The sequence below is a fragment of the Loxodonta africana genome, chromosome 1 (assembly GCF_030014295.1).
Source record: "Loxodonta africana isolate mLoxAfr1 chromosome 1, mLoxAfr1.hap2, whole genome shotgun sequence".
Classification (NCBI taxonomy): domain Eukaryota; kingdom Metazoa; phylum Chordata; class Mammalia; order Proboscidea; family Elephantidae; genus Loxodonta; species Loxodonta africana.
The window spans coordinates 146306094-146378182 of NC_087342.1; positions in this window are offsets into that span (position 1 = coordinate 146306094).

The window sequence follows — 72089 nt, forward strand, 5'->3', positions numbered from 1 at the left end:
TTTTCTCCCAGGATTTGGAATGTGCTAAAAGATCATAAAGAAACAATCATGTCTTCATTAATGGGACTAAAATTTGGAGGAAAAAATATTTTCAGATGTGGCCAGTGTAGATGACTAATGTTATAGCTGTACTATTTTATAGTATCAGGTAGAGAGCTAATTTCAATGAGTGCAAAATTCCACATTAGTGAACATACAGGGAACCCTCAGAATTGACACCTGAATATCATATGCTGCTTTTACTTTGGTGTTTTGGAAAAAATAAAAGATTTGCCTAGATGATATCTTTTCATTGCTGCTGTTAGCTCTTGAAAACACTACATGCATAGATCACTGTTCACAAAATACACCAACATGTAAATTTTCTTTATGTACAAAAGACATACTGAGAAGGAGTAGTCGGGCATTCACCTGACCCTGAGATTTTTGGATTTATCAAATAGTTAACTATTAAATAAAAATGAATATTTAGGAGCCTCCAGATGTTGCAAATGGTTAAATACTGGGCTACTAAGCAAAAAGTTAGTGATTCAAACCCACCCAGAGCCACCTCAGAAAAAAAGGCCTGGTGATCTGCTTCCAAAAGGTCGCAGCCATGAACACCAGAGGGAGTGCAGTTCTACTCTGCACACATGGGGTTGCCATAAATTGGAATTGACTCTATGGCAACCGGGTTTTGGGTTTTTTTTTTGTTTGTTTGTTTGTTTTGGTGTATGTTTGTTTTAGGACATTCAAAATAAATGAGGAAAACAGCTATATTATGTACAAATGTAAGTTTATTAAATAAAAGGGAATCTTTCCATTCAACTGTATATTAATAGCTCAGTATGATGAGGTACAAATTAAGACTTCCAAGGACTCTTCCAAAGAGCATAGAGTGGAGAGACAAGGAGAAGCAGTTCATAAGGATAGGTGCAAATATGACTAATCACAATGATCTGACGTTTCATGGCTTAAGGAAAGCAATGTTTCTTGTTTCATTTTTCGAGCCATGGCTCAGAAATAAACTGAAGAACCGGGCCCAAAGCATGGTTCTCCCGTAACTTTTCCAGACCAGAGGTAAAGTTTTCTTGAACATTTATGGTAAAAACTAAAAGAAAGATAAGAACCCACAGCTAACTGTGGGCCAGCACTATTTCTTCTGCCTTAGAGACACCAGCTCCTCCTTTCTGAGAAATCTCATCACCCGGAGCTTAAACTGATGGAAGAAGATTGTCGTAGCCAAAGGGCTTAAATTCCTAGATTTTGGGGTGTACAGAGACTTTGAGAAATGTACTAATATATTCACAACGGGAGGAAAGTGCCAACAGAAACAGATCCTGAACTGGATCCCAAACAGGATGACAAAAAAAGTCCACCCAGACCACACACAAATCAGCCGCACTGCACGGGAGCCTGCAACATACACTTGTTTTGTTTCACCCACATATCTACCGACTGAAAGCTCTTCACATGAGGACTTGATCGCTCCTGCCTCTTAATTAAATTTTGCACTTAGCTCAGTGACTCAGAATCTGTGTTGGTAAAAAAATATATATTTCTTCCAAGTAGTTCAGTCTCCAAGGGATGTGCCCTTTAAGAAAAATTCAGGGGGAGGGAGGGAACAAAGGGGCAGTATGCAAACAAGAAAGTTAAGTTTATGTTCTAAAATTACACACTAGTATATATCATTTAAGGAGCCCTGGTAGCACAGTGCTTAAGTGCTCAGCTGCTAAGCAAAAGGTCAGGGATTAGAACCCAACAGCTGCTCCTCGGAAAAAAGATGTGGCAGTCTGCTTCAGTGAAGATTACCGTCTTGGAAAACCTAAGGGGCAGTCAGTCCTCCTCTGTCCTACAGGGTTGCTATGAGTCAGAATTGACTCAATGGCAATGGATTTGGTTTGGGTTTTTGGTATATCATCTGTGCACAAATTGACTATACATCTCTCAAATGTTTTTGTTGTAATGTGGTTTTAAGAAAATTTTTGTATGAATATTGTTTAAGATAACAAAGTACTAAAGCCCAACTAAGACGCCCCTCTTGCAAAAGCCTGGAAAGTCAATACAGACTTAATAAAATTTGTGTCTAGCTTGCTGGCTTCTGGAAATAGAACCTTTTTAAGAGATTGCAAAATTACTGGAGTTGGCATCAAGTGAGAGGACTTTTTATAATCAGACTGTATTCCCTGAAAACTTGTTCCTAACCAGAGCAACCAAGGGAAAATTCTACCTAAAAGGACTAAAATGGACCCAAATTTAGCTGCCCTGCATAAAACCTTAAAAATGCAGACAAAAAATGAAATGTTAAGTAGATGAAAACATCTGTGGTGTCTTATTTAATGTCTGATTAATTGTAGATAAGCTTCATGCAAAAACAATTGATAAAAGACTGAAAGAGATCAGTGATTATAAATTCCAAACATTTCAGAACTTTATAGGAGTTTTTTTTCAACTTGGGTTAATGCTTTAGTCCCAACACCTTTAATAAAATCAAGGTGACAGACCATGAAAACATTTACTTGAGTTCCACAAGCAAATCTGATACTGTTGTTGAAAGATGCCTCAGGGCATATGTACAAGTGTTCTGTAGCAAAGACGGCGGTAGAGGTGGTGGAGGTGTGAGGCGTTCTGCCTCGGGAACTGTGTGAGTCTTCAGAACAATCGCAGGGCTATGATAATTTAAACCTGTTAAAACAGAAGAAACTGGAGCCCAAACCCTGCACAGATCACAGGAAAGAGGGTGTCATCCAAAGGGAAATTTATTTTCAAGCAAAAATTATGTATTTTTTCCTGGTTATAAGTAAAATGTGGTTTCATAAATTAATGCCTATGCAACATGAAGGCAGCTGAAAAATGAGCTTGAAATAATTTCACCCTGCAGTTCACAACTCACACTTCATCTCACATCAAGCCCAGATCCTGAAAATGGAAATTGGCAATTTCACAGGTTACTTAAATACTGATGGTGAAATTATATAACCTTTTCAGAGTTCCAAGTAGTGAATTTCATAAAACAGCAAGAAGGAGTTTTGTAATGCCTGGGTAAGAATCATGGACTAATAAAACTTAAATCATTTTGGAGACCTGAGAGATCTCTGTTTAGCAATCCTAACTTTATCTAGGGAAAGAAGAGGCTCTGATTCATGTTTCCCTTCTTTTATTGCCTGAAACTATATACAAAATAAGAACATATTTATTTCGTACCGTTGTGATCTGAGTTTATTTCTGATAATAACAGAAATGATCTGTTGTGATAACTTTCTGAAAATATCTCCATATATAGCGAAGGTTGAAAATACTGCACTCCACGAACACCAGAACAGCAAATATTTGGATATTTCCCCAAGCATGATTACATGAGAGAGAAAATTGAGACCTGACGTACAATTAAAAATAAAGTGATTGCTTAGGGGGAAAAAACCCTCAAAATCATGTTTCTCAAGAAAGAGACCAGTTTCTTATTTTGCTTTGTCAAATTAGCCTAAAAGTTGCTGATGCGTTTGTTCTCAGAGGACAAGAAAAATAATTTTTCTTGTAATATTACTATGGGGAAAATCAGTCCAATTGTATAATGTGAGCTGTACCTGAAATACAAATGAATTACATGCAAATGAAAATGTCATTTGAAACAGAAATAAGAAGTTACTTTATAGGGATTCTTATTTTTTAACTTTTGTCAAAATGTAGTAGATTATTTTTAAGTTTAAGAAGATGCTTCAGAACTGTTGTAAAGAAATGTAAACTACCACATATGTTTATAGATCTTAGCCCCGTCTCTCCTCTCATACTAGCTTGGAGCATTTTACTTAATTCTAACAGTAGCTTTGCTCTTCTTTATTTAAATGTTATGTATCTAGTTAAAACTCTTTCAATTTAACACAATAGTATTTTAAGCAAGCCCCATTTCAGATGGCTAACTTTATTAATAAAATTATGTACTACCATCTCCTTTCTCTGATGTGTCTGTCAGTTTGTCGCGCTGTGGGGGCTTGCATGTTGCTGTGATGCTGGAAGCTATGCCACTGGTATTCAGATACCAGCAGGGTAACCCATGGTGGACAGGTTTCAGCTGAGCTTCCAGACTAAGACGAGGAAGAAGGACCCCACAGTCTACTTCTGAAAAGAATTACCCAGTGAAAACCTTATGAATACCACCGGAACATTGTCTGATATAGTGCCAAAAGATGAGCCCCAAAGGTTGGAAGTCACTCAGAATATGATTGGGGAAGAGCTATCTCCTCAAAGTAGAGTTGACCACCTTAATGACATGGATGGAGTCAAGCGTCCAGGACCCTCATTTGCTGATGTGGCACAACTCAAAACGAGAAGAAACAACCACAAACATACATTAATAATCGGAACCTGGAATGCATGAAGTGTGAATCTAGAAAAATTGAAAATCGTCAAAAATGAAATGGAATGCATAAACGTCAACACCCTAGGCCTTAGTGAGCTGAAAGAGACAGGTACTGGCCATTTTGGATAGGACAATCATATGGTCTACTATGCCAGGGAGGACAACTTCAAGAGAAATGGTGTTGCATTCATCGTCAAAAAGAACATTTCAAGATCTATTCTGAAGTGCAATACTGTCAGCGATAGGATAATATCCATATGACTACAAGGAAGACCAGTTAATATGACTATTATTCAAATTTACACACCAACCACTAAAGCCAAAGATGCAGAAATTGAAGATTTTTACCAGCTCCTGCAGTCTGAAATTGATGAAACATGCAATCAGCCTGCATTGATAATTACTGGTGATTGGGATGCAAAAGTCGGAAACAAAGAAGAAGGATCGGTAGTTGGAAAATATGGCCTTGATAGAAACAATGGAATACATCTGTGGAAAGAGATGATGGAAAAGCTCAATAACATCAGTCAGAACAAGGCCAGGGGCCGACTGTGGAACAGACCATCAATTGCTCATATGCAAGTTCAAGTTGAAAGTGAAGAAAATTAGAACAAGTCCATAAGAGCCAAAGCACAACCATGAGTATATTCCACCTGAATTTAAAGACCATCTCAAGAATAGATTTGACGAGTTGAACACTAATGACCGAAGTCCAGATGAGTTGTGGAATGACATCAAGGACATCATACATGAAGAAAGCAAGAGGTCATTAAAAAACCAGGAAAGAAAGAAAAGACCAAAATGGATGTCGGAAGAGCTCTGAAACCTGCTTTTGAATGTCAAGCAGCTAAAGTAAAAGGAAGAAATAATGAAGTAAAAGAACTGAACAGAAGGTTTCAAGGGGAAGCTGGAGAAGACGAAGCATTATAATGACATGTGTAAAGAGCTGGAGATAGAAAACCAAAAGGGAAGGACATGCTCAGCATTTCTCATGCTGAAAGAACTGAAGAAAAAATTCAAGCCTCAAGTTGCAACACTCAAGTATTCTATGGAGAAAATATTAAACGACACAGGAAACATCAAAGGAAGATGAAAGGAATACACAGAGTTACTGTACCAAATCTGTCTTGGAAGAAGTACAACTAGAACGCTCCTTAGAAGCAAGGATGACAAGACTGCATCTTACATACTTCGGACATGTTGTTAGGAGGGATCAGCCCCTGGAGATGGACACCATGCTTGGTAAAGTACAGGGTCAGAGAAAAAGAGGAAGACCCTCAATAAGATGGATTGACACAGTGGCTGCAACAATAGGCTCAAGCGTAACGATTGTGAGCATAACGCCGGCCAAGGACGTATTTTGTTCTGTGGTACATAGGGTCGCTGTGAGTTCGAATGGACTCAATGGCACCTAACAGCAACAACCATCTCCTCTTGTGTCAACCAAATTCTGTAAAAATTTTGTCAAAATTGTAATCAAATTTTCAATAAAATTATGCTGGTGCTACTGTTTACAGTTACAATAAACCCATTGCCATCAAGTCAATTCTGACTCATAGTGACCTACAGGACAGAGTAAAACTGTGGCATAGGGTTTCCAAGGCTGTAAATCTTTATGGAAGCCAACTGCCACGTCTTTCTCCTTTGGAGTGGCTGGTGGTTTTGAACTGCTGACCTTTTCTTAACAGCCGAATGCCTTAACCTCTGTGCCAGTAGGGCTCCTTACGGTTGCATTAAAAAAAAACACAAAATTAAAACTGAAGTGGTGTAGGTACTATTAATTAAGGAAAACTTGGTTCTTTCATCATTGTAACTACTTTCTAATTTGAAGATTATTTTTAAATTCCTTTTTTGGGGAGAGCATAGAAACCATGCTGTTTTCTGTATCTAAGGACAGAGCACCCTGTTTAATTTATCTAAGAATTCAACAGATCTGTTGGCTTTAAGCTCAAAGTAGATGAGAATGTTATGCTGTATTGGAAGAAAAAAACTAATAAAAATAAATTTCTTACACAAACTGTTAGAACTATGACAATTCGTTTTCAGACGAGTTTTATTTGCATTGTTTATCATATGCAAGAAGTTGCATGAATCTCTCTAGAGATCATATCCTTTTATAGGCTAAAAAGACTCTGCAGAATCCAATGTGTTCCTTACCATTTCAACACCCAGTTAAAATTAAGAAAAGATATGGAATTTCTCCACTCTCCATAGTTACTGAAATCACCAGGACTGAAGGGCTCCCAGCAGTAACCATGACAAACACAATCAAAACAAAAATCTGTAGAGAACTTTATCTTTTTCAAAGTATTTTCACACTGATAATCTTGAGAGGTAAGCACAGTTTCTGTGACTGTCCTACAAATGAGGACCCCAAAATTCCGAAAAATCCAGTGGTCTCTGCTAAATCCCAGATCTTAGTTACTGAACTGGGAAATACAATTCAAGTTTTAAGATGGCCCTGGGAGGCACAAATGGTTAAACTCTTGACTACTAGCCTAAACATTGGTGGTTCAAACTCACCGAGAGGCACCTAGGAAGACAGGCATTGCAATCTGCTTCTGAAAGGTCACAGCCTTGAAAACCACGTGGAGCAGTTTTACTCTGCACGTACGGCGTCGCCATGGACTGGAATTGACTCAATGGCAGCAAATAACAACAATAACAGCCCAGATTCAGTCATTTTAAAGACCACTAAATATGCATAGATGAGCCTACTCCCCAAGATGGAGAATCTCTGTAACAAGCAATGCTATAAATTAATTTTAACATCCTTCTTCCAGTTATCTGATTCCAACTACATATTTTTATGAGTATGAACAGAGAAGAATCATTCACGTAAAGTGTGTTTGAAAGCTTTTTAAAAGATGGAGCATATTGACCTTAGGGGTGAGGAGCGGGGCTGGAACCAGGATGTGCTTGGACATACTGAATCCAAGTCAAAAAAAGTGACCATAAATATTCCGAAGGGGTCACGTTCTGAGTTTTATCCCAACCACCATGGCTCTGGGTGGGTTTATATGCAGTTGTACCACTACTAGCGCTACATCTGGACCAAGCTGTTCAGTCATTCTAAGCCTTAGTTTCCTCATCTCTAAAATGGGGAAAATAATACCTAACTTACAGGGGGTATGGTGAGGATTAAATGAACTAATGTGAGTAAAGCAGTTGAACAGTGCTTGCGACCAAACCCTTATGTCCCCTACTTCTATTATCCTTGCTTGAGACCTTAAATTTGGTCAATTCTGGGTAATTAGCCCAGTGGTTCCCACCTCTGACTGCATGTTAAAATCACCTTGGGCAGCTGTTATAATCCCAATGCCTGAGTTGCGTTGTTGTTGTTGTTAGGTGCCATCGAGTCAGGTCCAACTCATAGCGACCCTGTGCACAACAGAACGAAACCCTGCCCTGTCCTGCGCCATCCTAAAAATCGTTGTTATGCTTGAGCTCATTGTTGCAGCCACTGTGTCAGTCCACCCCGTTGAGGGTCTTCCTCTCTTCTGCTGACCCTGTACTCTGCCAAGCATGATGTCCTTCTCCAGGGACTGATCTCTCCTGACAACATGTCCAAAGAATGTAAGACTCAGTCTTGCCATCCTTGCCTCTAAGGAGCATTCTGGCTGTACTTCTTCTAAGGCAGATTTGTTCCTTCTTTTAGCAGCCCATGGTATATTCAATATTCTTCACCGACACCACAATTCGAAGGTGTCAGTTCTTCTTCAGTCTTCCTTATTCATTGTCCAGCTTTCACATACGTATGATATGATTGAAAATACCATGGCTTGGGTCAAGCACGCCTTAGTCTTCAGGGTGACATCTTTGCTCTTCAACACTTTGAACAGGTCCTTTGCAGCAGATTTACCCAATGCAATGTGTCTTGATTTCTTGACTGGTGCTTCCATGGCTGTTGATTGTGGATCCAAGTAAAATGAAATTTTTGACAACTTTAATATTTTCTCCATTTATCATGATGTTGCTTATTGGTCCAGTTATGAGGATTTTTGTTTTCTTTATGTGGAGGCACAATCCATACTGAAGGCTGTGGTCTTTGATCTTCCTTAGTAAGTGCTTCAAGTCCTCTTCACTTTCAGCAAGCAAGGTTGTGTCATCTGCATAACACAGGTTGTTAATGAGTCTTCCTCCAATCCTGATGCCCCGTTCTTCTTCATATAGTCCAGCTTCTCGGATTATTTGCTCAGCATGCAGATTAAATAGGTGTGGTGAAAGAATACAACCCGGACACATACCTTTCCTGACTTTAAACCAATCAGTATCCTTTTGTCCAGTCAGAACAACTGCCTCTTGATCTATGTGAAGGTTCCTCATGAGCATAATAAAGTGTTCTGGAATTCCCATTCTTCGCAATGTTATCCAGTTTGTTATGATCCGCACAGTCAGATGCCTTTACGTAGTCAATAAAACACAGGTAAACATCTTTCTGGCATTCTCTGCTTTCAGCCGGGATCCATCTGACAACAGCAATGATATCCCTGGTTCCATGTCCTCTTCTGAAACTGCCCTGAATTTCTGGCAGTTCTCTGTTGATATACTGCTGTAGCCATTTTTGAATGATCTTCAGCAAAATTTTGCTTACATGTGATATTAATGATATTGTTCTATAATTTCCACCTTCGGTTGGATCACCTTTCTTGGGAATAGGCATAAATATGGATCTCTTCCAGTCAGTTGGCCAGGAAGCTGTCTTCCATATTTCTTGGCATAGACAAGTGAGCACTTCCAGCGATGCATCTGTTTGTTGAAACATCTCAATTGATATTCCATCAATTCCTGGAGCCTTGTTTTTCACCAATGCCTTCAGAGCATCTTGGACTTATTCCTTCAGTACCATCGGTTCCTGATCATATGCCACCTCTTGAAATGGTTGAACATCGACTAATTCTTTTTGGTATAATGACTTTGTGTATTCCTTCCGTCTTCTTTTGATGCTTCCTGCATCGTTCAATATTTTCCCCATGGGATCCTTCAGTATTGCAACTCGAGGCTTGAATTTTTTCTTCAGTTCTTTCAGCTTGAGAAACATGGAACTTGTTCTTCCCTTTTGATTTTCCATCTCCAGATCTTTGCACATGTCATTATAATACTTTACTTTGTCTTGTTGAGAGGCCCTTTGAAATCTTCTGTTCAGTACTTTTACTTCATCATTTCTTTCTTTTGCTTTAGCTGCTCGACGCTCAAGAGCATGTTTCAGTCTCCTCTGACATACATCTTGGTCTTTTCTGTCTTTTCAATGACCTCTTGCTTTCTTCATGTATGATGTCCTCGATGTCATTCCACAACTCGTTTGGTCTTTGGTCACTAGTGTTCAACGTGTCAAATCTATTCTTCAGATGGTCTCTAAATTCAGGTGGAATATACTCAAGGTCATATTTTGGCTCTCGGGACTTGCTCTGATTTTCTTCAGTTTCAGCTTGAACTTGCATGTGAGCAATTGATGGTCTGTTCTACAGTCGGCCCCTGACTTTGTTCTGACTGATGATATTGAGCTTTTCCATCATCTCTTTCCACAGATGTAGTCAGTTTGATTTCTGTGTGTTCCACCTGGCGAAGTCCATGTGTGTAGTCACCGTTTATGCTGGTGAAAGGAAGCATTTGCAATGAAGTCGTTGGTCTTGCAAAATTCTATCATTCGATCTCCAGCATTGTTTATATCATCAAGGCCATATTTTCCAACTACTGATCCTTCTTCTTTGTTTCCAACTTTTGCATTCCAATTACCAGTAATTATCAATGCATCTTGATTGCATGTTTGATCAATTTCAGACTGTAGCAGCTGATAAAAATCTTCTATTTCTTCAACTTTGGCCCTAGTGGTTGGTGAGTAAATTTGAACAAGAGTCGTATTAGCTGGTCTTCCTTGTAGGTATATGGATATTATCCCATCACCGACAGCGTTGTACTTTAGGATAGATTTTGAAACGTTCTTTTTGACGATGAATGCAACACCATTCCTCTTCAAGTTGTCATTCCCAGCATAGTAGACTATATGATTGTTTGATTCAAAATGCCCAATATCAGTCCATTTCAGCTCACTAATGCCTAGGATATCAATGTTTATGCATTCCATTTCATTTTTGACGATTTCCAATTTTCCTAGATTCATACTTTGTACATTCCAGGTTCTGATTATTAATGGATGTTTGCAGCTGTTTCATCTCATTTTGAGTCATGCCACATCAGCAAATGAAGGTCCCAAAAGCTTTACTCTTCCCCAGTCATCTTTTGAGTGCCTTCCAACCTGGGGGGCTCATCTTCCAGCACTGTATCAGACAATGTTCCGCTGCTATTCATGAGGTTTTCACTGGCTAATGGTTTTCAAAAGTAGAATGCCGGGTCCTTCTTCCTAGTCTGTCTTAGTCTGGAAGCTCTACTGAAACCTGTCCTCCATGGGTGACCCTGCTGGTATCTGAATACCAGTGGCATAGCTTCCAGCATCACAGCAACACACAAGCCCCCACAGTACAACAAACTGACCAACATGTGGGGTGAGTTGCATTACAGACCCATTAAGTCTGAATCTCTGGGTGTGAGTCACAAGCAGCTGTACATTTAATGTTGCCGAGGTGATTCTAATGTGCAGTCAAGGTTGGGAACCTCTGTACAAGAGCACAGTTGGAGGCAGGTTCATAGAGGGTTTGGGTTTCAGACTAAATCAGAATCTTTGTGTTTACCTGTTCAAGAGACAGAGTCATCTGGGGTAGAGCAATATAGAGGAATTTATTGCTTTATCAGCTCATCCACCCAAATCATGGTGCTTGACTTTTCCACGCTATTTCCACCTGTGCTTTAGGAGTAGGGTTTAAGAGAAGGGTTTAAGGCAGGACTTGTTGGGAAGCTTACAAGCTTACAAGTTCCAAACTCAATGACATTGTTGATTCAAAAGGACTTTGTTGGGGGGCTGGATATGGACATAATCATTTGTCTCCAAATCTAAATTAAGCCAAGACCCCTGGGAAGTACTAGGGACTGAGCGAATTCTTTTCTAAAGTACCTAAGCACATGCTGGTAAAAAACAAAAACAAAAAACACTCTTCTGTTTCTTGGAAGGGTTGTGAAGGTGCTAACCAGAGTAGGTGATGTTTGCTACTGAGCTGTCCAAACATCCAAGTTGGGCTGTCCAAAGTGTTGGCACACTTGTGTTTCAGTTATTTTCTTTCAAGACTTTCACATGCTAACCTCCTGCATGATTACAGGTGTCTTTCATAGCAAAGCTCCAGAAGGAATTTGGGAAGAAAATTTGGTATCGTGCCACCCACATCAGGAACCCAGCATATATCACAAACACAATCACAATCAACATGCCCCTGCTAGCATGCGTTTTACCTTCAAAGCACTGCTGTTTTCTTACCTGGCATGGCTATTCATCATCAAACGAAGGTCTTCAAGAAGTACAATTAGTGATTCTTTCCATCCTAATGACCTCACCTTTGCCCCTGAGAAACATGATCCCAGACACCAGGCTAATACCTTCTTTTACAATAAAGGATGCACAGTTCATAAAGCAGTCTAGGATGCTTATTCCAGAGTTACTTGCTTTCCAAGCACAGTCTTAGTTCAAATTAGCAAAGTTCCAAATTTCAGCGTTAGGCCCTAGCCTGATTTTGAAGCATGTTTTGAGATAACAGAATGATGGGCCTGATGCCTTGAAATAGCACAACGTATCTGTCCACCTATTCTTCCCACACTTAATTGTGCTCGTGAGGAGCCTATACATAGATCAAGAAGCAGTCGTGCGAACAGAACACAGGGATACTGCATGGTTTAAAGTCAGGAAAGGAGTGCGTCAAGGTTGTATCCTTTCACCATACCTATTCATTCTGTATGCTGAGCAAATAATCTGAGAAACGATTATAGGAAGAATAATTGGGCACCAGGATTGGAGGAAGACTCATTTAAAACTCCCGTTATATATGCAGATGACACAACCTTGCTTACTGAAAGTGAAGAGGACTTGAAGCACTTACTGATGAAGATCAAAGATTACAGCCTTCAGTATAGATTACACCTCAATGTAAAGACAACAAAAATCCTCACAACTGAACCAATAAGCAACATCATGATAAACGGAGAAAAGATTGAAGTTATCAAGGATTTCATTTTACTTGGATCCACAATGAATACCCATGGAAGCAGAAGTCAAGAAATCAAAAGATACATTGCATTGGACCAATCTGCTGCAAAAGACCTCTTTATTTATTTATTTTTATTGTACTTTAGTTGAAGGTTTACAGAACAAACTAGTTTCTCACCTAAGAGTATACACATTGTTCTATGACATTGGTTAACAACCCCATGACATGTCAACACTCTTCCTTCTCAACTTTGGGTTCCCTATTACCAGCTTTCCCATTCCCTCCTGCTTTCCAGTCCCTGCCCCTGCTCTTGGTGCACCTCTTTAGTCTTGTTTTGTTCCATGGGCCTTTTCAATCTTTGGCTGCATGGTGAACCTCAAGAGTGACATCATTACTGAGCTGAAAGGGTGTCTGGGGGCCATACTCTCAGAGTTTCTCCAGTCTCTGTCAGGCCAGCAAGTCTGGTCTTTCTTTTTGAGTTAGAATTTTGTTCTACAGTTTTCTCCGGCTCTGTCCAGGACCTTTTATTGTGATCCTTGTCCGAGCAGTCAGTGGTGGTAGCTGGGCACCATCTCGTTGTACTGGACTCAGTCTGGTGGAGGCCATGGTAGATGTGGTCCATTGGTCCTTTGGACTAATCTTTCCCTTGTACCTTTAGTTTTATTCATTCTTCCTTACTCCTGAAGGGTCGAGACCAGTGGAGTATCCTAGATGGCCGCTCACATGCTTTTAAGACCTCAGACGCTACTCACCAAAGTAGAATTAGAACATATTCTTTATAAACTATGTTAAACCAGTTGAGCTAGATATTCCCAATGATCATGGTCCCCACAGCCCTCAGCCCAGCAATTCAGTCTCTCAGGGAGTTTGGATTTGTCTATGGAGCTACCATGACCTTGCCTTGTACAGGTTGCACTGGCTTCCCCTGTATTGTGTACTGTCTTATCCTTCACCAAAGTTTCCACTTATCTATTGTGCAAATGACCTCTTTAAAATGAAGAGCAAAGATGTTGCCTTGAAGACTAAGTTGTGTCTGACCCAAGCCACGGTGTTTTCAATCGCATCCTATGCATGTGAAAGCTGGACAATGAATAAGGTAGACCAAAGAGGAATTGGCACCTTTGAATTGTGGTGTTGGTGAAGAATATTGAATATACTATGGACTTCTAAAAGAATGAACAAATCTGTCTTGGAAGAAGTGCAACTGGAATGCTCCTTAGGAGCAAGAATGGCAAGACTATGTCTCACATACCTTGGACATGTTGTCAGGAGGGATCAGTCCCATGCTTGGTAAAGTAGAGGGTCAGGAAAAAAGAGAAAGACCCTCAATGAGATGGGTTGACACAGTGGCTTCAACAACCAACCAGCTTGAGTATAACAACGATTGTGAGGATTGCACAGGACCAGGTAGTGTTTTGTTCTGTTGTACATAGGGTCACTATGAATTGGAACTGACTTGATGGCACCTAACAACAACAATTCTTCCCACGTATTAGCCTGGGAAGCCTTGTGAGCCCATGCTACCAAGGCATCTTCAGAGAGTCCAGAGCACTGGTTATTAGCTCTCCAATGTACATGGTCGTGCACAGCCCAACGTCTCATAGAATAAACTGGAATCAAAGAGACTGAAGTCTGCTTGGGAAGGGAATATGTTGCTGAGAAACTTGAGTCTTTTGGCTAATGCAAAGAAGTGGGAGTGTGTGAGCTCTCTACAATTTCCACTCTGTGGAAGATGGACTTCTCCTTCCAAGCAGCATTGTAAGGTCAGCAGATAAAAATATGCAAAATCATTCAGTTTTTACTTACACAGATAGTAAAACTATATTTAAAAGAAAAAAAAAATGAATATCACAGAAGTCAGGATAAAGGATACTTCTGTGGGACAGGAGGTAATATGATCAAGAAAGGGCAACAGAGGACTTCTAAAACAGAGCAATGTTCTTTCCCTGAATTAATACATGGTTACGCATGTGTTTGTTTTATTATCCTTCTTTGCACTGTAAATGCTTTATATATTCTTCTTTAAGTATGTGGATGTCACAATAAAAAAGACAGCAGTCTTAAACTGGACTATAAAGTATAAAAAGACTTTAATTTTTGCATTTATTTTAGATCATCTTTTATTTCCAGACAGTAAACTCCCTTTGCACAAGTATGTATCAATTTTAAACAACAGTTCTGTGAATATCTTTAAGTTGAAAAGTTTTCATAATCCATCTTTAAAAACACAAGGAAAGTTCTATTCAGGATAAGCAGAGAGCAGAACAAACAATGGCTCTGCTCATTAAAAATACTTTATTATTACCATCAGTTCTGAAAAAGAAATCCTGAGAGATAAGAGTGGCAGTTCTGTTGACACAAAAGAAGTCATTGGAAGAGAAGGTTGGTTGGAACACGGGCAAAAAAGTGTTATTTAAACTAGTCTTCCGGACAAATTTTCCAAGTGCTTTTCCTGGCAAGTTCTCCATTATACATAACTTGCTTTTCTTCAGAGTTTGTATCTGGTCCCCCAACGGCTGCTGGTTCCCACCCCAATTATGCCTGCAAAAGCCGTTTGTGACGTCCATAGGAAGATTTTGGAAGAAAGTGGGTAAATGGGTTTAGAAATGCTGAATCAATACCTGAGAGTCTGTCCCCTGGTCCCCAGTCCTTTCCTTGTAAATCGCCTAAAGAAACTCCTCTGCCAGCACTTATTACATTTGCAAACGGACTTTTTCCATCTCGTGTTGGAGTCCTGAGGACTTGTTAATGTTGGAAAATGCAAAAGGATAATGAAATATAAAAAGTACACACAAACAAATAACCTTACAGTTGGGATTATTAAAATATTTTTTTCTATTTTATTAATTTGGATACAAAAGTGGCAGGTAGAATTTTAAGCAGATTCTGTCATTTTACCCTAAAAAATGAATTTTGGAAACACTGGAAAGCTAATTTTCTTTTCACTTTATACAAAGATTACCCCCGTGAAAATGGAGGTAAAGTATAGCTGTAAAAGACACATTCTAATTCCTCCTGGGAGGCGAGGGGGAAAAGAAGTTTGTAATCCATGCAAAAATTTAATTGCCATTTCAGAGTAGCTTGCCTTTGTTGTTAATTTTCTAATCCACGGATTTAATGACTCACACATTTAAATTTTGTTTTAAAATCCAAGAGGTTTTCATTGCTGCTTTTGGCAATTTTAGCAAATCATGATTCGTTTGCAAAGTAATGATATAGAAATATTATGAATATTGATTCTAGGTATTGAAGCTAATAATTAAACTAGAATTTGTGCAAGGGAGAATTTAGTAGTATGGGCTCACAAGGCTTTCTTTGTCGTGGCAATATTTATTTAATCAGATCCCCACACATTTTCTACTCTAGGGAAAAAAAAAAAAAAAGGAAGGCTTCTCCTTAAGTTGAAGTAAGAAGTACTCAAATTCAGCAACTGCTTGGCCACCGGTGCAGAGAAAGTAAGTTTTTTAGAGTTGCTGACGTTTTAAATAGACTCAATGAACATACGTTCAAGTAGACGAACTAAGTGGAGAGTATTGGGTGAAAGATCAGAGTACACCCCAAGGGCGCCCTTCGCCCATCTCACCATGGGGTGGCGCTCTAAGGCCCAGATTTGCCCGCGTCGCCCTCTGCGCTATTGTAGGGAAGAGAGAATGAACTTTTCTCAAGCTCTCAACTCTGTGGCTCTTTCTCATTGTACATGTAAAATATTTACATTAAAAACCCACTGACCGTTCAGCACTGATGAAAATAACAAAGTAATTAGGAATCGGCTGGACATTTGTATACTTAGCTATCACAAGTATGTTTATACAGGTGATAGAAATGAAGGTTTGGGATATAAGAAATAGTAGCACTATCATATAATTTCAAAGTCTGAATTAAATTTTCCTGAAAATATCTTAGTATTTATGTATTTTTAAATCTCATATCTAAACTCCCAGGGGTCCACTTTTAACTTTTTATAAACCGTACCATATAGTTTTAAAATCCAATGACTAAAAGTGTTTTCAAGTTATTAGTGAAGTCAAAGGTAGTGTGTGTACTTTTTTTGTGATAAAAGAAGATAGGTGGCTACATTTTAAATAAATGAAGATTTCAAAGCAGCATCATTGTTTTAGTTTAGCATTCTGGACTATCCCCTATGGGAAGTATTAAAGAAAAACTACAGTCTTAGAATAAACTACAAATTAAACTCTGTTCCCCAAATAATCTGAATCACTTTTATTATTTAATTGGGCAGATATATTGCTCTGTGCAAAGGGGAAAAAGAGAGCACTCCATTTTCAAAGGGCAAGAAGCATAGAAGATAAGGTTCAGAGCTACAAAAATATATATGATTCATTTTAAAAGGAAGCCTTCTTAAAGACAGTGGTCTGATCATCCGCCGACATCTCCCACAGCTGTTGCCAAGAGACAAATGACCTCCCACACGCACAATTAGGATCGTGCCATAGCTACCGTTTTTCATCTTACTCTTTTTACATAAGGTCATATCATAGGTACTTTCCCAAATTATTAAATGTCCTTAGAAAAACTTATTTTGATATCTGTATCATAAATGTTTTAACAATTTGTATTTTTAGTTTTTCTAAATAATGATTTAATAATTATTATAAATAAAATTGTGGAGATATCTGTACTTAAATTCTTAAGCGACTGTCTAAGTTGTTAAAGTTTTGTTGTATTGTAAAAGTAATAAATCTGCTCTTAACTTTTAAAATTTAAATTATGCAGAATTTGATAAATGTCAGTTTATACGGTATATAATTGATTGCATATAGAGAGGGGGTTTGGTCCGGAGTTTAAACTCCCTAATAAGAGTAAGCTGGTATCTGACCAATTATGTAGAAAATTAGCTTTTAAAAATCACAGGTTCTTAATGACCTGCTTGAGTAAAGTAAGCTGATGGATTAATTTCGAGATGCTACATTTTGAGAAATAGAAAAGCCACTTCTGGAACTATCGTTAACTTCTCAATAAATGTCAGGTTTGCCTACTAAACAGATCAGAAGTAGTAAATCTAATTTAATATTTAGATGTTGATGTTTTATGTTATTTTCTACAGAAATGGATGGACTTGAAAAGGAAACCAAGAGCTATCCTGGGAAAAATGTTGATGCTCCCAAGCCTAAGAAAATGTCCTTTTTGAGAGGATCATGTATTTTCTTTTTTGCTTTGAAAATGAGTTCTTCACATGAAGGCTGCTAACAGAAGATGTTTGTCTATGATCTCAAAATAATGGGCGAAAACCTAAAGAAATAAAAGGTTATGCTCAAATATACAGTTGAACACATGGTGTCTGCTTTGAAATTCTCTTTCTATATTTGGACATAAACTTTTTCAAAGAAATTCAAGCATAGTCTCCTTTTCTTTGACTTTCTGTTTACGCACATCATAGTCAAAATTTCTTAGACAAGAAAACGTTTTCCTGTTACAAAAATTCACCAGTGAGAACATAAAACAGAAGATTTATAATATAAAACTGATTTTCACACTTAGGCAATTAAAACTAAAGGCTATGGTTTAAAGCAAGTATCTCAAAATCTGATTATTTTCATTGAAACAAGTTTCATCTTTAGCTTCCCCCCCCCCTTCATTGTTACTGAAATAACTGTGAAATGCATTCAGATAACGACTTGGAAAGCTGAAACGTTATACTGACACATCAAGAAAGGTATTCCTTCAATACGGTAATTTTCAATGTTCTGCCTTAAAAGGAACAAAACAAAAAACCAAACCCACCACCAGTGAGTCAGTTCGACCCTATAGGACAGGGTAGAACTGCCCCATAGCGTTTCTGACTGAGGCTGTAAATCTTTAAGAAAGCAGACTGCCACATCTTGCTCCTGCAAAGGGGCTAGTAGGTTCGAACTACTGACCTTTCAGATAGCAGAGGAGAGCTTAACCACTGCACCACCAGGACTCCTTTTAAAGAGAACAATACCTCTTTAACTGAGAACTTTCCTTACTTGCACAATGAAGGCAAGGAAAGTTACATAGGGCTTTTCTTCCACTATCATTATGAAAAGGAAGACATACACAGAAAAATTATCTAAAATTCTAGAGGTCGGCAACCACGATGAAGGGTTTGTTTTTTTTCTTATGGTAGCCAGGCCAGAACCTGACGTAGGTGTTTTAGAAACAGAATTTGCTGGTGGAGTGAGCAGGACTGTGGAGTCAGACATTCTTGTTCTCCATCTGTGGATGTCTGTCATTTAGTGACAAGAACCTGCACTATATTTTCTTAACCCAATATGGACAGAGAATGTGTTTGGATTGTATTGTGTGACATCTCCTTCCCTACTGCACAGGCTCAAGAGGTGACGGGGGTGGGGTCTGGCTTTTTAAGGATGGGTCTAATGCATTCAGCTGTTATCACACTTTGCTGATTGCAATCACTCGTTTTATGGTTTCTTTTCCAGCTGCTCCAAAAATTCATTGCCATGTCTTTTAGGTTTGTTTTTAATATCCTGTAATTCAAAGATCTAAGAAAGAAGAGTTGAAATAGAAATCCAGGTCCTGATTCCCTTCCCATTTTTTCTGATGGGTAAGAAATTTAGGATTTGGACACATTCCTCAAAATTCTTTCTGGAGAGATGTGTTCTTTTCCGCAGGGAAGAAGGCAGCTTGGAGTCCATTCACGGGTTTATTCAATAGACAGGGAGTTGGGAAAAGATCCTATGTAAATATACAGAAATTTTTAAATTAAAATTAAAAAAATCAATATTTCCTTCAGAGCACTCACAATTAAAATGTTTCTTTTTCCAGAGTAGTGGCAAAGTAGTGGCACTCTGTTGGCGTTTAGGATTTCTAGAATCTCTAAATAAAAAGTGAGTATTTCATCTAAAACTTGTTCTAAAACTTGATTAGTACAACTTAAAAATATATAGCTCCGTAAGCTCTTTTTATTTTATTTTTTTTAATTGTGGTGAAACTACACATAACAATACATTTGCCAATTCAACAATTTCTGCGTGGATAATTCAGTAGCATTGATTCCATTCTTCATGTGGTGCGGCCATTATCACCTTCCTTTTTCACATTATTTCACCACCATCAACGTAAACCCAATGCCCCCTAAGCAAAAACTCCCTTAGCTCTATAAGCTTTTACCCTTAGAAAAAATTAAAAGGAAAGGGGGAATCCCCACATGTGCCTTCTCTGATAATATCTGACTTACGCTTTTAAATCGATTTATTTCAGGCAAAGTATAAGGTATCAGTTTTCTCTGTTTTCCCCTGTCCTCTGTTACCTCTGAAGAGCTGGGTCCAAGAAATGATTTGGCCAGAATTATAGGTTGCCATTTCCACATGTTTCACTGCATAGCGGTGGCTCCTTTCAGTCACTTGGAAGTCCTTTTAAAGTCCATAGAAAAGAAAAAACTCTGCCTGTAAATCAGAAGGATCCAGTTTCTTGGTTTCAGTGAAGGGTGGTTTTACTATCTGCTGTCACCACAGCTGTCAGCAGGATGCCTTAAACATCCTAATTGTCACCAGGGATCGGATTGTTCCTTAACTAATTGTTTAGATCAGCTAATCTATATCCATCATCTGCAAAGGGTCAGCAGCCCCAAGCATCCTGTAATTTAGATAAAACCCCTATCCTGGGTCCAAACACACTTGTTTGGGTGGCCAAGGGTCAGGGGACCAAAAAGCCAACCCACAGTTGGAACAAGAGTGTGGATTGTTAATATAGGAGTGGATAAGCCTGCAGGTTTAGACCCCCAGGCCGTCTGCATGTGTCCCACCCAAATGATGCTAATCGGTAGAAGATTCTATTTCATTGATGGCAATACGCTCAGAACCCGAACACAGCAGACAGCCAAGATCACCGCCAATGTCAGCCTTTATGTCTGCACTTGTATGGGCTTTGGGCGTACTTTTTATGTTATGAAAGTACCACTGTATTTTTGAGTTATTTAGAAGTCTTTTCTTTTTTCTTGAGTTGAAGTTCTAAAAACATGTAAACAGAAGTAGTGGAGTAGTAATTATACGTGTAATGCACAGGTTCCATATTAGAACATAGGCTACCTTCCAGAGCCATTTCCTTAGTCGGTTCTCCAAAATAATTAGTTAATTTGTTATTTTAGACTGTGGGATAGTTTGGCTTGCATTCTTCTGGCGTTTATTCTTCCATTCAATAAAAATACATTTCAAAACCATGTGAGTCAGGCAAGAAAGTTTTTATACCTCAGAAATGTGAACCATTTAGAAATAAGCCCACCATCTTACATTTATATAATGCTTACTTCAAAGTTCTTTTAAAAGAATTAAAGACTCAATTGGATAGAAATAAATAAATGAATAAATAAATAAACAAACAAATAAATAAATAAAAGCAACCAGGTCTTTTCCCCCAATTTACTAAGCAGAAGTGAATAGGGGGAGAAAGACAGGCAAGTCTATGATACACAAGAAGCAAACAAACAAAAAAACAAATACAACAGCCTTTAGAAAAGTGAAATGTATTCATTAAGATGCTTTAAGCAAAAGGACCTGCCTGGGGATTTTTTCTTTTTAAATAGAAATTTGGAAAATCCTCCATGCCCTATGTCCTTCTTTTAGACTTAGTAAGATCTTATTAATTTTTCAGTAAAGAACCTTATCGATTTTGTGTAGGCCAGTATTTCCCTCACTTACTTGGATTATTATTATTATTTTTATAACTGTACACCTAAGCCTTATAGAATCAGGGTGCTGTGGAATAGACTTTGGGAAAAGAATCAACAAAGTACAATTGCTACATGATACCAACAGCCAGCATTTATTGTGACTTACCTGTTTACCAGGCATTATTTCAAACACTTTATGTGTATCAACTCATTTAATCATCACAACAACCCTATGATGTAGGTACACTTCTTATTCCCATTTTGTACATAGGAAAACTGATTCACGGAGAGGTTAGTTAATTTACCCAAGATCACAGATTGTGCTAGGAGGTTAGCACAGAACGGTTTGGCGAACTCAGGAAAACATTTTAGAGAAAACAGGCTTTGAACCAGGAACTGAAGGCAAACACAAGAGTGGGCAGGGCCAGTTGCACAGATGTGAATGGGTCAAGGAGCTGAGCCTTCAGATGCTGTGGGCTTCTGTAAAACTGGATTGGAAGGAACTAGAAACCCAGCCTGGGAGAGGGGAGAAATGACAGCAATAGAGACAAGAGGGACGCAAAGGCAGCTGCAGACCCTGTTGAGCCTCCAGCACTTAGCAACTTGGTTTTGTCATTTTGACCTATTACATTGATTAAGAGGACTTGGCAAATCTGTAGACCACTTTTCTGTCTTGCTCCCCATCCAGCCATATTTTAAGTAATTTTTTAATTAAAAAGTAGTATATGTTTACTGTAGAAAATATGAAAAACATGAAACACACACAAAAGAGAAAACAAAATTTATAATCCCACTTCCCAGAGACAGCCACTTTTAGCCTTCTAGCATATATAACTCTAGACTTTTTAAATAAGTCATAAATAAGAAAACGGAGTCATAATGAAAAACAAACCCATTGCCGTCAAGTCAATTTCAACTCATAGCGACCCTATAGGACAGGGTAGAACTGCCCCATAGGGTTTCCAAGAAGCAGCTGGTGAATTCAAACTGCCGACATTTTGGTTAGCAGCCGAGCTCTTAACCACTGCACCACCAGGGCTTCATTATAATGGACATAGTGCTTTGTAATTTTCTTCCTGTCCCCACACTTATCTTGGTTAAATGAATATTTTTTATGTTTTTATACGTCCCACTTTAATGAATGCCTCATATTCGATTTATTAATTTAACAGATATCCTATTGATAGACCCTTAGGTTCTTTCCACTTTTTTTTACTATTTTATGTGTTATTGCAATAGATACTTTCAGATCAATATTTTGTTCCACTTGAGATTATTCTTTATTATTATTTTATATTATTTATATTACTCTTTATTATTGTGTTATAGAAACTGATCGATTAAATCAAAGTGTGTGTATACATATTTGAATGCATACATGTCTCGTGTGTGTGTGTGTGTGTGTGTATATATATAAACCAGTTGCCATCAGTGGGGCCCAACATCTGAAAAATGGCTGATTTTTTGGAAGTAGGTCACCAGGCCTTTCTTCCAAGGCACCTGTGGGTGGACTCGAACCTACAATTTTCTGGTTAGCAGCTGCCTCATTAACCGTTTGCACCACCCAGGGATTCCCTTATGTATATACATACATGTATGTTGTTGTTGTTGTTAGGTGCCATCAAGTCAATTTTGACTCATAGCAAATCCAAGTGATAGACTAGAACTGCCCCATAGGGTTTTCCAGGCTGTAATCTTTAAGGAGCAGATGACCAGGTCTTTCTCCCACGGAGCCCCTGGGCGGGTTGGAACTGCCAACTTTTTGGTTAGCAGCCAAGCACTTAACTGTTATGCCACCAGGATTCCATCCATACACTTCTAAATCCATTTATGTGGATTTTGAAACTTATTCCTAAATGCCTTCCAAAGGTTGTATCATTTTATCTCCCTCACAGCCTAGGATTAGAAAGCCATTTCCCACACACACCACACAGGCACAGAAGTTCTCCAACTTCCGAAGGCTTGATTCACAAATTTTCCTGGACAGGAAGGAACAAAGCCATGCCCCAGAGCAAAGATGGATCACCTCTACTTGTCACCAACAGATGGCAGTGGCTGCCATTTGAATGGCATCCGCTGTACTTAGGAACAAATCAAGTTAAAGCCATCTTGTGAAGTTAACCTTTTAAATACTTTTTGACAAAAATTTAAAAGATTCTTATCAAAATTATAATAATCTCAAATTAAGGAGAATGTTGACCTGAAAGTAAAAGCAGTATGTCCTTGTTGTTTGAATTTAAATATCTTTAATTACTAAACATTACTGACTATTCTTTTGTACGTTCAACTGCACTTCTTTGGTAGACTGTCCCGTAACTTCTTTGGCCCATTCTTTTTGTACCAGGATGTGCACCTTTTCCATATTATTCCTACATTACCTTTTTATGTAAGGATATGAATCCATGCATAAGAGAGAAATATTGTTGCAGGTTTTTATGTCTTTTAATCCACAGATTTTTGTTTTTTGATGAGGAGGATGGGGAAATGTACAGCAGTTTTCAATGTTTATATAGACAAAATAGCCAATTCTATTTCACCGTTTATGATTTGTTTTTATGCTGAAAAAGGCTTTCTTTGCCTCAAGATTAGAAAAATATTCCTCTATACTTTCTTCATTTTTTCCAGGCATGTAGCTCTTTGATACATCTAGTATTTATTTTAGTGTAAGATGTTGAAGGGAATTCAACATTATTTTTTTCAAAGCCCTGACCAATTGTTTCTGTACCATTTTAAAAAAATAATCACATGTTCTTGTAATGATTAGAAATACCACCCTTAACCTGTAGTGAAATTTTACAACTGCAGGGTTTATTTCAGACTTTTCTGTTTTATTCCATGGGTCTGTTTAATTACCAGAGCCACTGTGCTATCTCAATACTTGTTCTCGCTTTGCTTTTAATTTTTAAAATGTTTTCTTGGAGTTGATTTTTAAATCATTACATTAACATGCACCTCTTGTAACAAATGGAACTGTAGAGTATGATGTCTACATAAAGCTAACAATTTCTCCCTTACTCTTCTAGTCCCACTCTTCTGTGGAAATAATGCCTACTGTTTGATGAATACGGTTGTATACTTTTGTTTATGTTCTTGCAACCAAACAATAATAATAATAACCATAATAATGCAAATGTTTATCAAGTGCTTACTTGTGCAAGGCATTGTTCTAAGCACTCTACCTGAATTACTTCATTTGTTTTTTTATCACAAACCTACAAGGTAGATATTATTATCATCACCAATATACAGATAAATAAGCCGAGTCACTGGGAGGCTAAATAATTTGTCCAAGTCACACAGTTAGTAAGTGGGGAACGGGGATCCAAATCCAAAGTGTGAGTTCTATCCCATTCTTTAGCATCTCCCTCTCCCCGTCCTTCTTCCGTTCCTCCTCCTCATCTCCTCTATTAAAAACACAGAAATATTTCATATACATTGCTTTGAAACTTGCCTTTTTCACTTAAAATACATTAGGTTCTCCTTTCTAGCTGAATACACATAGATGAATCAATTTTTTTTTTGATATATCAGCGTATCAGATATGCTAGTATTCTACAGTACAACATAACATAATAGACCATTCTCCTTTTTTAGAAATAACATTTTATTGTGTTTTTGGTGAAGGTTTACACAGCAGTTTTGGTTCCCATTCAACAGTTTCTACACAAATTGCTCAGTGACATTGGTTGCAATCTTCACAATGTGTGAACATTCTCATTGTTTCTGTTCTGGTATTCTATTTCCATTAATCTAGTTTCCTTGCCCTTTACAGTCTCATCTTTGTTTTAAAGCAATTGTTGAGAGTTTGGCCTTATATAGGTGATTTTTTTTAAAGGAGCATGTTGCTTATGAGTATATTCATTATTTTGTGAGCCAATCTGTTACTTAGCTACAAGGTGACCTCAGAGTTAGTTTCAGCTCAAGGTTTGAAGAGTATCTCAGGGCAACAGTCTCAAAGAATCTTCCAGCCTCAATCAGTACAGTAAGTCTGTTTTTGTTTCGTTTGCTTGTTTTAGTAATTTGAGGTTGTGTTTCACATTTTCCTCCCATTCTGTCAGGGTTCATCTTTTGTGGCCCTGATTGGAATGGTCGATAGTGGTAACCAGGAACCATCTAGTTCTTTTAGTCTCAGGGTACTTGAGGTTGTGGTTTGTGTAGACTGTTTGTCCTATAGACTAGTTTCTTCTTTGAGTCTGTGGTTTCCTTCTTTCTCTTTTGTTTCAGGTGAGTAGAGACCAATAGTTGCTAAACCATTCTCCTTTTGATAGGCATTCAAATTGTTCTTATTTAGTGGCTGTCACCCAATAATACTGCTATTAACAGTTTTGTACTCAAATTCTTTCATACTGGTAATTTTATTTTTGGCAAATAGTTTCTCAAAAGTGAAATTGCTGGATCTAAGGGCATATGTGATTTTTTTTTTTTTAACAGTTACTACCAGATTATTTTCCACAATGAGTGTTCTAATTAATATCCCACCAGCAATGTACAAAACTACCCCACGCCTTTCCTTTCATTCACTCTTTCTCTTTTATTGAAACTCCAGACATGCCCAGCTGTTCTCAGAACTGGGATCCCGTGGTAGACAAGGTAAACATGGTTCTTGCTTTTGAGAGGAAAAGGTGTTGGTTCACACTGGACACTGCTCCTCTTCCTCAGTTCCCTAAAAGCACCACGACTTAACATAACACAGAGCACTTTACAGGAAACAATCTAAAGTTGAATACAAGCCATCTCTATTCTTTAATTGCCCTGGTCTTCAATATTGCTGCTTATACAATCTTCCTTCCACACAACCACACTCTTCCCCAAGAGCCCTCCTCCATATCTCCAAGACTTCATACCTTAGAAGTCACAAAGGAATGGCTTTTCAAAGGAATGATAATTTACCTTTCTCTTTGTTTCATGTCTTTCCTTTCAGACCCTGCCCAGGGAACCCTCTTTCAACAACAATAACATCAAAAACAATTATAGCTTCTCCAAAGAAGAGAACTTGGAAAAGGAGATCAAGAATACAGTATCATTTATAATAGCCTTTAAAAAGATAAAGTACTTAGAAATAAACCTACCAGGCATGTAAAAGACCTATACAAACAAGATTACAAAACACTACTGCAAGAAACCAAAAGACACCTACATAAATGGAAAACATACCAAGTTCATAGATAGGAAGACTCACCATCGTGAAAATGTCAATTATACCCAAAGTGATCTACAGATATAATGCAATCCTGATCCAAATACCAATAGTATTCTTTAATGAGATGTAAAAACTAGTCACAAACTTTACATGGAAAGGAAAGAGGCCTGGATAAGCAAAGAATTATTGAAGAGAAAGAACAAAGTAGGAGGCCTCAAACTACCTGATCTCAAAACCTACTATACAGCCATGATAGGCAAGACAGCCTGGTACTGGTACAATGACAGACACATAGACCAATGGAACAGAATCAAGAACCCAGATGTAAATTCATCCATCCACCTACGGCCAGCTGATCTTTGACAAAGGACCAAGGCCCGTTAAATGGGTAAAAGACAGTCTTTTCAACAAATTGTGCTGGCAAAACTGCATAACCATCTATTAAAAAAAAAAAGAAAGAGAGAAATACAACCCACACCTCAAACCATACACAAAAACTGATTCAAAATGGATCAAAGACCTAATTGTAAAATGATAAAGATAATGGAAGAAAAAATAATGACAACACTAAGGACCCTAATACATGGCATAGATAGAACACAAACCATAATTAAGAACGCACAAACACCAGAAGATAATCTAGATAACTGGGAGCTCCTAAGAATTAAACACATATGCTTATCAAAAGACTTCACCAAAAAAGTAAAAAGAGAACCTGTAGATTGGAAAAAAGTGTTTTGCTACGACATATCTGACAAGGGTCTAATATCTAAAACCTATAAAATATTTCGACACTTCAACAACAAAATGACAATCCAGTTAAAAATAGACAGAGGATATGAATAGACATTTCACTAATGAAGACATTCAGGCAGCTAACAGGCACATGAGGAAATGCTCGTGATCATTAGCCATCAGAGAAATGCAAATCAAAACTACAATGACATACCATCTCACCCCAACATTACTGGCATGAATCAAAAAAAACAGAAAATAACAAATGTTGGAGAGGTTGTTGGAAGACTGGAACTCTTATGCATTGCTGATAGGAATGTAAAATGGTACAACCACTATAGAGAACGATATGGCACCTCCTTAAAAAGCTAGAAATAGAAATACTATACAATCCAGCAACCCCACTCCTAGGAATATATCCTAGAGAAATAAGAGCCATCAATGAGTAGACATATTCACGCCCATGTTTATTGCAGCATTATTCTCAAACACAAAAAAACGGAAACAATCTAAGTGCCCATCAATGGATGAACGGATAAACCAAGCACAGTATACACAATGGAATACTAAACAACAATAAAGAATGATGATAAATCCATAAAACTTCTCATAACATGGATGAATCTGGGGCATTATGCTAAGTAAAATAAGTCAATCACAAAAGGACAAATATTGTGTGAGACCACTATTATAAAAGCTCAAGAAAAGGTTTACACAGAGGAAAAGGAACAACAATTTTTAATGCTTACCAGGGAGGGACGAGATGGGGAAGAGGAATTGCTAACTAGATAATAGACAAGTATTAACTTTGGTGAAGGGAAAAAACACACAATATAGGGGAAGTCAGCACAACTTGACCAAAGCAAATCGTAGATGCTTCCTAGACACATCCAAACACCTTGAGGGACTGAGTTACTGGGGCTGAGGCCTGGGAACCAAAGTCTCAGGGTATACCTAGGCCAATTGGTATAACATAGTTCTTCAAGAAAATGTTCCACATCATACTTTGGTGAGTAGTGTCTGGGGCCTTAAAAGCTTGAGAGCAGCCATCTAAGATACATCTATTGGTCATATCCAGTCCAGAGCAAAGGAGAATGAGAAAAAAACCAAAGAAACAAGGAAAATTAGTCCAAAGGACTAATGGTCCACATGAACCACAGCCTCCACCAGCCTGAGTCCAGAGAACTAGATGGTGCCCAGCTACCACCACCGACTGTTCTGACAGGGATCAAAATAGAGGGTCCTGGACAGAGCAGGAGAAATATGTAGAAAAAAATTCAAATTCACAAAAAAGACCAGACTTACTGATCTGACATAGCCTGGGGGAACCCAGACTATAGCCCCTGGATACCCTGCTAACTCAGAACTGAAGCCACTCCAGAAGTCCACCTTTCAGCCAAAGATTATAAAAGAAAAAATAGAACCTGTAACGAATGTGCTTCTTAGTTCAATCAAGGATGAGACCAAATGGGCAAGACCTGCCCAAAAGGAAAAATGAGAAGGCAGGAAGGGACAAGTAAACTGTGTGAATGGGCATGGGGAACCCAGGGTGGAAAAGGGGAGAGTGCTGACCCATTGCAGGGATTGCAACCAATGTCACAAAACAATTTGTGTAAAAATTTTTGAATGAGAAACGAATTTGCACTGTAAACTTTCACCTAAAAAAAAAAAAGCACAACAAAATTAAAAAAAAAAAAATCAGATTATGCAAGCAAGCAAGCACATATAGAGGGAGAAGATAAGCATGATGGCCAAGGAACCTAGGAATAGAAGCTGAAAAGAGACAAGGACCTTCCACCAGAATCAATAGAAAGTCTTTCCCTAGAGCCAGCTCCCTGAATTCAGACTTCTGGTTTGCTGAACTGTGAGAAAATAGATTTCTGTCCATTAAGAACAAAACTAGTGTTCTTCCTTCCGCCCTTCCTTTCTTTCTTTCTCCCTCTTCACTTCCTCCCTCCCTCCCTCCATCTACCCCCCTTCTTACATTCATTTCTTTTAAAATAAAAAATGCATTTCTCTCAAAACAGTCATTCTGAATACCTTCTAGGTTTCCAACTCAAACTCCAATTAAAAAAAAAAAAAAAAGCTTATTTCCTCATTATATCCATTTGCTTTTCCCAAGATTGCACTTGCATGCTGGTATAGAATGGGATTTTCGGAATCTTGTAATGCCTATTTCACATCTCTTAAGGATCTCAGAGTGTCATATTCACTTTGACTTTCGTTAATGGTCTTATTCACCAATGATAACTTTCATTGGTAGACTAAACTGTTCGTTTGGCATCTTAGAAAATAAATAGATTTCACCTCACCTTTAAAAGCAGATGTAGATAAGACCATTTTCCTTTACTTAATTCAGAAAAAGAAAACAAGAGAAGCTTTTTTTCCCCCCATAAAGAATGGCCCATGTAAATGGACTGTCCACATCCTTTCAGACTCAGATCAGAGGTCATTGCTTCTATGAAGCCTTTTATGTCTCGTCCAGATGATCAGTTGTTTGACCCTCTATGATCCCATCTTGCTTATTCCTTCCTTTATCTTGGCCCTTGCCACTAAGTGTTTTAATTCGCTTTTGGTTCGTCTATCTCTCTCATTTGATCATAGCTACCCGAGGACAGGGACATTTCTGAATCATAGCAAACATAACAAATGTTTGTTGAGTGAATGGTGGTGGATAGATGGATGTACCACACTGTGAAGTTAACTTGGAGACTATTAAGATGAAGCAGCTATAGTGGACTCTCTTTATATGTTTATATATTAATATCACATCAAAGAATAAAGGGGTCTGCTAACAAATTAGTGCACTTTTTTTTTTTTATGGTTCGATAAATAACCCAGATAGGGGCAGTTTATGGTTTCACTGCCCTGTGGACAGGGACACCCATTCTGTCTATTTCACCTGAGAGATAATAATCTTCATGTCACTGGTTTCATATAGCATCATTCAGGCAAGACTTGTCAGTGCTTCTATTAGTGAGGTGATTTCTCCAAGCACTGCTGATTTGGAAGACTAAAACGCCTGGAAAGAAATTGGACTAAGTTTTGAAAGAAACCTTTACGTAAAGGATGGCTTTTCTCTGACATGCAAACACCAGGAAGTAAATGGCTTTAATCTCAACACTTCCAGTGTTTTCAGCACTTTCATCATCTCTATTTGTATAATCTCCTATTTATCCTCAGAGAGGCAGTGTTGTTCAGTGGTTAAGACCGTTAATCCTCAAGCCAGACTGTTGGATTCGAATCCCAGCTTCCTACCTTGGGAGCGTCACTTCACACAGTCGGCTGAGTTGCACAACTTCAGGAGGAACCACTCAAGTAGGACCTAACATGAGATGATGAATGTAGAGCATTTTAGCCCATTTAAACCTACCAAGCAGCACTCATTAAATAAGCAAATAGTATTATCATTTTCCTGGCACCCCTGTGAGTAGATGTTATTAACATCATCTCAATAATAGAGACATTATGGACTAAGGAGCTTAAACGACTTGTTCAAAGTTAAACAGGAAGTCAGAAGCAGACTCCTGACATCCCAGTCTCCAGATTCCCAGGCTGGCACATTTATTTCCACCTTTATTATTATGAAGGAGCTCTGGTGACACAGTGGTTAGCACTTGGCTGCTAACCAAAAGGTCAACAGTTCGAACCCACCAGCCTATCCTTGGGTGAAAGATGTGGCAGTTTGCTTCAGTAAAGATTTACAGCCTTGGAAGCCCTATTGGGCAGCTCTACTCTGTCCCATAGGGTTGCTGTGAGTCGGAATCGACCCAATGGCAACAGGTGTGGTTTTGGCTTTTTACTATTATGAATTACCCCTGAGCAAATATATGTGACCTGTTATTGTTGTTTTGTTTTTTGCTGTCTTGGATAGGGTTTTTAAAACTGAGCATGGGACAGGAATTTACAATGATCTACACCGTAACATAACCAACAACCACCACAGCAAAAACCAACTTAAAATCTTAAGACTGGTTACTCCATATTCAACCCTAAACTCTTCCTCCACCGAGCCTTTGCCCCCTTCCACACACCTTGTTCATTGCCTTCTATCATTACTAGATTTTTAGGTCCCTGAGGACTGGGACTCTGCTTTATTTATCTCTGACTTTCACTCAAGGACTTACAATAATGTTTCATATATAATGTTGTTGTTAGGTGCCATTGAGTCAGTTCTGACTCCTAGCGACCCTGTGCACAACAGAATGAAACACTGCCCAGTCCTACGCCATCCTCATGATCATTATTTTGCTTGAGGCCACTCTTGCAGCCACTGTGTCAGTCCATCTCATTGACAGTCTTCCTCTCCTTCACTGACCCTCCACTTTACCAAACATGACGTCCTTCTTCAGGGACTGGGGTCCCTGCTGGCATTTGAATACCGGTGTCATGGCTTCCAGGATCGCAGCAACATGCAAGCCCCCACAGTACAACAAACTGACAGACGTGTTTTCATACATAATAGATGCCTAATAAATGTTTGTTATATAAAATAAATAGGAGTTTACTATCCAATAAAAAATTCACATTTCTATTATTTACTGCTTTCAACTTGTGGAGACAGAACCTGACTGAATCTATGGGAGTGGGCACTTTTATAACGAGATAATATTTAAAGGGCTACTGTAAAAAACCAAAAACCAAACCCGTTGCCGTTGAGTTGATTTCGACTCATAGCGAACCTACAGGACAGAGTAGAATTGCCCCATAGAGTTTCCAAGGAACACCAGGTGGATTCGAACTGCCTACCTTTTGGTTAGCAGCCTTAGCACTTAACCACTACGCCAACAGGGTTTCTGTATAGCAATTTCTTATTCAGAAAGTATAGGCTCTAAACTGTAGTCATCTTTGAACATCTTGAAATTTTTATTTGAGTTTCCTAAACATGCAAATTGATTTTGAGACTAATGTACTATCCTGCTATCATCTTGAAAGATGAGCAATGTATGTATTAAAATTTGGTGTTGGCCTAAGGGGGCAAAGTCTAGTAATTTGGAAAAAAGAGGTGTGTATTCCTGCTGACAATAAAAATATGTATACTTGTTATGATAAATGAATCTTACTTTGAATTCATGCTGCTGACGGAGCCTACAGGTGGCACAACGGTTAAGTGTTTGGCTGCTAACCGCAGGGCTGGCAGTTTCAATCCACACAGCGGCTCCTTGGGAGAAAGTCCTGGCAGTCTGCTCCTGTAAAAACTACAGCCTAGAAAACCCTGTGGGGCAGTTCTACTGTCATATGGGGTCGCTATGAGTTGGAATCGACTCTACAGCAAACAACAAAGAAGCCCACCATATAAAATTATAAGAGTAAGTGAAAAACAAATTCATGTCTTAGAATAACAGCTAGGGTTAGAATGAGTTTTCATATACATGCAAGCCAGTCAGCATTTTAATAATAAAAATTAAGTTAAATAAAGATCTGTAAACTTACTAATGTTACAACTATTGTATCTATGAGACTATATCTTAACAGCTGTGTTTCAATACTGAACTACTTTTAGCTCATTTGTCTCATCGATAAAATCCTTTCAGTTAAAATCATAGAAAAAAGAATATGTAGAAGAAATCTTACTTTGAAATAAAAAATAATGCTTATCTTCCTTACTTAAGAATATCATACATGCATTGTAATGCCCAAACGCATGGGGAAAGTTTCCGATAACTGTCTTTTCTAATGCATTTATGACTGCAAAGGTTTACACATTTCTTCTTCCTACCATCAATGTCCTTCTAGTGCAAGCCAGCAGACACTCTGCTGGCAGTCATTGATTTTTACAATTTCTCTTTAATTGCCGTGGAGTCAATTCAGAATCCTCGCAACCATATAGGACAGAATAGAAATGACCCAGAGGATTTCCAAGGCTATAATCTTTACGGAAGCAGACTGCCACGTCTTTCTCCCAAGGAGCAGCTGGTGGGTTCAAACTGCCGCCCTTTCAGTTAGCAGCTGACTGCTTTAACCACTGCCACCAGGACTCCTTTGGGAATAAATAATCATGCCTATTTCTTGGCATGAAAATGTCTACTCATTCACCAAATATTCGATTTCACTTCCACCATTTGCAGATTTTCTTTGTAAGTAAAAAGGTAGCTCCCATGTCTCCTCAACTTCAGCTGCATCCCAGCTGTGTTTATTAAACGGAGATTTCACATTGTCTGGTCTTTTGTTTTCTGTTCCATCATCCTCCCCATCTGGCTCCCCTCCCCACCACCCCCATATCCTAGTGAACATATCCATATTTTTACTGACAGTAGGGTGTTTTTTTTTTTCATATGTATATCTTTCCCTGATGATAGCAGTTAACATTCCTTTAAAAGCTTAAATTTCACCTCTGTTCCCCTGTTCACATTTCAACTATGTGAAATTGGGTGATTTGAAACAATTTTAGCAGCTTCTCACTCAACTATAATCCCTTACGACTTGTGATGGTTTTGAATTCTTGGCAACCATTTTCTATGCCACTAAGTTTCCCTGTAAAGGAAGGATTGTTAAGAGTTACAAGCACAGAGGCAGTGCATTAAACAACAAAGAAGACACATTTCACTTCAAGAAGAATAAAAGAGAATGTACTGTCACTCATCCAGATTTCCCTACTTTCCTAGGTGGAAATAGAAAGCGGGTAGAAAAATACACCCCAGCATTTCAGGGGCAGGGACTTTCCTGGGTGGGGTATTCCTTTCTGAAGGAAGTCAAAGATATTAATCTCAAAGTTCTCCTGTCACTGTTAGTAACGTTTGCAATTCCATTTTCCTTGAGGCTTAGCCAATTAGGTAGATAAATCAAATTCTCTCTTTTTCTCTTTATAGAAAAACCAAAAAACCAGCCTGACTCATGGTGACCCCACATGTGTCACAATAGAACTATGCTCCATAGGGCTTCCAATGGCTGATTTTTCAGAAGTAGATCTCCAGTCCTTTCTTCCCAGTCATCTCTGGGTAGACTCAAACCTCCAACCTTTCCATTGGCAGCAGCCATGTGTACCACCCAATTTATTTTGAGGTAATTTATATACCCTGTATAAATTACCCCAAAAGTCAAGTGTAATCATAAGTAAGCAAAGAACTTTGATTCATTTGTGCAACAAATATAATTTAATTTATTTAACTTCATTTTAAAATTATTGGCTAATCTCTCATTTTTCAAAATCAAATAATATTTCTCTGAAGATTGTGAAATAGAAGATGACCATTCACTTTTGGGAACTTATATGGAGAAATCTGTTTTAAAAGAAAAAAAAATTAACTATTAATTCAAAATTTAATTGCATAATTTGTTTTTCAGCTGCAATAACAAATCACATTGAAGTATAATGGTCCCTAGTATAGTGCAGTGATTAAGAGACTGAAGGTAGATGCCCTGAGTTCAATTCCCAGCTCTGCTACTTCTTAGCTGTTTGATTTTGAGCAAAGTACTCAACTTTTCTTGTCTCAGTTTCCTTTTCTGAAAATAGGGCTGGTAGTAACAGTACTTACCTTATGAAATTGATTTGAGAATTAAATTAGTTAACACAGGTTAAAAAAAAAAAAAAAAACCTATTGCCGTTGAGTCTATTTCAACTCACAGTAACCCTATAAGACAGAGTAGAACTGCCCCATAGGGTTTCCAAGGAGTGGCTGGTGGACTCAAGCTGCCGACCTTTTGGTTAGCGGCTGTAGCTCTTAACCACTGTGCCACCAGGGCTCCAGTTATAGTTGTAGCATCCATCAACTTGGCAAGTGGGTTATGCAGGTTTAAAATTAATGGATTTGTACCTTGATCCAGCAAAAGAAAATTTCTATTCTGCTTCAAGGAGCATTTACTTAACATCAATTATATGTTTAGCACTGTGAAACTGAGGGAGGAACAAACTAATCTATCTAGTTCAAATCAAACTTTTGGCACCCATAGACTTCCAGAATGACAGCAAAACAGGAAATAAGAAAACCAGAAAACAAACAGAAAAAGAAAAAAAAAAAAAAGTGTCTTTTGTGAACCAAAAATTAAGCAACTAAATTCCCCTAAAAAGTCAAAGAAATGAAGCAAAGGTTATGCCCAGATGCTATCTTTCATGTTAAAGCAATCGACTGCTAATTGAAAGGTTGGAGTTCCAAACCACCAGTGGCTCCATAGGAGAAAGATGTGGCAGTTTGCTTCCATAGAGATTCATGGTCTTGGAAACCCTATGGGGTCGCTATGAGTTGGAATTGACTTGATGGCAGTGGGTTTTGGCTATCTTTGATTAGTTTAATAATATGAACAAAAGTAGTTCTCTGATTGGTACTATGATAGGTGAGCTATTTTAAAGAAAGTTGAGAGGTCAGACAGAAGAGCAGTGTAAAACAGAGAAATTAAAAAAAAAAAGTGGTCTGTAGAAAGAGAGCCTAGTTTGGATACATTTCTTTGGCTTGAATTTAGAACTCCCTCTGACATACTTCAGGGTTTACACTCAGTGGTAAGCACTATGACTGTTGGTAAAGGACACTTCCCACCTCACTCTTGCCTGCCTTTTAGGGTAGGGGATGTGCCCAGTGGAGTAGAGGCAGAGGCAACAGGTGAATTTGATGGGAACTATTGTTCTGTGAGCAGGGGAGCAGAGAACCAGGGATGAAGAGGAAGGAAAACAGCTTTGAGTATGGAAACCCTTTAAGAGAAGCAGATCCTTAGTTGGTGCAAACAGTTTGCAGTGTAGTGGTCAAGAGCGTGGCTGCTAACCTAAAGGTCGGCAGTTCAAATCCACCAGCTGCTCCTTGGAAGCCCTATGGGGCAGTTCTACTCTGTCCTATAGGGTCACTTTGAGTTGGAACTGACTTGACTGCACCTAACAACAACAACTAACCTAAAGGTTGGCAGTTTGAACCCCACAACGATACTGTGGAAGAAGGGCCTGGTGGTCTGCTTGCATTAAGATGACAGCCGCGAAAACTACATGTAACAATGCATGGGGTTGCCATCAATCAGGATTGACTTGATGGCAATGAGTCTGGTTTTGAGTTTTAAGAGAAGCACTGTGGTGCCTCCTCCAAGGCTTTCATTTATTCATCTCTTCGTATTACATCCTTTGTATTTGCTGGGCCTCAGTTTCTTTAAATGTAAAATGTACTTATTTGATTATAAAATCTCTAAACTCTTTTCAGCATTCATGTTTCTGAACATTCATCTTTATAAACCTAGTGTTCTCACATTCATGGTTGATCCTTAGTCATCAAAAAACATCTAATTATCGTCTGCTCATTAACTTTAGAAACAGTTTTTGAAAGATGACTTACCAAAATATTACCAAAACATCCTGTTCACTAGACAAAGCTGAGTTTATTATTTACTGATGGATCCCCCTCACCCTGTCCTGTTAGAGTCTTGATAGCATATGAGATGAGGAAGGGCAAAGCTGGGATCTTTATAGAGATTTTAAAGTCTGGTTTAAGCTTAGTTTTCAGTGTGGGGAGGTGGGGCTTGGTTAAGATTGGCTAAAGTTTAGGTTTGATGAGCATAGCAAGGTGAGGATTTTAAGCCAAAGGGTTCAAAAAGTCAGTTTGCCATGGTCTTCCATAGGTTTCTCACCGGGGCTGTCAGCATAGCTGCTTGATCCTATCCCTACCTCTCTTCCTGTCAATAAGCCAAAAACCAAACCGGTTGCCACCAAGCTGATTCTGACTCATGGCGACCCCATGTGTTGCAGAGTAGAACTGTGTTCCATAGGGTTTTCGATGGCTGGTTTTTTAAAAAATAGATCAGTAGGCCTTTTTTCCGAGGTGCCTCTGGGTGGACTTGAACCTCTAACTTTTTGGTTTAGTAGCCAAGCACTTAACCATTTTCACCACCAGGGACTCCTCTTCCTCTCAATGTTGTTGTTATTAGTTGCTATCAAGTCAGTTTTGACTCATGGCGACACCATATGTGTCAGAATAGAATTGCTTCATGTGGTTTTCAAGGTTGTAAACTTTTGGAAGCAGATGACCAGGCCTGTCATCCAAGCTGTCTCTGGATTCGTCCAAACTGCCAACATTTAGGCTAGTAGTAGAGCTTTTAACTGTTTGAGCCACCCAGGGACTCTCTTCCTTTTAATAAAAAAAAAAAACTGAATTTCTGAATTACTGGGACCTGGTATATGTTCCTTGAACTGTATTTTCTCCACTGAAAAGTTCTTGATTCCATCAATTCTTCTTTACTGCTCTCTTTGAGAAAAAGGCATTCCTATCTATGGTCTTTGTCATATCCTGTTCACCTCAGAGATACTCATCTCTTCATTATCTGCTCTTTCTTACGTATTAACTATTTTAACTTCACTGACTGCTTTCCCTTGGCCTATAAACATAATTTTGTATTCTTTAGTATAAATAATATCTACTGGGTCTGTGAGCTTCAAGTCATAGTCTTCTGTTCTTTTGCTTCTGCCTAAAATTCTATCCTTGCTTCCATGACAACTCCTGACAGCATTAATCATGGACTTGAAAAAAAGCAAAGATCTTCTTTGACTCCAAACCCCTCTGTAGGCATCACCCTCTCAGTTTACAATCCTTTGGTCCCTGCCGAGATTTTAGAATGTATAGCTAATACTGCTTGTTGCCACTTTTCCACTCCCATTTACTTTTCATTGCACCGTAATCTGGCTGCCTTGGTAAGGTTACAAGTGATTTTCTAAGTGCCAAATTCAAGAGAAAATTCAAATTACTTATCTTTGTAGCATTTGACACTACTGACTTCCTTGTCTTTTTCTGACTTCCAAGACTTGTTCTCTCTCTAACTGGTTCTCTTATACATCTGCTTTTTAAATAATACTGTTATTTAAGACTTTGTCCTTGGTTCCTTGCTTTTATTACACTATCTAGTGCCATGGAGTGATTTCATCCCTAAGCATGGCTTTATCACCTACCCATGGATGAGTTCCTATATTTAAAATTTCCAGCATGGTTCTCTCCTTAGTTTCAGATACTGAAATTCAGTTACCTGTTAAATATTTCCACTTAGATCAAATTAACTATTTGCAAAATAAATTCATTATCTTTTTTATGAGAGTTCTTCCTTGTCTTTATTTATGGAAACACTATCCACTTTGTCTCGTGTTTTTCCAACAATATCAAATGAGTATCGCTTGCAGCATTTCTTAAACCATCAGATTACCAGGCTTCTTGCCTAGAAATTCTGATTTGGTTGTCTGATTCAGTTGGGTAGTACAGAAAACACTGACAGGACTCGGCATCATACTTGCCTTCTCCATTGATTCGTTCTCACCTCACCCATTTGGCCACCTGGGATCTGTCCATTGCATCTACTAAGTATCTCTCAAACCACACCTCATCTCTCCATCCCCACTGTTACAATTTTAGTTCAGGCCCTCACGAACTGTTCATTACCTTTAGGTTTAACTCTCTGCAATCTCATTCCCTAACAAGATTCCAGAGAGGTCTTTCTGAAATGCTTATCTTATCCTGTTTCTCACTGGGTAGAAACCTTCAATAGATCCCTATTTCAGGCAGGGAGAAGTCAAAATCTTTAGTCAAACCCCTCAATGATTGTTATCTGCTTATTATGCAAACCCAACCCTTCTATTCTCATCATCTTGAACACCCAGAATTTCCTTTATCCGGCCTTATTTTTCTTATCACTATTTCTTCTTCCTGAAAAACAATCCCCCATACTAGCTTCCTTTTACTATCGAAATAGTCATTCTTTGAGACCCAAATAAAGTAAGTTAGAACATGGTTACCTGGAACATGGTAAGTACACAGTGATTTTTGAATGAACAAATTCTAATGGACTTCTTTTTTAGTCACATACTGGATGCAACTTTTAATGTTCTTGCCAAGGGAGGAGTGTTTCACCATAAAGATACAGGTTACCTGTAAGCCCAGATTTTGGGTTCAGATAGGTTTGAGTTCTATATGATTTTGGGAAAGTTCTTCAAACTTTCTAAGTCTCAAATTCTCATCTGTAAAAATAGGAATGATAATAGTGAGGATTAAATATCACAATGGAAGCAATGTGTTGAGCACAGTTCCTGCCGCAGTTGGGGCTCTAGAATCTTCATTGTTGTTGTTGTTAGTTGCCATCAAGTTGTCTCCAACTCATAGAAATTTTATGCATCATAGAATGAATTGTTGCCTGGTCCTGTGCCATCTTCATGATCATTGGTAGGTTTCAACATACTGTCGTGCCTACTGTGTCAATCAATAGTACTGAGATTTTCCCCTTGTTTTTGCTGATCCTCCACTTTACCAAACGTGATGCCCTTTTCCAGTGATTGCTCTTTTCTGATGGTGTGTCCAAAGTAAGTGAGCCAAGGTCTCATCATCTTCTCTTCTAAGGAGCATTCTGGTTGCATTTCTTCTAAGACTGATTTGTTCATTCTTCTGGCAGTCCATGGTATATTCAATGTTCTTCACCAACACCACAGTTCAAAGTGCATAAATTCTTCTATCTTTTTTCGTTGTCCAGCTTTTGCATGCATATGAGGTGATTTTGAAAGACCATGGCTTGAGTCAGGACACCTTAGTCATCAAAGTGATTTTTTTGTTTTTAAAACCTTTAAAGAAGTCTTTTTGCAGGAGATTTGCCCAGTGTATTTTGTCATCTGATTTCTTGACTGTTGCTTCCATGAGTGTTGATTTATGATTCACGTAGAGTGAAATCACTGACAATGTGAGTTTTTTTCTCCATTTATATTTTCTTCATGTACAGAAGTAATCTATACTGAAAGCTGTACGTAGTCTCTGACCTTCATCAGTAAGTGCTTCAAATTGTCTTCTTTGGAAGCGAGAATGTGTCATCTGCATATCACAGGTTGTTAATGAATCTTCCTCCGATCTTGTTGCCATGTTTTTTTTCATATAGTCTGGCTTCGTGGATTATATTTGTTCAGTATACAGATTGAATAAGTAAGGTGGAAGGATATAACCCTGCTACACACCTTTTTAATTTTGAACCACACAATATCTCCTTGCTCTGTTTCAATGATTGCCTCTTGATCCATACACAGGCTCTACATGAGCACAATTAAGTGTTCTAGAATTCTCATTCTTCATAATGTTATCCACAATTTGTTATGATCCACACATGACAATAAAACACAGTCTATAAAACATAGGCAAACATCTTTCTGGTATTCCCTGTTTTCAGCCTGGACACGTCTGACATCATCAGTGATCTCCCTTGTTTCATGGCCTCTTCTGAATCTGGTTTGAACTTTTGAAAGTTCTCTGTCAATGTATGGCTGTATTTTTTGAATTGTCCTCAGCAAAATTTTGCTAGCATGTGATATTAATGGTATTATTAGATAATAAGTATCACAGAGAGTATTTGTTACTTTTATTACAGGAAAGGAATAGGTTTTAAAAGCAAAGAGGTTGAGTTCAGTTTTAGACATGTAGATATTGGAAATCTTTGTGAAGACATCTAGTAGGCAGTTGGTTGGATATATTCATCTGGAATTCCAAGGAAAGGACTTGGTTGGAAACATAAAAAAAAAAAAAAAATAGGTACTGTTAAATTTCAGCAGGTAAGTATGATTAAAAACATGAGGGTGGATAGAATCTCTTAGGGAATATGTGGAGAGTGAAGAGAGTAGGCCGAGAATAGGAGAGTGATTTTTTTTTTTTTTAATGAGATTTCTCAGTTTATTTGGCAATGTGTTAGGAATGGGTGGACACCATAATCATTAAAAAACTTGCTGCTTACTTCCTGCTATAAAATGTTTTTTCTTTCTATAACAGTTGGTATTTCAACAGTGAATCATTTCCAAACCTGAATCTTGTTAATGGAAGGATTTCAGTAAGAGAAATTAGTAGATGAAGAAAAAGCAATATTAAAATAAATGATGTGGGTAGATCTCAAGGAGTTCAGCCAAGAAATGTAAAAGCTAGCTCTAGAAAGTAAAAATGCAATCACTGAGGAAGGTTGAAAACTGTGGAACTGGAGTCACTCTAGGAGATATCTACGGCCTGTGGTGAATTCAGAACAATGAGAGTCTGAGGTATAACTGATGTCAGTGGGGAAACTAAGCTTAGCAACATGTCACTGTGGTGACTAGGTTTTCTAAACCAAGGATGGGACACAGGTCTAACCCAGAGAAAATCTTTCACATCATCAGTGTGGTAGAAAATCTAGGATATATCTCAGGCATTTCATGGTCCTTCTTCTTGAAATATGCGATGCCTTGAAATACCTTTCAGTAACCAAAACCAGTTACAATAGAGTCAGCTCTCACTCATGGTGACCCCATGTGTCAGAGTAGAACTGTGATCCATAGAGTTTGCAATGGCTAATTTTTTCAGAAGTAGATTGCCAGGCCTTTTTTTTTTTTTTTCAAATAATATTTTATTGTGTTTTTTGTGAAAGTTTACAAAAAAAGATAGGTTTCTATTTGACAATCCACACAAATTATTCAGTGACATTAGTTACATTTTTTACAATGTGTCAACATTCTCTTTGTATTCTGACTTTTCATTTCCAGAATTCTAGTTTCCCTGCCTCCCTTATCTTTTTATCTTTGTTTTAGAGTAATGTTGACATTTTGGTTTCATACAGATGGCTTTTAAGTAGAGTAACGATCTTATGGGTAATATGCTTTATTTTGTGTGCCACTCTGCTATTTCTCTGAAAAGTGATCTCAGGGGATAGATTTGGTTCAAGGTTTAAAGAGTGTCTCAGGGTGATAGAATCAGGGGGTGTCAGGCCTTTCTTCCAAGGCAGCTCTGAGTGGACTCAAACCTCCAACCTTTCTGTTGGTAGCCAAGAATGGTTGACCATTTGCACCGGCCCCCAACTCCTGAACTACCCCCAGGAATTCCAAAAAAGGAGAAGCCACCATTGGTAAGATTGAGCTACAGACAAGTTGTGAGCAGGGTGACCAAAATGTAAAATTGGCTAGAAAAAGAGGTAACAGGTAGGAGAAGATAACATTTTAGTTAGGTTTAACAATAAACAAGTGAGTTGACTTGGGGCTGTATCTAACCCTCCTTCCCCACAACCCACACCCCCAGTGGTCTCTGTGGGATGACATGGCATCCTCATGAATGGTTTTGGGCAGCAGGACTGAGGGAAGAACACAAACTTCTTTTTATAAACAGGACCCTGTTCTGTGGGCTGTCAATTTAGCTCCTTTAACGGACAGTAAATTCATCAGCAAAATGTTATTTAAACCTTCAGTTCAAACATTATGCTACAAAGGGATGGGGGTGGGTAACTCAGGGCCCAAATAATAGGAACCAGATTCGAAGTAACATTATTGATTCTGTATGTATTTATACCTATGTTTCTGAGGAGGTAAGTAATCCACATACTTCCTGCAGCTGAAGACTTGATGTTACAGTATTTGGTATGTAAATAGTGCCTTTCTATGGGGCAACTTTAGAATAAAAAGAACTTTTCTCCCTCCCACAAAGTTCTATTATTGGCCAGAGAATATCATCACACACACTACCACCAACGTGCATGTACATGTGCACAGGCGCATGTGTGTGCACACACACTTGCAAATGCAATTGCTTAAAAGTTACACTTGAAAACATTATGCAGAATGAAATAAGTCAGTCACGAAGGACAAATATTGTATGAGCTCCCTTACATGAAATATCTAGAATAGGCAAGTGTAGAGAGATCAAAGTTTATTAGTGGTTACCAGAAGTGGGCAAGAGGGAGGGGAAAGGAGGGACTCATGGCTTAGGAAACACTGAGCTTCTGTTAAGGGTGATGGAAAAATTTGGAAATGATGATGATCGAACCACATGATAAACATAATCAATGTCACCGAATTTTATCTGTGAAGAATGTTGAAATAGCAAATGTTATGTTACTTACATATTTACCACAACTAAAAAAAAAAGTCATTAAAATATTTATACTAACTAAGACGCGTATAAATACTACCTAACCACTGTTGTGCTGTGGTTAAAGAGATGACTGCTAACCAAAAGGTCAGCAATTCGAATCCACCAGCCAGTCCTTGGAAGCTCTATGGGACATTTCTACTCTATCCTATATGGTCGCTGTAAGTCAGAATTGACTCGATGACAGTGAGTTAAGACTCACTGTAGTTAAACTGCTTTCGAATGGGAAAGGGAGTCCCTCCAAACAGTTTTTATCATGTACTCGAACATTAAAGAGCTTGAAGCTGGTAAAGGTGAAAAGAAGCAGCTGGTTTAGATCATCCAGGTCTCCATTAAGCTATATCTTGATGAAGACATTTTATCTTGGGTCCACTGTCCCAAAAGGAGTCCTTGGGTGACACCAATGGTTAAGTGCTTAGTACTAACCAAAAGGATGGTGGTTTTAATCCACTCAGAGGCACCTCGGGAGAAAGCCCTTGCAAAATACTTCTGAAAGGTCACAGTCGTGAAAACCCTATGGAGTGCAGTTCTACTCCGAAACACATGGGGTTGCCATGAGTTAGAATTGACTCTATGGCAAGTAGTGTTTGGGGTTTATCTTCCTGAAAGAAATGTGATTTTCTTTCTCACCAACATCTCTGAAGAAAGTAATACTATCCTTTGATGTGTCTCCTCAGGCTCTGGAACAAGCATTTAATGGAGAGCTTCTTAATTAGTAAGTGTTCAAGTCCAAGAGTACGTCACCTGGGCCACTCAGGACTCCGTGCATTAACAGCATAACTCTTTGCAAATAAACAAAGCTTTGGATTCCTGAGGAAAAATGCAGCTTACACAGCACTTAGGAGGGCTCAAAGAGCCTCTGTTCCCTCTCCATACTAATGTGGTTTCACAAGAAGACTGAGATTATTTTATTGCCCCAGGATGCCAGGAAATTTTCATTTGGCTCCCTCAGATCTTTGGGATAAAAGTGGGACAGTAAGGGAAAGAATTCCCTTTGCTGTCTTAGATTTCTGTTCTCCGGGAAAATATGTTATGTTTGCTAAGATCAGATACTCTGTCGTTTGTTTTTAGCTTTGGTGACTGTATTATTTTACATCCCCCGGTCCCTATTTTTTTCAAAGGAATATCTCTCTCTGCTCCTTCCTGTTTTGGATTGTTTCATGGGATTTCACTTGTGGCAAAAATACAGGTAGTGTCTTTCACACATCGTAGGCTTATTGACTCTATGTTTTCTCAACTTCATAGAAATGAAGGATTCAAGGATTTCCTAAGTAGAAATTATAATCACAACAAAAAATGAACAAAGTAAGTACATTTTCTGGTACCACCTGAGACAGTTCATTCTAGAAGTTTTTGAGGTGTGGGCTCTTAGAGTCACTTGAAGTCATCCATAAACATTCTCATAAAGTGCTTCCCTGACCATCGCTTGTGACGTCCTCCATCTTTGTCACCTTTGCTCTGTTTAATTTATCTTCACAGCACTCAACACCTCACACAGCATTTGTTTGTTTACTTATTTGTCTGTCTCTACCAAAAATGGAGTCTCCGTAAATGAATAGGGTTTTATATCGTCTGTACTCATGGTGCTCAGGAACTATTGGACGAGTGAATGAATGACTCTGAGGTAGGGAGGAGTATCTTATTTGTGTATGTAAACAAAACCGAACACTCACTTGAAACCTTAAATCAGTCTCAAAAGCTCTATTATTCCATTTCTTAGGCTCTTGCCTTGAATAATTCTGGTTCAGTTTTGTAATAAAATATTTCATAAATTCCATAGCAGTAAGAAAGACGTAAGTAAGTAAATAAATAAATAACCTGTAACCTCACTTATGACTCAAGTGAGAGAAAGAAGTCTCTCTCTTCCTCTCTCTCTCGTGAGCAGGTAGCTGCTGACATTCAGTCTCTCACACACGTACTTGATTGTCTCTACTTTATATCCTGGTGCCAGGTGCTCAGTTTTTTTCCTTATGTTTTCCTATAATTTTGCAGCAATATCTGGTTTGGAAACTTTTTCTTTGAAATGGTCTTCCAAAGTACATCTGCAAAGTCAGGATCCAAAGCTTTTTACCATTTGTGAAATTAAAAATGTTATAAACATTTCCAAAATGAGAAAGAAAAGTGTTGCCACTTTGAATCCATTTGGGAAGTAAATGGGAGCCTAAATAACAGGTCATGACAAAATTAACATGTGTATGAATTCATGCACACTTTTCCCCTTAATCATTAGGTATTCCCTCTCCTCTTCAACTCTGTTATTCAAAGGCCCAAATGAAAAATCTACTTGCACACTGAATAAACATGTTCTCTAGGGGATTTTTCTAGGGGATATATATAACAAATCTTATTACAAAGGAAATTTCTGTTAACCTGATTTCTTCCCTGGTTCTTTCAAAGATTTTTTCATATGATTTTGACCATAAATTTAATAAAATTGTTTTTTTGACTTTGAAAATTTGCTCCCCATTTTTTTTAATTTTGTGGGTTCTCCATCATGGGCTGGGCAGCTCCATACGTATTGCCTCATTTGATGCTCATAGCTAACTTTTGAGAGGACACTACCTACCAAATAGGGGATTCTGAAGTTCAGAGAAGTTGAGCTAAACACCCGAAGTCACATAGAGAACAACACACAGATCCGGGAATCAAACCCACATCATTTTAGCTTTAATTCCCATGTTCTGCTCCCTTACCTATTAAACCTAGCATCTGACTTCCTGCTTACATGCATTTCTTTTTCATCCTATTGGAGGCAGAGAAACCCCACATGGCTAAAAAACATGGACTAGTAAAAACAGCAATGGATAAGAAGAGAAGGTATTCTTTCTAGGGCTTAATTTTCTTGCCTGTAGAATGGACAAGGAGGGCTTTCAGATCTCTTTCAGTTCTGAAATCCTATGGCAATAGAATGGCCTTAATTGAAATCAATAAAAATAAAATAATTTAAAAATGTGTTTCAGTGCATAGAGTTCTATTCCAAGCTCTTTCGCTATTCGAAAATGAGGAATAAAAAAACAGTAAGTTTTAAAAGTGTTTTTATGAAGTATAGATCTATATTTAAATCTGGATTAAATTTGTTTTTATTGAATTCATCTACAGTCTGGATAGTTACAACTGCGAAATGCTTTATTTAAAAAAAAAAGTCTGACGAGATTCTTCTGATTTTTACTATTTTCTGAAAGGCACAGTGTAATTCCCAGGCGCGACTCAAGAAAGGGCGGCAAATACTGCCCCTTCTGTGAGGGGGCGCATCATGACTGACAGGGCGCGTGACCAGGGCATTTCCAAACACAAGCGCTGTCCTGGGCTCTGAGAGCCTGCATGCCAGTCCACAAGGCCACCTCCTGGTTTCCATTTTGTTCTCTAAAGTTTGACAAGCAGCCGCCCCTCCTCCCAACTCCTGACACTTTAAAAGTGGTGAGGGGGATATTGTGTCTTACTTAAAAAAGTCCTGTGCCAAACTTTTCCTGATAATTAATCTATTTTAAAATGGAGATTTAATACCAGAGCCTCATTTTCATTTTGAGGTTAATGTTCCCTGATCTGAAGTTTTGCTTTTCCCTTTGAATGGTCTCGATTATTTTCAATGTCCTTTGACTGCCCCGTTCTATAAATCACACGGGTGCTTTCTTTAATCATGCTTATATATACTAGAATGTTTTCCACTAAATATATGCAAATCTGTTACAGCTTTCTTAAAGTACTAACAATCTCTGTAAGCTTTGCTAACCCCAAGTACAAACATCTAATAAGAATACATCAAGCCAAGTTAAAAAAAAAAAAATAGCTAAAATGCATGGCCTTTTTTTTTTTTTTTTTGTACGTTTGCTTTGAGAACGTTACTATTCTTGCCTCCTACAAATTTCCCTTTTGAGGAGGTGGTTGGAAGAAAAATCTCGGCAGACTTTTACCATAAACATAGTTTTATGGAGACAATGTGTAGCACAAGGAATGAGAAAAACAGGAGCATCATTTTATCGGCCAGATACATATATTAGTGCCTGGATTTGCCAAAACAGCACTGATATTGTGAAATCTGATATTCAGAATTGCTAAGATCCCAATACACAACTCTTATGTTGTTTAAAGATGGCCCTCGCTTTCAAAGAGCATCCACCCAACTCATACCTTTCATCCAGAAATTCTGCTATCTAAACATTCCAGAGGCTTTGAAATGGAAATTGTCTCCATAAAGAATTTTTTTTTTAAGGGGGAGGGCAAAATCTCTGGAAAAAATTGCCCCTTAAAATCTGTATCCAAGAGAACAAAACCTCAAATCAAAATTCCTGATGCATTTGATGTTAAAGCCAGTTCATACTCTACCTAAATGCTATAATGCAGAGATTTTAAGTCAGGACGCAGTGTTGACCTTATCTTCTGTTTGAATGATTACATCCAAAAGAAAAGTCAGCGAAGTTCATTGAACAGGTGAGCAAAGTATACCTGAGGCAAATAATTTCATCTACATATATAGCCTGCACTCTGCTAAAAAAAAAAAAAAAAAAAATATGATTGGTAAAATAAAACTACAGGTGAATTAAATATTTTAAGAATAGCTTCATTTGAAAATGACAATAAATGAAGAAGTCAGTTATATAAAATTTGCTGAGTGTGTGCGCATACACACACGTGCGTACACACATGCATGCCCACACACACACACACATACTTTCTGACCCTGCCAGGTTTACCTATGGTGTGAGAGGGTAAGATTTTCATCAGGTTATGGAATTAAGCCTAACTTTACCTTCTCATGTTAAACATTTATTCTGACATATTTTTTTTTTTCCTTCCAACTTTGTTGGATTTTTTTTTTATTTCAATTTTATAGGACAGCTTTGACTCTGCACTAAACCATGCCACTAACACGTTACTTAATCTAGCTGGCACATTGTAAAATTTTACACATGCGCTCATCCAGATAATTACACAATTAATTTTCACTTAGTTCAGCTGAAACGGGGATAATGAAATTTCCACTGGTGTACTGTTACGTCCAGGGGCCAAGGGTCAGTTTCCTGTTTGGATAAGGGTGAGTTTAAAGAGGATTTCTGACAGTCTCCGTACTTTAACTGGTTCTAAAAACATTGCAATGGAATTTCAATTTACAGCTCAGTTCAATGAAAGGAGCAGATGTTGGGAGTGTGCCACCACCATGCAAGAGCTGCCTTGCACCCAGGTGTGCCAAAGGAACCTCCATCAGCTCTTGCTTTAAGGACATGTCCCATCTATCTTGCATTTTGTATGGAAAAAGTGGCCGACAGACACTTGGAGTTCATCTTTCTCTGAAGATTTAGACATCTGCTGAGCAGTGATTTCAAAGCAAAGGTCTCAATTCCCACTGTCTATTGGAAACAGAATCTCAATGACTAGATTGTCACTTAGCTTAGAAGATACTTAAAATCAAAGTCTTGTGAAATGTCTTCACAGTGCAAACGTGGCCTGAGGTCAAGGTTTGCCTGGTAGTAAAAGTGGAGAAATTTTACTTTGAAATAAAGTACATGGAGCCCAGTTCTACTCTCACACACATGGGTTTCTGTGCGTCAGGGTTGACTTGACAGCAACTAGTATTAATCTTGCCTTGATAGTTTGCTTGTTTTGCCATAATTTCAGTGTTTAAATGTCTTCTCTGTGGCACTAATTTGGAATTTTATAAATAGCAGGCAGAAATGCTCAGTAAGGCTAACCCATTTTCTTTCCTCAAAATATGCTGAAGAATCAGACATACTGCTAAAATTCTACATGTGGTTGAAAGAATTGGCTTCTAGTACCAGTCAGCTTTATGTCACATGCATGTAAAATGTTCATGTCTGATGGGTGATAAAAATGCCTGACCAGAGCAATATCTGTAATGAAGAAAACCTCTGTAGATGCTCTGTTTTGATGTTGGTTTCTTAATCTAAGGGTGGAGAACCACTTTTAATAGCTGAATCTGAATGTCTTGCACATTGCCACATTATGGTATGATATATCACTTTTGTGTGGTTTTGCTAGCCATGGTCTTATAACTCTCACACAAGTGATTGGATGGGTCTGTGTGATAGGGTAACTGTGGCCCACCAAGGGGACTGGTCAGTTTTGCCATCCCACTGGGCATGAAATGAGCCACCCCAGAGGCAGGAAGGAGAGGATCCTGCCACCACCAAGGAAGAACAGCCAGGAGTGGAGAGTATGTCCTTTGGACTCAGGATCCCTGTACTGAGAAGTTTCTAGAGCCAGGAGACAGAGAGTGAGAGAGAGAGAGCTTGAGAAGTGGTGGCAGTGAAATGACAGCAAGAGGCAGTGTGGTGGGCTTCCCGGCCCACAGAGCTAGAAAGCTAAACGCCTTTGGGTGGGAGGCTTGCTGGCAGAGTAGAGTGCCTCTGGGCACTTATTGGTAGAGCTAAAAGAGCTTGGTAACACTTGCCCTAGCAGGGCAGAGGCTGAGGTTCAGAGAGGCATGCCTCTGAGCACGGCTGGCAAGAGACTGTCCTGAGGGAAGAACTGTATGTACCCTGAGCATTCCTGAATCTGAATTGTAACCTGTTATTTCCCTAATAAACCCCATAATCATGAGTATTGTCTGTGAGTTCTGTATGGCAACTGCAATGAATTATCTAACCCAGTAGAGAAGTAAAAGAGTGCCATGCGAGGTATGTTTGGTGTTAGAATTGGTAAAGATGTTGGAGAGAGGAGGCATGTCTGACCTCTGCCTCATAGGACTCAACCTTGGGCTGTTGATCTTGATCCTCTTTCTCCGTTGGGAAGTTAGCGAAGGTCAGATGCCACTCCATGCTGTTTTTACACATGTGTAGGAAAAGCTCATATGTTTACCCATATAGATTATTTTAAAAATTACTAAAGGGAAATTGAGAAAATACAGTATGTTACTGTTATTGGCCAAATATGTTTTGCATCCAAAATTGCACTGGAAAACTCATGTTAAAACTCAAGAAAGTGAAGTCTTAGATTATAGCAGCATATTAACTTCCATGTTTTCCAAAGAAATATCTTCCCCTTCTAAAATAAGTGAGTCTTGCATAGATTTAAAATTATTTAGAAGAAAAGGTCTGGCACTTAGAGGCCTGGTTTTGTACAAATGTGTCCAGGTAAAAAACACGTATCTCTTTCATATACAAGGTAGTAAGCTGGACTTTGCTCTTCCTCCAACATGCCAGGCATGACTCGGCCATAGGAGTTTTGCATTGGCTATTTCCTCCACCTGAAGCGCTTATTCTCCAAAAAGCTATGAAATGAACTCTCTCATCTCCTCCAAGTGTTTGCTCACATCTCACCTTTTCAGTGAAGTCTACCCTTACCATCCTAAATGGAAATGACAACTCACACTGCCCTGGCCCTAGCTCTTCCACATTCACCTTTTCCTGATGTAGTTCTCTTTCTTCATAGCATTTATCTCATTCTAATACATAGTAAAATTTACGGATTTATTTTTATCTATTTGATTATCATTCTACAGGGGGATGTAAGGCCCACAATGGCAAGGATCTCTGTTTTGTTCACTGCCATATTCCAAGCTCCTAGAATGGTGCTTGCTAGATGCTCAGTGAATATGTATTGAATGATTGAATGAATGAATAAGCTTCATGAGAGTAGGAGCTATATCTCTTTTACTCCTTGCTGTGATCACAGAAACTAGCATAGTCCCTGACATAAAGGAAAGGTTCTCTATTACAGAAAGGAAGAATGAATAACCAGGTATAGTTAATTTGCATGTATGTTCTGGAGATACAGAGCATTCTGGGAAGGCTAGTCACGCTAAGACCAGTGAGCGATAACTTCACGAGCATAGCAGGTATCACAAAACAAACTTTCCCTTTGGAGGTAATTAAATCTCTTCGTTAAATAGAGCGCACAAGTCTGTCCTGCTCTTGACATCCTCCCTATCACTCAATCTGCTTTGAGTTCAAAATTTTTTACTCTCTTGTAAATATCCAGAGAGGTCAACTGCATCTTAAATATGCTTTTATTCCATGGCAGAAAGTATCTTGCTTCTAGGCTAGACTTGGGGGAGCAATTTAATACAAATTAACATACATAACACACTTCCAAGGAGTGCTGGTGGCGCAGTGGTTAAGAACTCAGCTACAAACCAAAAGATCGGTGGTTTGAACCCACTAAACAACTCTCAGAGAGAAAGATGTGGCAGTCTACTTCTGTAAAGATTAAACCAAAAAACCCACTGCCGTCGAATTGATTCCAACTCAAAGGGGCACTATACAGCCTTGGAAATCCTATAGGACAGCTCTGTTCTGTCCTGTAGGGTCACTATGAGTCAGAAGCAACTTGTTGGCACACGGCAACAGTACACTTCCATACTTTTAAATAAAACCAAACCAAACCCAGTGCCGTCGAGCCTATTATGACTCATAGCAACCCTATAGGACAGAGTAGAACTACCCCATAGAGTTTCTAAGCAGCACCTGGCAGATTCGAACTGCTGACCCGTTGGTTGGCAGCCGTAACACTTAACCACTACACCACCAGGGTTTCCATACTTTTAAAAAAGCACCGTAAAATCTTAGTTGTGTTACTTTGCATGAGTAACAGCAGAGTGAACACATTTCTGAAAATAGTAAGCTTACCAAACGTGTCTTTCCTTCTAGGAAAAAAAGTCTTTTGCTTTGAGTGATTCGCAAGCATCCATTAGGTTTGCATGATATTCAGGCTGTTGCTGAGCAAGTCACAGCTCAGGTGCAAGTAGTGGTTATTGAAGGAGTATCTGTTGAAGGGTCGGGGAGGCTCCAGTAACTTTTCGTTTGGGAACAAGGAAGAAGCCCTATGACATTTTTTTCTAGGTATATAGTATACAAACATGCTGAAAGTCACATTTTAAAATAAAATCAAGAACATGTGATTTCTCATCTTTCTAATTTGTTGTGTTGTTTTTACTGAACCCCAGGTGGTGCAAAATTTTAAGCTCTCCACTGCTAACCAAAAGGTTGGAGGTTCAAGTCCACCCAGCAGCACCTTGGAAGAAAAGCCCGGCAACCTACTTCCCAAAAAATCAGCTATTGAAAACCTTATGGAGTACTGTTCTACTCTGACGCACATGGGGTTGCCATAAGTTGGAATCAAGTAGATGGCAACTGGTAAGTTGTATAACATCGATCTGAAGTCAAATTAAAAAGGAAATGGATGGCTTTGATGTCTGTGTACCATATCCCACTATCGGCCTGAGCTTTAATGCTTTGTGTTTCATTGCAATGCCACCTTTCTAGAAAAGCTTAGGACAAACTTGAGTTTAGCCAGCTCCACAGTGAGGAAATACAGAAGCCATTAGACCATGATTCTTAGAGTGTTTATTATAACTAGCAGCTCCCTCTACCCCCTACCTCTCAGGAGATACATGACCCACTGGGTTTATTCCTTCTTCCATATTCATCTTTGTGTATTCCTTAAGACCTCGAATTTATAACCAGTCCCCCTGGCAAGATCTGTATAGAAAGTTTTCAGTGGTTTGACACCCCCACTTTTTCCATTAATGTCCTGAGCACCAATTCTCCCCATCTCCATTCCTTAAGTCCATTGAATTTTCTGGAATCACACATTCAATTTCCATTGACACTCTATACTGTCAGCCAAGGTTCTTGGGGAATTTAGACAAGGGAAAAAACATCACTTACAAATGAACACTGTTTAGGGTTCTCTGTTCTTTATATATCACTGAAAACTGGGTGATGGATTGGCAGTCCCCATGGCCTTTATCTGTCACTTCTTAATAGAATCACTACATTGCTTCCATATGTTCCGTTATTACACTTTCTCTGTTCCATTTTGGACCTTCCCCATGGTCTGTAACTGAGTGACTTTCCAATGGTATGTCAGACACCTCATAGAAAATTACCATGTTGTGCACTAAGTCCGTCTTTCTTTGTGATTACACCATTTTTACTGATAAAAAGCACTCTACTGAATAGAAACATGGTATCTCCATTTTTTCTTTTTTCTTCACAAGCATTAATTTCAGTTAATTTGTTCATTTCAACCAAAGGTAATAATTCATTTTTGTTTTGTTTTTAAATCACTGAAGGCCTGGGAATCCTCATAGACATCATATACACATGAGAATCTCGAACTCCTCTCCTCCCCTACCTGCCTCCCCCACTCCCCTCATCTGAACAACCAATTCTCTCTTCTCCCTTCGTTTCCACTCTGGTCAGAATGTAATATCACCCCCATTCCTGGGACCACATTTTAAAAGAAAAACCCATTGGAGTGAGTTTTCCCAAGAAACCATGAAATTTTCTTGCTGGAGGCACTTAAGGAGAGATGAGATGAGATGGCCATTGCCTAAATAGCCTATAAATGGCTCAGACATTGACTGGCTGAGTGACCTTGAGCAAGTGACATAACCACTCTGAACCTGTTTTCTAATATGAAAAATAAAATATAAATATCAAGTCATATGGGGTGATTGCTGTGGGGATATAAAAGTGTGTCCTGGGCTTGAAAGCATGATATAAGCAAAGATACTAAAGTTGCTTTCTACTCTAAATGATTCTGCATGACTTCACTTCCCCAATGTCTTTTAGGAAATAATATCACTCCCTCGTGTTTATTTTGCTAGAGATCACAGAGGCGTTCCTAGGAATCCTTGTTGGGTCATTACTAATGCCTCAGTAGCTTGCTATCCTGACCCAAACAGCTTCACTTAATGGTTCTTCACATAGCCGTTCTGTATGATTGATCCTCTAGACACCATGATTGGTACTTTTGTCTGTCTCTGGCTAGGCTACTATAAACTAGCCTTTTCCTTTCTTTTCATTAACAGGCTTTTGCATTTTTGTTTTTCTCACATTTCAAAAGCGATAAGCTAATCCATCATTATTTTTCTTACCTCTTTACCATTGTTTAATATGTTGTCTAGGTTTGTAAAGACTGTTATTTTCAACATTTTTAGGAGCTATTGTCATTTCTTTATATTTTGAGATAGTCTTCATTTGGCTTGGCTTTTAATAAATGGATACATGAAATTTAAGATGCGCTATGCTTGGTTTTATAGTCCTCCAAATTAGTGGGGTTTTGTTTCTTTTATCTTTTTTCAGAATTTTTAACTAATGCCTAAAAATCTCTCAAATGAGATGAAAATTCAGTCTTCATGATGAATTGTAAAAATTGGAGGAGATAAAACACATCAGCTTTACATTTATGTTTAAGTTTATGCATTTTCATACTTGGGACTGTCTAAATATCCAGACTTCCTGTTGTCTTTGACATTTAGCTAATTCAATCAATTCAGCTTCTTGACTAGAAATTCCTAGCAAAAGATTTCATACGACTTAATGATAATTAACCTCAGAGGGACCAGCATGCCTACCTTTTAGGAATAAAAACTTTGTAATGCTCCTTTCTATTACTCTCCTACAAAAAGAAGCTCTTTCACATTTCAAATATTGGTTTTTGCTGCTTCTACACATGGCAAATTAATTTGGCCTTTATAATGAGGTGGAATGTTTCAAATCTAAATTAACACCTTTGGCTTTACTTTGTGAGACGACCTACTCATTACTCTCTAGTAACTTAATGGTTGTGCCATTCTATGAACCAAAATAGTTTAATGTAATCTGACATTTATGACTTCCACATAATATCAACTGCTAAAGTTTGGAAAAGGGTTTCTATTCAGAAAAAAAAAAAAAGAAAAAAAAAACTCAAACTAATAAGCATGCACCCAATATTAAAATCGGGTCAGAGATCCTTTTCACTTTCATTACATATAATTTATGCCACTTGAATGTAGTTTAATAAGGTCGTAAAAATGCCAGTTGTGGTATCTCATAATACTTTTTATAAACTGGTTTTACAGTCTTTTCTTTGTTCCAAAGTTCAAAGTGACAATTGAAAGGCACAGGTTGCTTAGGAGTTCTTGAAGTTTCTCCTGGAAAAGCTGAATGGTAAATATATAAATTATATGTATTATATATATATTATACACATGCACACATACATATAATTGCATTTTTGAGTACTAATATAGTATTTACCTTCTATATGCTATTTATTTAAGATACATTTTTAAAATGTAAAACTCTGTTTTTCAAAATCTTGGTAATTACGAAGGCATTCCTTTCTTCCAGGTGTGTTTAAGTGGATCCTTTTCTATTAAAAAAAAAAGGGGGGGGAAAAAAACAGAATTCAAGAAAAGGCTAGTTGTATATTATTGCTCTGGCCCTACCCTTTTGTTAAGATGAAATAAAAACTTCCCAACATGTATTTCTAGTTTGGTCAATGTCAAACAATACTCTGAGGTGCTCTTACGATAGTGGCATTGTCAGCTTTCCATGACTTCATTCACTTGCTGACCACTGCCTTACTTCCTGGCTGAGGTAAATAGGGCTTTTTGAGCACTTCCCTTAAGTCATTTCAGAGGAGATAAATAATGATTGCAATGTAATACTGTGATGGTGCTAAAATATTTCCTTCAAGTTTCAACTTTGAGCACAAGTTTCCAATAATACATAATTTTTCACTTGCTAGCTCAAACTTTTGGTTTTATTAAATTCTACAGCTGCACTCAGTATTTATGCATTTGGTGACCAACCTTGATATAATAATGTAGACCTAAGACTTCATATATAAGAATACAAAAAAAATTCCCAAATCACTATTGAATCAAACATGGGTATTGAACATAATTTGCTTAAATATCAATTGGACAAAAGCATGAGCAAGTATTTAAGTTTTGGGGCCAACATTAAAATTGGTATTCACAGAGCTTGCTCCATCTTTCTTTTACAGCTTCATTTGTACTATCAGTTAAGAGAATTAGTCTGAAAGATCACTTATAAAATGTTCCTATTCAGTAGTGAAACACTCTATAGAGGTTTTTCAGTTAAATTGATACTTGGCAAGTAAGAAGATATTTCTTACAAATATATACCTCACTCTGCTAAAAACAAGACAAAAACAAAAGAAGTACTGTATTTATATTGCCTTTTTTTTTTTTTTTTTTGTCAGGGAGAAAAACACAAGGGTTTCAGCTGGAAAAGCTGGGTTCAGTTCAGGTCTTATACTTCCTAGCCACTTACTCTTTGCATTTCTACCTCCTCATCTGTGAAATGGGTATAACTACAGCATTCTGGTAAGATCAAAATCACAATAAGATGTATGTGAAATGAAAACTATAATGCATATTACAAAAATAATACATTGTTATTATTAGAGTGAAATGCACATGCCGTATTAAACAGTGGGTATAATTCACTCCTGTTTTCTGCAGGATTCAATAAAGACCCTGGCTTATCAAGTCAGGCACTGTTACTTATTGAATATATCAATGCTAGCATACAGGAAGGGCCCTCCCTGGCACACCTGGGACCCAGGAGGAAACATGATTGGAGGGAATTATCAGGAAGCTACCAAGATTTGGGACCAATAGAGCAGAAGTGTAGGCCTCATGAAGAAGGATGGCAAACAGGGAACACTGGTTACAGGGTAGGATTAGGGCTAACAGCACATCATGACTGGGTAGATTTAAGTCAAGGACTGTTTCCACTGGCCCAATTGTGCTAAGCACAGTCTCTTCCTCCAGCCTCTGTCATGGGCCCCTGCATCTGGATTTAAGACATAGCCCTGATTTCACAACAGCACTGGTCTTGAACCTGAAGGGGAGGAACACATCTCCCAACTTCATATAAACTTTCATTTGGGAATGCCTTCTTGGTTTACAGCAGTCTGTTAGTCTACCAGTGGGGAGTGTAGAAAGAAGCCTAGTAAATTTTCATAGGGCAATACACTTTGAGTTATTAGATGAAATCAATACCAATAGCTATGTGAAATATATAATGAGTATTAAATACAAACCACTTGTGCTTACAACTATTATGATTGAAAGGGAATTTTCACTTGATCCTTAAGAATTTTGTATCATTTCAGATATGGCTTTCTTCTTTCTTTGTCATCTCCATACTTAGAGTCAGCATGCCACCCATTTTATTTTTCCATTCTCAATCATTCTCTTTCTCTCCTTCCTCTGATACAGACACTAGAGAGAAGGAAACCTGGCCCTGAGCATCAGGGCTTGCAGTTCACTGTTACCACCAAACTGTGTTGCCAGGTAAAATCCTCAGCACAGCTTTTGGAAGTTACACCTGGAGGCAGACAGCTTGTTATTAAGACAAGACCACAGCAACATTATGAAAAGCCCTTTGCCATATTATTATGTGTTTCTAAAAAGAAAAAAAAAAATGCAAACACAACACCCAGAGAGAAGTCACCAGGGCTGTATACCCAAAACCCATTGCCTTCTAGTCAATTCCAACTCATAGCAATACTATAGGACAGAGTAGAATTGCCCCCACAGGGTTTCCAAGGAGCAACTGGTGGATTCAAACTGTTGACTTTGGTTAGCAGCTGAGCTCTTAACCACTACTCCACCAGGACTCCAGGGTTGTATGGGGAGTGTTAAATATGAGGAATTATTGTGAATATTGAATGGGCAGGACTGTAGTAAAGCTAAACTTGGGATCCATCCTGTATCCTTGGAAGTTTGTTCTATATTGCAAGAACTTAACAAGAATGAAACAACCCTGTATGATTAGTGACTAGACTAATAACCCCTTGCTGGTTTGTTGCAACTTCCTCATTGTGTAGGTGACTCTCAAGACTTAGTTTTTTTTTATATGAAAATTGTCTAAAAATCATTTTCAGTAATTCCTCAGCCCAATGTTCAAGGAACTTGGTATTTGGTCTTCAAGCTACATGTTTGGATTGTTCTTGCAGTCATCCCAAGATGTGAAGATGTGTTAGGGGTTAGATATCAAATACTGAAATCCTATGCACCCTCAAAGCTCCAAATGTCACAACACTAAAGCAAACATTGTGAGGAAGGATCATGAGATCCATCCCAGAAATTGGAAGCTTGACAGAAGTAAGTTCTTTCTTGTGCAGCACCCAGATTTTTTTCCACCTGGCTCTGTTTGAGAGCTTCATTCTGTCCCTAAGCTCAAGGAGAAAGAGTAAAGAAAAGAGGCCTGAACAGGAATTTGAACTGAGAGAATCTGCAGGACTGAGGAGTAAGAATGGAAAATAAGAGGTGCTCAGTGAGAAACCTTATTATCATGAAGTTAATTCATTTATGGTTTGGAGAGCAGTGTAGCACAATTTAAACAGCACTGGATTTGGAGTCAGGGGCATATAGGTCAAATCTGAGCTTTAACTCTTGTTAGATGGCACTTGGGCAAGACAATTAATCTCTCTGAGCCTTAATTTCTTATCTTTAAAGTGGAGGAATAAGCCGTTAATTACTATGTTGTTGTTGGTTGCTGTTAAGTCGATTCTTACTCATAGCGGGCCCCATGTGACAGATTAGAGCTACCCTATAGGGTTTTCTTGGCTATGATCTTTACGGAAATAGGTCCCCAGGTCTTTCTCCTGAAAAGCCACTGGGTGGGTTCAAACTACCAACCTTTTGCTTAAGGCACACAGTAACTACTGTTGCGTGTGGGAAGTGAACTGTTACATGTCTCTTATACAGTGCAAAGAAGAGACTCTGCCCCAGCGACTGCACTAACTTCCGCCCCACACAAAATTTTCCTTTCCAGTCACCAAATCCTTGTAAGTAGATTGTCAAAGTATTGACTCCTCACATCTTTCAGAGCTCATCCCAAGAATTCTCAGATGACTTCGAATTTCCAAACTCTGATAGAGGCTCTCACGCCCAAACACTTTCCTTCAGTTATTACAGATTGCCTAAATCTTGGGATCTTTGTGAGAGGACAAAAAAGAAAAAGGAAGAAAAAAATCTGATCATGTGAAAATGACATAGACAACTAATCTAGTCTGTTTTTCCTCCCCACAGGAAATATTGACATAATGTCCGTTCTTCCTTACATAAGATAATTCACTGTCTTTAAAAAGATCTCCAATTGTTTGAAGTCAAACTGAACGTAGGCAGAAAAAAAAAAAAAAAAAGACTTTATCTAAAATATCTGAGCTTGAATTGGAAAAGCAATCCTGAGAACATGTTTACACAGTGCTTTAAAATAACAGACCCACGGAATTTTCCAGCTGATTGTCCCTTAAAGATAATGGAACATTTTTTTACACTCGTTGGTGACTTACTGTCAAAAACTATCCACTTGATTCAAAATGTTTATGAAACACAGTAATCCAACATAGCAGAGGGAGTTTTCACACCAATAATAAATGGGTGTGCACTGAGCGGACCTCGTTGGAGATCTCATGATGAACTGAACATCTTTTGTTAAGTCAGAGAATACTAAACAAGTTCTTTCTTCATTAAGTCATGATGGAAAATCTATTTTTAAGTAGAATTTGGTCACTTGCTCTTTTTTTTTTTTATTAAATCAATGAAATATTCATGCCTAAACTAAACCAGTTGTCATTGAGTTGATTCTGACTCATAACGACCCCATGTGTGCTGAGGAGAACTGCTCCATAAACTTTTCAAAGCTGTGATCTCTTGAAAGCAGATCACCAGGCCTTTCTTTCAAGCTGCCTCTGGGTGGGTTTAAACTGCCAACCTTGTGGTTAATAGTTGAATGCTTAACCAACTGCACCAGCCAGAGACTCCCATTCAAGTGTAATGGAAAAGAAATTAACTGGAGTTTTAAAAGCTTTTATAAACTCAACACTTATTAGTAGATGTGGTAGACAGTCTACTCCTTTCTTCAAGAGAAGAATCAATTTACTCACCCCTTGCATCTGAGTTGAACTTCAGCCACAGAATGCAGCTGATGACTCTTCTTTCCTTCTTACTTCTGGGACTAGGCCTTAAGAAACCTGGAAGCTTATACTTTTTCTGTCTTGGGCTTCTTAATGAATAATGAGAGACTGCGTGGAGAGAGAGAGGAGCCATGTGGAGAAAGTGAGACACTTCAGCTGCTAAGAAGCATCGAAACTTCGTATGTGTTAGTGAGGACATATGATAGGCAAAAGATAACAGAACAATAAATACTAATCATGAAAAAATCAGGGAATAGAGGTTAATTGTCCTTAAAATTGGAGTTCTATAAATTGCACAGTCAGTCTTAAACATGATAATCTTAGCAATCCCAAAGATTAATAAGGCCGATTTTTCCAAAGGAAAAATTCTTTGAGTTTGATGGGCTTCTTCTCAACATGACTTGAAGTGTTCTTAGTCACATCCCCAACTTTTGCAGCAGTTCCCTGTGACTCTGGGATTGCCTGCCAACGGCAGGTCTGCTTTTCCTCAGTTAAGTCTAAAAAATGCACAGACGGCAAACATATGCCACGCCTGTATGTCTTAACCCTCATGCAAATAATTAGGTGGAAGAGACGAAGCCCTCCCGCAGATTTGGTGGAGGAACTTGGTGAAGATGATTAGCTAGGTTTCAAATCACTCAGAAATGTAAGGCTGTATGGCAGACAATAATAAGCACTCTAGTGTGCACACACTGCTCAGTTTTATCCGTTAGAAAAAATTTCAGGACATGGTGTCTAGTCAGGTGGCAGGTAACGAGAACTTTAACTGGGGTCATGATGGTGGGGTGGGGAACGAAATTTAACATTGACATTGTTGTGCACATGGCAAATTATGCCTACCAATAAATAAAAATGGGGAAAAGTGTATAGATCTTTATAATAGCTTCAATAAAACTCACTGTTAGTATAATCCAAGGAATAGGAGGGCTTTTGCATATTGTGAGGTTGCTTTGTTCATTTGGGAACTGCTAAAATCAGTTATCAACAAGCCTCCACCCTAAACCCTATCTTCTCCCTTACCCTCACCCACTCTGATTTCCATCAGACCATATTTTCATAATACTGAAGTTGTCGAGGATTTTATTTTACTTGGATCCACTATCAATGCCCATGGAAGCAGCAGTCAAGAAATCAAATGACATATTGCGTTGCGCAAATATGCTGCAAAAAACTCTTAAAAGTGTTAAGCAAGGGTGTCACCTTAAGGACTAAGATGCACCTGACCAAAGCCATGCTGTTTTCAATCACCTCATACGCATGCAAAAGCTGAACTCAGAGCATAAGAAACTTCCTGTCTAGTTCGTTTTCCTGACAGAACCACTGAACCACGCTGGCCTAGAAAGAAGACAGGGAATGAGCTTTAAATGGTGCTGTGCTCCTTTGTTTAAGGAGCCCTGGTGGCCCAGTGGTTAAAGCCACTCAGCTGTTACCAAAGGTTGATGGTTCGAATCCACCAGCTACTCCACAGGAAAAAGATGTGGCAATCTGTTTCCTAAAGATTTACAGCCCTGGAAACTCTATGGGGCAGTACTACTCTTTCTTATAGGGTCACTATGAGTCAGAATTGACTCGACCACAGTGGGTTTTGGTTCCTTTGTTTATCCTGCTCCAGTTTCTGTTCAGAAACCCTGGTGGTGTAGTGGTTAAGAGCTATGGCTGCTAACTGAAAGGTTGGCAGTTTAAATCCATTTGGTGCTCCTTGAAAACTCTATGGAGCAGTTCTGCTCTTTAAAAAAAAATTTTTTTTTTTTTTTTTAGAGTTGCTATAAGTTGGAATCGACTTGACAGCAATCGGTTTGGTTTTTTGATTTAGTGTCTGTTTGGGTGTGGTTGACCTGGTTGAGCCTGATCCTGCTGGCTTTAGTCACTGGCTCTGATCATTTACCTGACTTCAATGTGCTACGCCAACAACAGGTCGTGGGATGTCACTTCCAGGGGAGACTCTGACCTTTCAGGGTCAGGCAGTGTTAAGGTTAACCCGAGCTCACTGCATTGCAATGTGGTTACGCTGCCCGCTCCCTCAAGGGCCTGCTGTCTTAGCAACTCCCAGTCAAGTGTTGGCAGCGGTCTTCTGGGGATGTAATGTTGTCCTAGGAACAGTGGCTGAAGAGCTAGACAGGCTTAATGCAGCAAAAATTAACCTAGATTTTGATCTGACAGAGCTAATGGCAAAAAAATAACACAGAAGTTCTGAACTGGGAAATTATCTTGAAGAAGAAATATCAGATTTTACTCTGTCAAAGAGTAGTTTGAAAAAAATATTCTTAAACCAAATTTACAAATGAGAGGGTTTTTTTTTTTTTTAATATGACAGTTTGATCAAATGGTACGTGCATAGCATACAATAAAGATTGAAAAAAAACAAAAAAACAAAACAGTTGCCATCAAGTCGATTCTGACCCACGGTGACCACTTGTGTGTCAGAATAGAACTATGTTCATAGCTTTGTCAATGGCTGATATTTTGGAAGTAGATCTCCAGCCCCTTCTTCCAAGGTGCCTCTGAGTGGGCTGGCAACTGAGTGTGTTAACTGTTTGTACCACCCAAATCCTCCAATAAAGAGAACAGACTCTAAAAAATAATTATGTAATGAAATAATCTTTTTGTTTGTTTACTTTTTCATTACTTATACTGTTCTTTTTTCTGGCATTATAAGTAAGAATAAATAATCAATGAAAAATCTTAAATGCCCTGTATGGGGATGGATAATAAACTAGTTCAAGATCTATAGGAGTAGGGGGGAAGATGATCCTCTAGCTTTGTGGGAGAAGATTTTTTTTTTTTTAATTCTGTAACTTAGAGATACACTGGTAAATAAACACCTATTTCTTAATACATATTTAGGAGGAATACACTAAATAAACTTTTTTTTATTGTATTTATGCAATAAGGATTTGATTTTATGTCAGTGTTTACGTGGTAAGTCTACTACCATTCTACTGATATAGTTTCTTCTAGTGATAATGTATTGCACTTTTTTTATTCCCCAAAGCCCATTGTCTCAGTGTACATCTGGCATGGAGAAGCTTTGGTGTCTACCCTCAAACTGCCAATACCAAAAGGAACACCAGTGTCCCTAAATCATAAGAACGCATTGTCTCTAGAGGGAGTAAGCTCTCCTCTTCCTCTCTCTTCACCCTCCCCAGTGGACAGGAAGGAACTCCTTGGTCTATTTAACTAGTGGGAAGGGAACAATCATATATTAATCACTTATGTACTAGGCCACATTTATAATGAACATTTCATATAACCATGTAAAATTTCTTTTAATTCACATAGTAATTCTTTACAATAGGTTACTACTTTCTCTGTAGTACAGATGAGGAAATTGAGACTTAGACGTGCTAAATAATTTGCCAAAGGTCTCACAGCTGTATGTGAACAGATATGTCTGTCTGCAAGGTAGAATCTTTCTTCTACACACCCATTATGCTGCTGCCAAAAGCTCCTTTCTCTTTAGAGATCACAAAGAGATATCCCTCCATCCACAGAACAGTAACTCCACCAACCTGCTCAGGGTACGTATAGTAACCATTCTCTATTGAAAGAAACCCATGAGCCTTGGGGAAGTGACTATCCTTTACTACTACGAATAGACAAACCCCATTTTCACTTCATTATAACTGTGGCCCAGATCCCAGAGCCAGAAATCACTAACATGTTAGCTTTTTGCACTTTCCCTGGAAAGGGGGAAGAGAGTGGAGAAAGGGAGGCATGCAATCACTGATGCCAGCAACTGCCAACTTTAAGATGTAGGAACTAGTAGAGGTCAAATATGAATGCTTTGTGGATTTCCTAGGAGAACAACAATGCTAAGACATCACCTGTTCTACACACTTAGTGCTTAACAGAGACAGCCATCAAGCACAACAACACGGACATAGCCCTATTAGACTGGGGAAATATGGCTGGATAATGCCCATGGTGAGACCAACACCATAGCTATTAGCTGAAGTTTGCCATTAACAGCCAACTTTTAGGAAGCTCATTGATAAACCTAGGACTGCATCATTGATGGGGAGTAGGGAATGGATTAAACTTTTCCAAATATGGTTTACTAGTGTCTGAGATTTGCTGAAGAACAACATTTCCTAAGGGGAAATGGCCAGAATGAGTCCTATGTCTATAAATAATTTCACAAAGCCTACTTCTTGCTCCTAACCACAGAGCTACTGCCTCCCTACCCACAGACCTTGAACACCCTGACAGTGTTCACTTTCCTAAAATTCTTGTTGTAATATGAACCCCTGTGATAGTTCTCTGGCTTGTTTCCTCTGTGATAGGAACTTCCCCTTCTGGATAAATTGCCATCACTCTCCTGGTGGAACCTGGACAATCACTATCCAAGGCTCCCAAAACTGTCATAGGTCAGTAGCCCAAGGCAGTCATATTTTCATTGTGAGTGATTTGTGTAAACTTTGTCAAGTTAATTATCCCCTCAGCTTCCTCCTTTGTCGATGGAGCTTGACCTAGTTGATGAAGTCCTTTTCAGGTGTAATTTATAATAATTCTTGCATATAAATAAATTTAATGCTGATGAAACTTCTGTACTGCCTCAAAGGGTGGGGCTCTGGTAGTACAAATTTTGACTTAACCTGTAAGTGCAAATATTTTCCTAGGTTTGCCCCTCTGCCCAAAAGATCCTTGAGGTTTACGGTGAGTTAATACCAAGTCAGAGGGCTAAGCTGTAAATTCCTTAGTTGACCAAAATCAACTATAGGTCAGTTATTTCAAGACTTGCTCAATTTTGGTGTTTGAAAAACATCAACACCTCCATTATATTGTTACTATTGAAAGGGGGGAAAAAGTACAGTGAACGCTCTTCTAAGGACATCAGGCTTGGGAGGTAGGACAGCCCTCAGTGAGCCTGCACACAGAGGGTGTTTTAATAAAGACAGTAGAACAAGACCTTTGGAAGGGAAGTGTTGATTGCAAAGCATGTATAGTGGAATTCAAAAAACAAAGCAGACCCTATGTGGCTAAATGATTAGTGATGTTATTTGAGAACTAGAAACTTAAAGACTGGAATGAAGAATCTTATTCATGTCAATCTGTTCATCAGTTAGCTGAATTTGGAAGTCATCTCAAATACATTTTGGATGTGCTGTGAGAAATTTATACTAAGAAAGTGCCACTGTGACTTTGCCAATAAATTGTATATTTCACCATGTGCTAATGATTTTTTTTTTCCAAAAAAGAATGCACTGTGACCTCAATAAACTTTTATTATTTCAAAATAATGAAACATAACCTTATTTTCTGGTGCCAACTTTCTATAAAACCACTCTTTAAAAAAATATGAAACTCACTGCAGCATGTAGAATTTTATACGCAGCTTCAGAATGGGTCTGGCGTGACACATCTTTATTAAGTGAAAAGATTTGGAATGTATCCTAGATTCAAATGCCAAGGTTCATATCTGTGTCTTTGATTTCTTATTCCTTTTAAAAAATGCATGTAATATATGCTTACTACTGTATCACATAACACAGTAACATCTTAGACAATGTTAGTTGGCTGATGTTGCTCCTTCATGACATTTTCCACACTGGACATTTTTATGGCACAATGAAGTTTCTTTTTGTTCAGCCAAGGTTGTTGTAGCCTTAAAAATAGCAAAACTTAATAGCATTTCGTTTAAAAAATCTAAATGTCAACCTTTAGACTGATTAACTTGTCTTCAGTATAGTGTCCTGGTTAAGAGCTAAGGCTTCTTGAGTTCAAGTCTCAGCACTGCCTATTATGAGCAGTGTGACCTTAGGCACACTAGTTAATCTTTCTGTGGCTCAGTTTCTTCATGTGTACAACAGGGATAATAATAACATCTACATCATAGGTTGCAATGAGTTAATATTTGTGAAGTATCTTAGATAATACATGGCAAAAATAAAATGCTATAAATTGCTGTTTCTGTTGTTATTATTCTTAGATGCTCATAGAGGGCTGAAGAGAGAAAAAAAATCCACATTCCATCTGGGGAGAAAAAAATCAAAGAATGACTTGACAGAAAGTGAGAAGAATACAGTTACAGATGCTCAATTATTATGCAAATTATTTAATTATTTACAAATAATTTGAGATCTTCACGGCCAGGATTTTTCTGAACAATAATTTTAGGTCAAGAACATTCTATCACAAGGCAATAGGAGAAGGATATCAGTGCACTGGTGCAGTAAGGACCTTCAAAAAGCTGGTCCACCATAAAAACAATGATAATATTGGTGAAAATTGTCAAAATAAATATTTTTAGAACTCTGGAAATTAATCAAAGGCTTGCAACCATTTGAGGAGGGTTTATTTAACAACAACAACAACAAAAAGGTGGTGGTAGAGGTGGTTAAATCTCAGTACGAACAGCAGGTTTTGTGCTGTTTTAACTCATCTTCTTCCCAGTGGCCCCTCCCCAGTTCTGTGACAGCCTTGAAAAGAAACAGCCTCACAGTCATCGTGGCTACGAAAACCAGCAGCCTAGCAGCTACTAAAGGGGTGGAATGGGTTTAGAGCTCCTTGAAAGTGCCCATCTCAAGGAATTGTCACTTTTGAACTGCCTGGTAGTTCCCTGGAAGTCCTCACTCACAGAGCTTGTCCTCACTCAGTGGAACATCCTTTTCCTTGAGGGCGTTTTATTAAAACAATCAGTGGCAATCGTTTAACACTGCAGTTGCCTGAGATGGTGATAATAATTGGAGCAAACAAGAAGCTGACAAAGAAACTTAAAAAGAGAAGTTGAGGAACGAGATGTCTAGAGGGAGCTTTGAACAGATCTGATAAACCCTAGGACTCTGGAAGGCTCTGACCATGTAGGTTGTATGCCAGCCCAAGAAAGACCTAAGAAAGTCCTAAGTTCTCACCTCTGGTAGACTTGAGGTATCACACAAGCAGGAAATGAAGACTAAGACCATAATGTGATTATCACTTTACATGAACTAGGGTGGCTATAATCAAAGAGACAGACCACAAGTATTGGAGAGGATGTGGAGAAATTGGAAGCTTTATACATTTCTGGTAGACTGTAAAATTTTGCAACATCTTGGGGAAAAAAGATTGGCAGTTCCTTAAAAATTAAACAATTATTATAGGACATAACAATTCCATTCCTAGATAGATAGCTAAGAGAAATGAACACATGTACATGCATAAACTTGTACATGAATGTTCATAGTAGCACTACCCCCAAAAGCCAAGATGTGGAAACAATCCAAATGTCTATCAATTGATTAGTGGGTGAACAAGGTGTGGTGTATCCATACAATAGAATATTATTGAGCCATAAGAAAGAGTGAAGTACTGCTACATGTTACAATGTGGATGAACTTTAGAAAAATTGAAGTGAAGGAAATCAGACAAAAAAGTCCACATATTGTATGATTCCATATGCATGAAATGTTCAGAATTAGCAAATTCATAGGAATAGAAAGATGTTTAGTGGTTACTAGGACCGGAGGTGGGGAGGAGCAGCATGTGGTGTGGGGAGAGACTGCTAATGGGGATGAGGAAAATGTTCTGAAATTAGATAGTGGTGATGGTTCCACAGTTATGTGACTATACTAAATAATACTGAATTACGTACTTTAAAATGATGATTTAAAAAAAAAAATTTATTGTGCTTTAAGTGAAAGTTTACAAATCAAGTCAGTCTCTAATGCAAAAATTTATATACACCTTGCTATATACTCCTAATTGCTCTCCACCTAATGAGACAGCACACTCCTTCCCTCCACTCTCTATTTTTTTTGTCCATTCAGTCAGCTTCTGACGTCCTCTACCCTCTCATATCCCCTCCAGAGAGGAGATGCCAACATAGTGTAATGTGTCTACTTGAAAAAGGATGAATTTTATGGATTGTAAATTATACAGTAATCCCACCTTATCTGTCATTTTGCTTTCTGCAGTTTCAGTCACCTAAGGTCAACCATGTTTGAAAATGTTAAATGAATACATAGTGTGATGAAGATTTGCACCATCCCACTCCATTATTCACCTAACTTTTATTACAGTATATTTCTATAATTGTTATATTTTTTATTAGTTATTATTGTTAATCTCTTACTGTGCCCAGTTTATAAATTGAGCCTTATCGTAGATATATACTTATGAAACAAAATATAGTGTATAAAGGGTTCAATACTATCTCTGGTTTCAGGCATCCAAGGGGGTTTTGGAATGTATCCCATGAGGATAAGGGGGGGAAGGTAACTGTACTTCAATTTTTTAAAAAAGGGAATAGATAACTTTAGCTCTGTATGTACCCCCACGTGTCTGTCAGTTTCTTGTATCATGGGGGCTTTTGTGTTGCTGTGTTGCTGGAAGCTATGCCACTGATATTCAAATACCTGCCACCCGTGGCAGACAGGTTTCGGTTGAGCTTCCAGACTAAGACAGACTAGGAAGAAGGGTCCAGCAGTCTCCTTCTGAAAAGAATTAGCCAGTGAAAACCTTAAGAATAGCAGTAGAACATTGTCTGATATAATGCCAGAAGATGAGCCCCTCAGGTTGGAAGGCACTCAGAATATGACTGGGGAAGAGCTGCCTCCTCAAAGTGGAGTCGACCTTAATGACATAGATGGAGTCAAGCTTTTGAGGCCTTCATTTGCTGATGTGGCATGACTCAAAATGAGAAGAAACAGCTGCAAATATCCACTAATAATTGGAACGTGGAATGTAAGAAGTATGAATCTAGGAAAACTAGAAATTGTCAAAAATGAAATGGAACACAAAACATCAATATCCTAGGTATTAGTGACCTGAAATGGACTGGTATCGGCCATTTTAAAATGGACAATCATATGGTCTACTACGCTGGGAATGGAAACTTGAAGAGGAATAGTGTTGTATTCATCATCAAAAAGAATATTTCAAGATCTATCCTGAAGTACAATGGTGTCAGTGATAGGATAATATCCACACACCTACAAGGAAGGCCAGTTAATGTGACTATTATTCAAATGCATGCACCAATCACTAAGGCCAAAGATGAGGAAACTGAAGATTTTTACCAGCTTCTGCAGTCTGAAATTGATCAAAATTGATCAGGATGCATTGATAATTACTGGCAATTGGAATGAGAAAGTTGGAAACAAAGAAGAAGGCTCAGTAGTTGGAAAATATGGCCTTGGTGGTAGAAATGATGTTGGAGATTGCAATATAAAATTTTTCAAGACCAATGAGTTCTTCATTGCAAATACCTTTTTTTTTTTTTTACCAACATAAACGTCAGCTGTGCATTTGACCAGAGGGAATATACAGGAATCAAATGGACTAAAAGGAACCATGGAAAAGCTCAGTATCATCAGTCAGAACAAGGCTAGGGGCCCACTGTGGAACAAACCATCAATTGCTCACATGCAAGTTCAAGTTGAAACTGAAGAAAATTAGAGCAAGTCCACGAGAGCCAAAGTACAACCTTGAGTATATCCCATCTGAATTTAGAGACCATTTCAAGAATAGATTTGACAAGTTGAACATTGATGGCCAAAGACCAGATGAGCTGTGGAATGACATCAAGGGCATAACACATGAGGAAAGCAAAAGGTCATTAAAAAGACAGGAAAGAAAGAAAAAGACCAAAATGGATGTCAGAAAAGACTCTGAAACTTGCTCTTGATCTCATAGTAGTTAAAGTGAGAGGAAGAAATGATGAAGTAAAAGAGCCGAACAGAAGATTTCAAATGGCAGCTCGAGAAGACAAAATAAAGTATTATAATAACATATGCAAAGACCTGGAGATAGAAAACCAAAAGGGAAGAACATGCTCGGCATTTCTCAAGCTAAAAGAACTGAAGAAAAAATTCAAGCCTCAAGTTGCAATATTGAAAGAGTCTATGGGGAAAATACTAAATGATGCAGGAAGCATCAAAGGAAGATGGAAGGAATACACACAGTCACTGTACCGAAAAGAATTGGTTGACATTCAACCATTTCAGGCAGTAGCATATGATCGGGAACCAATGGTACTGAAGGAAGAAGTCCTAGCTGTACCGAAGGCGCTGGTGAAAAACAAGGCTCCAGGAAGTGAGATTAGCAATTGAGATGTTTCAGCAAATGAAAGCAGCACTGACAGTGCTCACTAGTCCATGCCTAGAAATTTGGAAGACAGCTACCTGGCCAACCAACTGGAAGAGGTCCATATTTATGCCCGTTCCCAAGAAAGGTGATCCAATCGAAAGTGGAAGTTATGGAACAATATTATTGATATCCCACATAAGTAAAATTTTGCTGAAGATCATTCAAAAGCGACTACAGCAGTGTATCGACAGAGAACTGCCAGAAATTCATGCCAGATTCAGAAGAGGATGTGGAATTAAAGATATCATTGCTGATGTCAGATGGATCTGGCTGAAAGCAGAGACTACTAGAAAGATGTTTACCTGTGTTTCATTGGATATGCAAAGGCATTCGACCTTGTGGATCATAAAAAATTATGCATAACATTGCAAAGAATGGGAATTCCAGAATACTTAATTTTGCTCATGAGGAACCTGTACGTAGATCAAGAGGCAGTTGTTCAAACAGAACAAGGGGCTACTGTGTGGTTTAAAGTCAGGAAAGGCATGCTTCAGGGTTGTATCCTTTCACTATACATATTCAATCTGTATGCTGAGAAAATAATCCAAGAAGCTGGACTACATGAAGAAGAACAGGGCATCAGAATTGGAGGAAGACTCATTAATAACCTGTGTTACACAGATGACACAAAGTTGCTTGCTGAAAGTGAAGAGGACTTGAAGCACTTACTGATGAAGACTATAGCCTTCAATATGGATTGCACCTCAACATAAAGAAAACAAAAATCCTCACAACTGGACAAATAAGCAAACCACGATAAATGGAGAAAAGATTGAAGTTATCAAGGATTTTATTTTACTTGTATCCACAATCAACACCCATGGAAGCAGCAATCAAGAAATCAAAAGATGCATGGCATTGGGCAAATCTGCCGCAAAAGACCTCTCTGAAGTTCTGAAGAACAAAGACGTCACCTTGAAGACTAAGGTACACCTGACCCAAGCCATCATATTCTCAATCACCTCATATGTGTGTGAAAGCTGGACAATGAATAAGGAAGATAGAAGATGAATTGATGCCTTTGAGTTGTGGTATTGGTGAAGAATATTGACTATACCATGGACTGCCAAAAGAGTGAATAAATCTGCCTTGGACGAAGTACAGCCAGGGTGCTCCTTAGAAGTGAGGAAGGCGAGGTTTCATCTTGTGTATCTTGGACATGTTATTAGCAGGGAACAGTCCCTGGAGAAGGACATCATACTCGGCAAAATAGAGGCTGAGTGAAAAAGAAAACAACCCTCAGTGAGATGGATTGACAAAATAGCCGCAACAATGGGCTCAAACATAGCAATGATTATACGGACCAGACAGCATTTCATTCTGTTGTACACAGGGTCACTATGAATCGGAACTGACTCGATGGCACCTAATGACAAGTAAAGTGGACGATGAGCATACCTACAATCCAGGAATTTCACTTGTAAACATAAACCCAAAGACGTTCTAACACATGTGCACAAGGATGTTCCTTCAAGCATTGCTTGTAGTAGCAAAAATTAAAAAAAAAAAAAAAATTAGAAATAGTCAAATGTCCAGTACCAGAAAATACATAAATAAATTGTGGTTTATCCTTGCTGGAATACAGTAGAGCACTTAGGAACTAGATTTACAGCGATAAACCTGGAAAGGATAACACTGAGTTCTAAAATGATATCTAGAGGATAAACTCACACATACACACAGCTATGTTCTAAAAGTATATAACATGGATGGAAAAGATCCACACAAACTTCAGAACATTGGTAACCTCTGGGGAGGAAGGAGGAAAAGTGAATGGGGTCTGGGTTCAAGTAAAGGTTTATCTGTGTTTGTAACATTTGATTTCTTTTTTGAAAATCTTTGAAATAATGATTAAGGAATGTCCTAAGGACTAAATGAAATATTTTTACACATAATAGCATATAAGAAAGTGCTTGACAATCTGCCTGAAAATAAGTGATAAACAAATGTTAGTTGTTAATTATAATTAATAGAATTAGCTATTATATCATTAAGAATGAAAAAACAAAGGAAGAAATAACTAAATTTTCTTTGGAGGGTTAGGAAAGATTTCATAGAGTATTTGACACTTAATATAGGTCCCTAGAGGAGTGAGCAGTCCCTGTGCCAAGTGAAAAGAGGAGGAAAACATGAAGTGCCACGGGGGTCATATTTGTAAACTGCTGGTCCCTCCCTGCATTACTCAGATGAATAAACAGATCCCTAAGCTACACAACCCCCTACTGGATATCACATAAAGTTTCACTTGTGAGAAGGAGGTTGATTACAGGCTTTCTTTTTAGAAAATCTGCCGTTGTGATTTTAGTCAGGGGCACATGGTAAATACCATTGATTTATTTCTCTTTCAAGGGCATCTCTAATAGCCTGGCCTCTCGATGAACTTTGGTTCAGCTGTCCTGGAGGGTGACTGCATGCCTTTTTAGGTACCTCCTCAGGGCAATTCCTCATAGGATGCACAGTCTATATTTTAAATCAAGTATCCCAAACATATCCTCTAAATTTGGTGCGAATTCCTCCAACTGTTTTCAGGAAGCACAGAAATTCAATACAATTTATGCTAAAAATGCTTCACTTTTTACCCAATATGGTAGACAATAGGAAGACTGTTATGGAAAAAGCTTCC